This window comes from Haemaphysalis longicornis, unplaced genomic scaffold (assembly GCF_048455015.1).
Source record: "Haemaphysalis longicornis isolate Haplotype H1 unplaced genomic scaffold, Haemaphysalis longicornis Haplotype H1 scaffold_12, whole genome shotgun sequence".
Classification (NCBI taxonomy): Eukaryota; Metazoa; Arthropoda; class Arachnida; order Ixodida; family Ixodidae; genus Haemaphysalis; species Haemaphysalis longicornis.
In genome coordinates, this window is record NW_027526225.1 from 80,446,261 (window position 1) to 80,517,159 (window position 70,899).

General features: G+C 47.5%; 4 protein-coding genes across 10 annotated transcripts in view; 2 read left to right on the top strand and 2 right to left on the bottom strand.

Moving 5' to 3' along the window:
- The first annotated feature begins 18,143 nt into the window (after positions 1 to 18,143).
- On the top strand, positions 18,144 to 20,856 carry LOC144162035 (uncharacterized). The gene is made up of 2 exons (XM_077692554.1): positions 18,144 to 18,446; positions 19,334 to 20,856. The coding sequence occupies exons 1-2, from the start codon at positions 18,220 to 18,222 to the stop codon at positions 20,244 to 20,246; spliced, it is 1,140 nt and encodes a 379-aa protein (XP_077548680.1). The 5' UTR covers positions 18,144 to 18,219; the 3' UTR covers positions 20,247 to 20,856.
- Positions 20,857 to 23,803: 2,947 nt separating this feature from the next.
- Positions 23,804 to 57,260, top strand: LOC144162855 (uncharacterized). 4 transcript variants are annotated; one of them, XM_077693561.1, is made up of 6 exons: positions 23,805 to 24,282; positions 29,737 to 29,935; positions 47,793 to 47,914; positions 50,807 to 50,897; positions 54,335 to 54,679; positions 57,061 to 57,260. In XM_077693561.1, the coding sequence occupies exons 4-5, from the start codon at positions 50,823 to 50,825 to the stop codon at positions 54,452 to 54,454; spliced, it is 195 nt and encodes a 64-aa protein (XP_077549687.1). In that variant the 5' UTR covers positions 23,805 to 24,282; positions 29,737 to 29,935; positions 47,793 to 47,914; positions 50,807 to 50,822; the 3' UTR covers positions 54,455 to 54,679; positions 57,061 to 57,260. The 4 variants fall into 4 exon arrangements, 2 of the variants coding, with proteins under 2 accessions (XP_077549687.1, XP_077549686.1); XR_013320783.1 differs by lacking the exon at positions 50,807 to 50,897 and having other exon boundaries at positions 23,804 to 24,282; XR_013320782.1 differs by lacking the exon at positions 54,335 to 54,679 and having other exon boundaries at positions 23,806 to 24,282.
- Positions 57,261 to 59,540: 2,280 nt separating this feature from the next.
- On the bottom strand, positions 59,541 to 61,136 carry LOC144162856 (uncharacterized). Of its 4 annotated transcripts, none has more exons than XM_077693562.1 (6): positions 60,936 to 61,120; positions 60,745 to 60,835; positions 60,082 to 60,188; positions 59,923 to 59,968; positions 59,730 to 59,862; positions 59,541 to 59,672 (listed from the first exon to the last, which is right to left on the bottom strand). In XM_077693562.1, the coding sequence occupies exons 3-6, from the start codon at positions 60,104 to 60,106 to the stop codon at positions 59,559 to 59,561; spliced, it is 318 nt and encodes a 105-aa protein (XP_077549688.1). In that variant the 5' UTR covers positions 60,107 to 60,188; positions 60,745 to 60,835; positions 60,936 to 61,120; the 3' UTR covers positions 59,541 to 59,558. The 4 variants fall into 4 exon arrangements, 3 of the variants coding, with proteins under 3 accessions (XP_077549688.1, XP_077549689.1, XP_077549690.1); XM_077693563.1 differs by having other exon boundaries at positions 60,706 to 60,835; XR_013320784.1 differs by lacking the exon at positions 60,082 to 60,188 and having other exon boundaries at positions 60,936 to 61,136.
- Positions 61,137 to 67,565: 6,429 nt separating this feature from the next.
- Positions 67,566 to 70,899, bottom strand: part of LOC144162859 (muscle, skeletal receptor tyrosine protein kinase-like) — a gene marked incomplete in the record, with an annotated part of 645,867 nt that continues 642,533 nt past the window's right edge. Inside the window, 1 exon segment of the mRNA XM_077693565.1 lies at positions 67,566 to 70,899. This exon segment is cut by the window's right edge and continues 1,544 nt beyond it.

Here is a 70,899-nt window from a genome sequence, read left to right on the forward strand (position 1 = left end):
TTGTTCCTTGACTCTGAACCATCCAAATTCTTATTCCTGATTATTCTTACTCCTTACTCACTTCTTATTCTTATTCTTGATTCTTCTTACAGTTGATAATGGCACTGCGAGCATCAATGGTTCTTTATATAATCAGGACATCCGATTGTTAGGTACGCCTCCTTTGTCACAAACTGGCATTTTTTCGCTGCTTCTAGGCATCACTGAAAAAAAAAAGTAGTGGTCCAAACGAAATTTCAAACGGCTTCCTTAAGCGGTATGCGGAACCAGTCAGTAAATATCTTTATTTGATATTTTCGAAATCATTGGCAGACGGCTGCATTCCAGCTGAACGGAAAATTACCAAAATTACTCCAATATTCAAATCAGGTAATGCAGCTAGTCCTTCTAATTATAAGCCTATTTCGATGACCTGCACTGGTATCAAAATTCTTGAACATGAAGTGTTAAAATTCCTAATTATTTTTATTGAGTCAAACAACATTCTGCATTCTAATGAGCATGGCTTTAGATCAGGACTATCTACTGTTACACAGCTCGTCGAAACACTACATGACCTGTCTCTCGGCATAAATGAACATATTCAAACTGATGTAATTTTTCTCGATTTCTCGAAGGCATTCGACCGCGTCTCGCACCCTAAACTACTTCTTAAACTTAATCACTTGTGGGGCGACGGCCCCATTTTCCAGTGCATAACTAATTACTTAGCTGACCGCCACCAGTACGTACAGTAAGTCAATCACACTTCAGACCTCGCTCCGGTGTTATCAGGCATTCCGCAGGGGTCTGTGCTGGCCCCAGCTTTGTTCCTCATATATATAAACGACATAGCTAATTACGCAGACAGACTCTTTGCGGACGACTGCATGCTTTACAATTAAATACGCCATCACGATGACCAGGTGAAGTTAATTATTTCACTAAATAAAATAGCTCAGTGGTGTGCAGTTTGGAAAGTAACTATAAACATTGACAAAACCGTATTTATTTTTATGATAAACAAGGTGTCTAAGTTTGATTTTCAATACCATTTTAATAATGTGCAGCTTCGAACTGTTAACCAGTACAAATACATTGGTATCGCAAATGCGTTTTACCTTAGTTGGACAGAGCACGTGCGTCAAGTGTCCAAAAAAAGCGATGAGCAAATTATTTTTTATTAAACTGGCACTCTCATTCGCCACACATGAGACGATGCTTCTTGCTTACGTAACATTTGTCCGCCCGGTCTTAGAATATGCCAGTATTGTGTGGTTCCCTCACACTGCGAATAATATTTCTATACTGGAAAGGATTCAACGAAAAGCAGTGCGCTTTATCTTCAACAGATGCGGCCGCAATGACTGCCTAATGCTCTATTACACCGTGCTGGTCTAGCCACCCTTGACAGTCATGCAAAGGCTTTTCGGCTTAAATTTCGTTACCTACTTCTACACAGATCATTCCTCATGAACCCAGGTATTTACTTGAACTTCGAGACACCAGACCGACGAGGCGAAGGCATGCATGGGAAGTCGAAGATTATTCATTCAGTAATAATACTTTTTTATTATTTGTTCTTTACGCACGTAATTCGAGAATGGAACACACTGGACGCAGTCATTACACAGCAGCCAACATTAGACAAATTTATGAAACTAATTGAAGGTACTGTTTTATCCTAAACGAGTTAGCATGTACAGTCATTAACTGTTTTCTTCACGCAGCCCCTCCCAGTTCGAAATGTCCTACCAAAGCCCTTGTCTACAGATATTTATTGTTCTTGCGGTTCCTTGATAATAATACCTGAATTGATGTTTGCACTCTGCGTTTTCTTCTTTCCTTGCCTCTTTTCTTCTCGACAATAGTTTCTTTGTTGGTGAATTAATACTTGTGCTATGGTACAAATCACTATGTATGATTGTACTATTCCATACTGCTATGTTCACAGTGATTATGTGTTCTTTCTTATGTAATTTGTTTGTGTTGCATACGTCAAAAATTGTGACAGTGATACCCCGCCCTGTAATAATCCCCATGGGGGATTGAAAGTATTCTGCAAATAAGTAAAAATAAATAAAATTAGAGAGATTAAGCGTTCCGAAATGCAAAATAGCGTGGCTATATGAATTTCTAAAAGACCGATGATTCTGCTGTGCAATGGGTAGTACTTGTTCCTCTAGGCGGCCGTAAACGAGAGGGGTGCCGCAAGGGGCAGTTCTGTCGCCTGTGCTTTTTTACGTACTGTTAAATGCGGTCTCAGGAGTTCAGACATATGTCTATGCTGATGATATTGCATTTTGCACTGCAGAGCCTGATATTTAAGCCCTTTACTCCTCACTGCAATCATATTTAAATATTCTAGACTCTTGTCTGTGCACTATTGATCTCTCTATTAATGCCAGTGAATGCTCATTACTAATCTTTCCAGTCTCTACGGCAGTTAATATCACTCTTTGTTATCGCCAATACGTCATCTTACAGGTTGATTCATTAAAGTATATCGGGATCATATATAATCAAGCGTGCTTGACTGGAGCCCATTGCAGAGCTATTGAACTGGAGCCCATTGCAGAGCCCATTATAGCTATTACGGGGGGTAGGAATGTTGCGGCGTCTCAGCCGTAGAAGGAAAGGTGTGCGCCGGAACTCACTTGTTATGATATACCGAATGCATGTTCGCCCTATTTTAGAGTTTGGATGCGTGTTATTGTCTGTGTCTGCGACAAACAAGCTTCAGCACCTTCTCCTTTTGGGACGGCATGCGCTATACGCCTCGAGCTTCGCGATCGCTGCGCCGCCTGCCGCCGCTTCTCCGCGGCGTTGACGGGATTTGCGCTGCGTGACTGATAGGGGCTTGTGTAGTGTTTTGGTTCTATTTCGCTTCTTTTCGCATTTCCGCGCCCTAAAAAAACTTGTTATGGTGACGACTATAGGCAAAGAGTACGTTTAGGTCACTTAAAAAGCAGCTGCGTCTTTGTACAGTACGCGATCGCCTGCAAGAGCTACCCGGGGACGCGGTTCTGCGCGCTTCGTCGCCGCTCTTCCGGGCGTCGGCGACAGCAGCAACATATCACCCATGTCACCTCGAAAACATCAGGCACAAATAAATTCTACTGACGCCTCGTTTAGACCTGATACTGGCACAATGAGAGGTTGGCTTCATTTTGCAGCGTGGACAACGAATGCGGCTTCGTTTCGCATATATGCGCCGCAGAAAAATATGTTTCGGGGATGTGATTACCCAATCCCGGACAATAACTTATGCCTTTTATAAGAATATAAACCATGCGAAAATGTAAAGTATATTTCAAGCTTGTGCGTCGTTAAATATGTGCCCACACATTCCATATAGCAAGAACCAAGGAAATGAAACCACAGAAAAGTAAATGCTGTGCCAATGCGGAATTTAGAAACATAATAGCTCTAACGGAAATGAAAAAAACAGCGCAGCTTCTGGCATGCTAAAGACGTTCGTCTAAACTTAAGCCAGGTAGGTTTCACTAGACCAACTATACGCGAAATGCACTGCTATTTCGCGAGAAATCGGGGGGGGGGACACCGTGTACAAATGCGGAGCTGAATCAAGCAATGAACGTTTTAGTAATCCCACACATAAATCTCGCGTTCACTTTCCTTTCGTTTTTCTACTTCAACGAAGAGCTGATCGTACGGCGGACGCATTTTTGGAAGTATACAGGGTAGGCTGTTCAACAAGCGATGAAATGTGTCGTTGGAAGAGTGTGGTATGTGATAAGGCCCTCTGATTTCAGTGTCTGGTTTATTCTGCAGGCTGCCTGTGCCATATGACGATATTTCGAAGAAGCATTTAGTCGCGGACGCGGATTATATTGTAAGCCCGTCTCCGCGCTGCTCGCAGAGGATACATGTAGCAGATGAAGGTCTGCGGGCGCGCACCTCACGACAAGACGACTCTGTCGCGTGCTGATCCCCGAGTATAATTATGCGTTGTCCATCGTACTTTTGTTAAATATTCCCGAAATTAGCACAGACTGGCTTGTAAATAGTGGTGATCAATATCTGAGGTATAATATTGGCAAACGTAACTTGTGTGCTGTCAGGTATGAGTGCTCCGATTTAAATCGTAGTGTATAGCCGTAGCATGAACATCTGGGGAACCGGTGGTTACGGAGACACGGCCAGTAAATTCAGGTCAGTGTAATTACAATCGGCTCCATCATACGCCGGTTCCGCGACGCTGGCCTGTGACACAGACCTGGCGCTTATACTACAGTGTACTTATACAGACCGAAAATACCACACTAAGATGGCGTCGGAAACATTTACACTCTCGTAAACACACCCCATTTGCGAACAGAGTGACTGCTCCACACAAACATGAATTTCAAACGCCCACAAACGGTATATCTCAGTCGTGAACGTGCCGCAAAAGCAGCGGCGGCAGTGGGGAGCGGGGCGCGGGCTCCCGCGCCTGCTTTCGAAACGGGCCGCTAGGGGGATTTCAGTGGCGCCCCTACAGGCCGCGCTCGAGGCGTATAGGTGGTATTCATCGAAAAGTTTAGCTGTCAATTTCTTTGCTTTGCAACACCAGAAACGGCCACAGACATGGCCGATGCGCCGCGGACATGGCGCGGCTCGTGCCACTGCGCCCGCACGCAGAATAAAAACAGCGGCGTGCGTCGTCTGCTCCGTTTCAACTCCATTGTGAAGGGTCATGTCAACAGACATGTTATTAATCGCACTCACAAGGGACTCGAGGCATTACTTTGCGTTCACTGGAGTAGAGTTTGGAACGTCCAACAGGCGTCATGTGCTTAGCTCGGACGAGTACCGCCATCCCGCCAAGCCCGACGTAACCAGTGACGGCGAACTCACACGGTTGCCTGCATGTGCGCATACATACAAGCAATACTGCTGTTTAGGATTTCCTAAGTGTACGGCTAATGCGGGACTTTATATTGCCGCGAACCATGCATTGGGTTTGTTTATTTGTGTTTTGCTTTTACCGCCCGGCTGCGCCGGTCTGTGTTATCTCCGTGCCAAGGGAAGCGCGTGTTCCATCCTTTCTTTCTGTGCCGCATGTGTTATCTGTTCAGATAGGGAGAGCATTCCGATCTAACGTGAACATCCCGGAATAACCTTCTTGCATCTACAATGTTCTCGATGCGAATCGACGGTTCCAGAACCACGCGCGCCGAAAGATAAAAAGCCTGCAGAGCAGACGCCGGGGATTCGATTCTGCGACGCTCGCCGACGCACGTACGTCACTTTGTTGACCACTGCTTTGCCGCCTCTGTATTCTTTTCAGTTGTTAGGGGAGCACAAGTTCGCTCCAATAAACTTGTTTCTTTTCCAAACAACTGCTTCGTCCTTGGCTACGTGACATCTGGTGGAGGTGCTGGGTACGCACCCTTCATGCCCACTACAACCTCTGGAAGCCGCCAAGCCAGTCCCACAAGAGCCAGCCTCCGCGTGCAAGATTTACCACCCGAGTTCGGTCTACTACCGGAGAAGACGAAGAAGAAAAACGTCGCAACCAGCACCATGCTCAACCAAGCCAATCCTCCTGTCGTTCTGCAGCAGCCACGGGAACCGCCATCATTCCGAGGAGCCCCCGCAGAAGACCCAGAAGAATGGTTGGAGAAACTGGAGCGCGTCCGGAAATTCAACAGGTGGGACGACGCAGAAACGTTCCGGCACGTTTTCTTTTACTTGGAAGATTCGGCTCGCACTTGGTTCGAGAACCACGAGAGCTCCTTGACAAACTGGGCTCAGTTCAAAAGCGAGTTCACTAAGACCTTCACTACCGTCGTGCGGAAAGAAAGAGCCGCCCTTTTGTTGGAAACACGCACGCAACACCCCAACGAAGGTGTCGTGATCTTCGTTGAGGAGATGAAGCAGCTATTTCGCCGCGCGGACCCCGAAATGACGGAAGAAAAGAAGTTGCGCTTCCTAATGCGCGGAGTGAAGGAGGAACTCTTTGCTGGACTTGTCCGAAATCCGCCCAAAACCATCGCCGAATTCGTGACCGAAGCCAGCACCATTGAGAAAGCCCTCGAAATGCGTGCTAAGCAGTATGACCGGAACTTTGTTGGCGCGGCCAATGAGAACGACTTTGACAGCACGCGGATCCCGGCCGACAGCCTACGCGAGACTATCCGCGCAATAGTGAGAGAGGAGCTGCGGAAACTTCTCCCAACGCCGCCGCAGCCCCAAGTCGCTTCCCTCACCGACGTGATTAGAGAAGAAGTGCAACAAGCGTTGGGAACTTCTACGCCATCCGAGGTACCCCGAGAGCCACAAGCTATGACATACTCCGCGGCTGTTCGTCGACCCCGCCCTGCTCCAACACGCCGTCAAGAGGCCCCGCCGTACCGCCGCCCACTGTCACCCGCCCGACCCCCGGTAGCCCGAAACCAGACGCCGAGGAAGACGGACGTATGGCGAACTCCCGATAACCGTCCTCTGTGCTACCATTGCGGAGAGGCCGACCACATTTACCGTCGCTGCCCATACAAGAGACTCGGACTGCGTGGTTTCTCCGTCGACGCACCTCGCCCTCTCCCTGGCCAACGACCACGTGAGATCGACGAGTATCTATCTGAAACCAGCCGTGGCCCAGCGCGTTTCAACCGTTCGCCGTCGCCCTACCCATACCAATCGCCGAACCGCCGTAGCAACGCTGACTTCGCCCGTGGAAGGTCCCCCAGCCCACGCGGGGGAAACTAAAAGCAGCAACTTCTGGAGGTGAAGTTGCTCTACGGCGAAAAACCGGAAACCCTCCAACGACGCAAGGACGCGCCGAAGACAGTGATTCACGACATGCCCTCATCCCGACGACCCGACCTAACCCTGATGAGACTCCCGAACACGACGACAGCTATACGCCGCGACGCTTACCCGACCTGACCGAGACGTCCGCTGAGAAGACGTGGACAACGACGACGCACAGTGCCCGACCGTCAACACGCACAAGCCGAGATGCGACGCCCCGACGCACCCGGAACTCGAGGAAGGCGGCATTCGACGTCAAGGTGTCCATCGACGGTTTTGATGTAGTCGCCCTCGTAGACACGGGAGCCGACTACTCCGTAATGAGCGGACCATTTGCGTCTAAGCTGAAGAAAGTTATGACCAGATGGGACGGTCCGCACATACGCACAGCAGGAGGCCACATCGTGACGCCAAGTGGAACGTGCACATCGCGCGTCACCATAGACGGCACGACGTACCCTGCAGTGTTCGTCGTTTTGCCCAACTGCTCCCGCGACGTAATTCTCGGAATGGACTTTTTGACAGACAACGGCGCAATAATCGATCTCCAGACGAAGTCGATAACTTTTTCCTCCGACCACTCCATGACGCCGGAATCGAACCCCGAACACCGTGCGGCTGTAAGGATCGCCGATGATCACGTCACCCTGCCACCCCGCGCAAGCTTGATGATCACCGTCTACTGTGAAGGTGCTGCTCCCGACGTCGACGCTATCGTGGAGAGTGACCGAAGGTTGCTTCTTGACCGCGGTGTGTCTGTCGCAAGAGGCATTGCGCGGTTTAAGCAGCGCAAATCCCACGTTTTGGTCACCAATTTCACCGAGGAGTACCAGCATTTAAACAAGGGCGCTGCAATTGCGTTCGTCGAAGAAACGCAACAAGCAAGTGACGTGATAGCAGTCGCCGACTTTGAACGCGCACCCGACGATACCTTCAAGCTTCCGCACCCCTTCGACGTGAATCCGGCGCTACCGCAAGAAAAAAGGAACAAGTTATTGGCTTTGCTGCGTCGCTACAGCGAGTGTTTTTCGTCGAACTCAAAGTTACGTCAAACACCTCTGGCGAAGCACCGGATAATAACCGAGGATGGAGCCCGACCTACCCGACAGTCACCGTACCGCGTCTCTTCCCACGAGCGCGAAGCCATCCGGACTCAAGTCGACGACATGCTCAACGACGACATTATACAGCCATCGAAAAGTCCGTGGGCTGCGCCGGTCGTACTCGTGAAGAAAAAAGACGGCACACTGAGGTTCTGCGTTGACTACCGGCGATTGAACAAGATCACCAAAAAGGACGTGTACCCCCTGCCACGAATCGACGACGCCCTCGACCACCTCTGCCATGCGAGGTACTTCTCATCGATGGACCTGAAGACCGGCTACTGGCAAATTGAAGTGGACGAGAGAGATCGAGAGAAGACTGCATTCATAACCCCGGACGGCCTATACGAGTTCAAGGTAATGCCGTTTGGGCTATGCACGGCACCAGCAACGTTCCAAAGAGTCATGGACACTGTGCTAGCTGGCCTGAAGTGGCACACCTGCCTCGTATACCTCGACGACGTTGTGGTATTCTCCCGGACTTTCGACGAACACCTCGCAAGGTTGCACTCTGTACTCGAGGCCATCCGTACGTCGGGGTTAACGCTGAAGCCTGAGAAGTGCCGCTTCGCGTACGAGGAACTGAAGTTTTTGGGCCATGTCGTCAACGCCGCGGGAGTCCTGCCTGACCCGGCGAAAACTTCAGCCATAGCGAACTTCCCAAGGCCGAAAGATAAGAAGGGCGTGCGCAGATTTCTTGGACTGTGCGCATACTACCGGCGCTTCGTCGCAAACTTCGCACGCATTGCAGAGCCACTCACGCGCTTGACGAAAGATAGCACCCCTTTCAGCTGGGAAAACGACCAAGAAAAGGCATTCTGCGAGCTGCAAAAACACCTGCAAAGCCCGCCCGTGCTCGCTCATTTCGACGACAACGCCGAAACGGAAATACACACGGACGCCAGTGATATAGGCTTGGGTGCGGTCCTTGTCCAAAAACAAAGCGGGTGCGAAAACGTAATCGCCTATGCCAGCCGTGGTCTGTCGAAGGAGGAGAAAAACTACTCTGCCTCCGAAAAAGAGTGCCTGGCTATTATATGAGCCATTTCAAAATTTCGCCCATACGTGTATGGCAGACCGTTCAAGGTTGTAACAGACCACCATGCGCTGTGTTGGCTCGCCAATTTGAAGGACCCCTCTGGCCGTCTTGGGCGGTGGAGTTTGCGCCTGCAAGAGTTCGACATTACAATCGTCTACAAATCCGGCAGGAAACACTCCGACGCCGACTGCCTGTCCCGCGCCCCTGTCGACCCACCACCACAAGACTCCGATGAAGACAGTGCGTTCTTCGGGGTTGTTACGGAGAGCGACCTAGCCGCCCAGCAGCGTGCCGACCCCGACTTGCGAGTAATGATCGACTACCTCGAAGGACGAAACGTCGCCGTGCCTAGAGCGTTCAAGCGTAACTTACCAGCATTCAGCCTCAGAAACTCCGTCCTCGTGAAGAAGAATTTCAGCCCCGGAACAAGAACAAATTATCTACTAGTCATCCCCGCAGACCTTCGTGACGAAATTTTGGAAGCGTCCCACGACGAACCGTCTTCCGGACATCTCGGCACAGCTCGCACTATTGCAAAAATTAAGGCGAAGTACTTCTGGCCCCGCCTTACATCCGACGTCACCCACTACGTTCGGAGTTGCCGGGACTGCCAGCGACGAAAAACGCCGCCGACAAGACGCGCCGGACTTCTACAACCGATCGCCGTCCCGCGGAGGCCCTTTCAACAAATTGGAATGGACCTTCTAGGCCCGTTCCCGACGTCACGATCGGAGAACAAGTGGATTGTCGTAGCGACAGACTACATGACGCGCTACGCAGAGACCGCCGCTCTTCCGCGGGGGACTGCACAAGAAGTCGCCAAGTTCTTTATAAACCAAGTTGTGCTGCGACATGGAGCCCCTGAAGTCCTAATCACGGACCGCGGAACGGCCTTTACCGCGGAGCTGATGCAAGGAATCTTACGCTACAGCAACACGGATCACCGAAGAACGACGGCGTACCACCCTCAAACGAACGGACTAACAGAACGTCTGAACAAGACAATTGCGGATATGCTGTCCATGTACGTCGACGTTGAACATAAGACTTGGGACGAAGTCCTCCCGTATGTCACGTTTGCGTACAATACAGCGACGCAGGAAACTACGCAGATGACACCGTTCGAGCTTGTCTACGGAAGACGACCGACTACGATGCTCGACGCCATGCTTCCGCATGTAGAAGACGACGACCTCAACGCCGACGTCCAAGGATACCTTCAACGTGCGGAGGAGGCCCGCCAGCTCGCTCGAGTTCGTATAAGGGACCAGCAGCTGGTGGATGCCGGCCGCTACAACCTCCGACGCCGAGACGCCGAGTACCAACCAGGGGATCGTGTGTGGGTTTGGACTCCCATCCGACGACGCGGACTCAGTGAGAAGCTCCTGCGACGGTATTTCGGACCCTACCAGATTCTACGACGTGTTGGCCAACTTACCTACGAAGTGATCCCCGATGGTGACTCCGGCACATCACGACGACGTACGCGACCCGAAGTCGTCCACGTGGTTCGCTTAAAACCTTTCTACGAACGATGACGAACTTTTATTTTCATTTTCGGACTGTCGCTTATGTTAGCATCGGGTCGATGCACTCTTAGAGGGGGGTAATGCCACGAACCATGCATTGGGTTTGTTTATTTGTGTTTTGCTTTTACCGCCCGGCTGCGCCGGTCTGTGTTATCTCCGTGCCAAGGGAAGCGCGTGTTCCATCCTTTCTTTCTGTGCCGCATGTGTTATCTGTTCAGATAGGGAGAGCATTCCGATCTAACGTGAACATCCCGGAATAATCTTCTTGCATCTACAATGTTCTCGATGCGAATCGACGGTTCCAGAACCACGCGCGCCGAAAGATAAAAAGCCTGCAGAGCAGACGCCGGGGATTCGATTCTGCGACGCTCGCCGACGCACGTACGTCACTTTGTTGACCACTGCTTTGCCGCCTCTGTATTCTTTTCAGTTGTTAGGGGAGCACAAGTTCGCTCCAATAAACTTGTTTCTTTTCCAAACAACTGCTTCGTCCTTGGCTACGTGACAATATGGAAGCCCGCATACCTCCACTTTTAACCAGATATCGCATACTCACTGTGAATACCTTCATACGAACCTATGAATCTGTGTTTAACAGGTCCCTGTGCATCTTTCTTACGGAACCGGCTTCATTTTAAACGCTCCAGTGGCCTAGATCGTATCGCCCGCAATGTACCTCAGTACAAAGCTTTATTTCTCCGTTACGGGTACTGGTCAACAGGGTAACTCCTCTTAGCGATAGGAGTACTCCACTCGAGACGAACTTCCGCAACATCTTCCCCAAACATGCCAAATTATGGCCTTCTCGTCTACTTAATAGGCTCCTCGAAGATCGTTTCGCCTCCATTCAGCCTTATGCGATTATCGCCGGAGATGCCTCACAGTGCGAAGAAAAATCAGGAATAGGTATTTGTTCTCTACCCTTAACTGGTCCTTTTCGCTTCTAGTTGATTTCATCCCCATATTTCATGCTGAATTTTTGGCGACCGTATTGGAAGTACGGAAGTCAGGTGCATCAATTGTTTCTTTGGTTGTAATCACAGATTCTCTTTCAGTCTTATCTGCCCTAACTGCACCTAAAGATTCCTCTCTCCAATGGACATCTAGATCTCTTGTAACACCTCATTTTACTGAGGTTAACCTTCTTTGGGTTCCTGAACGTGCAAGTGTTTCTTTAAACGAAGCTGCTGACTCGCTGGCACGAATAGCGCTCTCTGGGCCAGTCGTTAAGGTCATCCATCCAACCGCGTTAATTACGGCGGCAATGTATCGTAGACTGCTAAAACTTCAAGGCCAGCAGGAATTCATTTTTTCATCATTGGCAGACTTCCAACACTTTAAATTTCCCTAGAAACCAGATTGGTGCCCTTGAGGTTATTTTAACCGCTATCTGCTTTCATGTTCTAAAATTAAATAGGAATATCTATAGGTCACGTTTCTCTGTGTAGCTACTCTAATGAAGATGAGTCAGTCGACCATTACCTGATGGCCTGTCAACGTTTCCTTTTGTTTTTGTTTTTTTAGAATCAGATTTCAGCTTCTTGAAGTACCGCTTCACAGCCTGGGGACTACATTATCTGTGCCTAGTCTCCTTTCTCTTGGGGCGTCCGGGACAGGGTTCTCCCAAGGAGCGTGTGCTCAGTTCTTCTTAGCTTCATTAAAACCTCTAATTGGTTTTCGCTCTGATTGTATTCCTTTTTTTTATTGCGATAGTATGCCCGTTGGCATAAATACTATGTCACAAGTATAGATTAACTCCCGTTTCGCGAAGAAACGCAAGGAGGGAGCGATGATGGGGTCCCTGGCAACCTATGCAAAAAAGATCTTCAACGTCTTTAAATTTCCTGTTTACAGGGACCTGCAAATAAATAAGACCTTGTTTTCATACCCCTGGTGTTTGGCCGATCCCCTGTTTGGGTATGTCCCTTTCACAAAGGAACACCATCATCATCATCATCACCATAAAAGAAGAAGAAGAAGAAGAAGAAGAAGAAGACGTCATCGTTTTCGTCATTAAGCTTGCGGACCCGCTTGGAAGCAGCATTCTTTCAGAGGAACCAACCAAGGGTGTGAGCTTATGAGAGGTCTCCGGCGTGTCGCGAACCCTCCCCTAATTGCGAAGATGATCGTGGCTGGGATGGCTGCCAGGACGCCCAAGCAGCGCACGCAACTCCTGAGTCGGCGGCGTCGCTGTCACTTTGGAAAGGCGGACGTCTACAATGAATGGCCGCGCCGAAGCCTGATCACCAGAACTAACAACAGGGTGAGCAGACACGCCTTCGCTTCGGCAGGAGTACATTTAAGCAACACTTTATGTGGCTGCAGAAAAAGAAAAATGGCGGCGGCTTAGCTCCGCTAACCTTGGATATGCAAAGCAAAAGCTTGGCTTAGTCTGGTTGAGTCTTGGTTTCGCTTGGTTAACCTTTGATTTAGCTGTATTGCCGACCACGCCTCAAAGCCGTTCGGTTCCGTGCAACGCTCACAGAATGAGGCCACGCGAACGCGGCATTCATTCATGGCGAATGCACCGTTCCTCTTCGCCGGGCGCGACTCGAGTCACGTTGCCCGGAACGACCCAGCGCCGCATGCATGGGACGCTGCGGGGGTGGTTGGCTGCCTCGGCCGCAGCGGTGGTGGCGACCGCTGTCGGCGCCCGCAGGCGCCAAGAGCGGGCCCGTCGAATCACGCGATGCGCTTCGAGGGGTGTCTCGCCGGGGGTGTGTCTCCGGTCAAAAGGTCACTTTCGCATCCTCCCCGAAATCGCTGGACGAAAGTAGTAAACCTTTGCTTTAAAATCCAGAGGTCTCGTGTACTTAGAAAACTTTCCCGGCGCAACCTCATGCGCATGCGCCAAAAAGCCAGGTTTGAGAAAAGTTAAATGTAAGAGCAGAGAGATTGGCTGGCTTTATAGAGGACGCACCTACACTCTCGCGTCGACCGGCACTGTCGACCGGCTCACAGGAGGGAGCGAAAAAGTCTCTATCGCAGCAGAACGCGCTTGCAGCAAGCTAGAGCGGGCAGCACAGCTCAAGCGACAAAGGCAGGCAGATTGTACGTGGCAGCTTCGCTGGTTTACCACGTTTACAAAGTGCATGGGCGCATTTTTAAAGTCACATGATGCAAAATGAATGAATGAATGAATGAACTTGTCATGGTTGTTTAAGACAGTTTAATGCAATATACTACAAGGTCCACTACAAGAAAAACACTGATTGCTGCTGTTCATTCAAAGTCTCACATGCGTTTTCGCACTACTGGGACGATCGATATAACATTTTGTCGCTAGGGAAACCGCTAGGGAAGTCGCTAGAACCACGCCCTCAGTTACGGAAAATGATATCCACACGCGCAACATACGTGTGCAGATAACAGGCTCTGATGGACCTCGAGGTCCTCCGGCTGCCAAGCCATCGAGAGAGAGCGGAGAGCGCACGTCTGGTGATAATGAAGGCTTTAATCGAAATTGCTGCGGGTGGAGCGCGAGCGCGTGCCAACGCTCGGTCGGTGCTGAAGATAGTGATGATGATTGGTGCCATCTGCTACAGCGCAGAAGAGAAAGAAGTTCCAATACAGGCTATTAAAGATGATAGTCTTTCTTGGGCTACTTAAACCCAGAAATTTTGGTCGGTCTGTCTGTCTGTCTGTCCGTCTGTCTGTCTGTGACTCGATTCAGCCACCCGACCAATGTAAAATGCTTGCTCGCAATAGTCCTATATACTCACAGCCAAATGTGAGCGTCTAAGCCCGGTTTATATGTTCATACTTGTCAACTTTGTTGAGCAAGAACAAGACATTACGGAAATATAAGACAGGAAATTAGTACACAAGGGATATTTACACTGTTCCTTTATTGAAAAATTCCTGGATGCTTGGTTTTTCGATAGGAAGTGATATTCTACATCTACTGCAGAAAACAGCCACCTCCTGGCGGCATAAAAGAAATCACGCGGCAAAAGCAAAGAAAGGTTCCACTAGCTAGGTTTCACGTTCTGCTTGGAACGCACGTGGAGCATGGCAACGCGGTTCTATAAACATTGAAGTCGGCCGCCTCGATTCACTCGCGTCTCCGCCGCGCTGCAGCGCTGTCATCCAGGAACTCCGTCTGTAGCAGTGGAACGCGGTAAATTCAAATCGCCTTAAGAAAACCTTTAGTGTGTTTACCTTGGGATGGGCGCGACGGATCAAGAAGAGTATGAGAGGGGGAGCGGGAAAGCAAGGGGGGGGGGGCATTTCCTTGGCAAATGTCTACAAAGACTATCTTCTTTTGACGACATTTGCAACGAAAGGAGCAGATACGCGGCCATTTTTTTACCGCCGTACTTCTGCCGCGATTAAGGCAGCGTCACCAAAAGTATATATAACAGAGAAGCCCAATGGCCTAAGCCAACTTAGGCCTGATATATATATATATATATATATATATATATATATATAGGAGAAGGGCTGTATTTGGTTGCCGAAAATGGGTATAGCTTCTAACAAAACTGTTTATTGGTCGACGTTTCGATCGGATGCCGATCTTTCTCAAGACAAGGGAAAGATCGTCTTGAGAAAGATCGGCATCCGATCGAAACGTTGACCAATAAACAGTTTTGTTAGAAGCTATACCCATTTTTTACTATATATATATATATATATATATATATATATATATATATATATATATATATATATATATATATATATATATATATATATATATATATATATATATATATATATATATATATATATATATATATATATAGTTGTGTCGGTCTGGTATTAGGCCTAAGTGCCATCGGGCTTCTTTGTTATATATACTTTTGGTAGTGACGCTGCTTTAATCGCGGCCGAAGTACGGTGGTACAAAATTGGCCGCGTATCTGCTCCTGACCGTCCGACCGTGCAGTGAGTCGGACGTTGTTTTCGTGCAACGCCGGGAAAGTAGTGTGGACGACAACTCGTGCTAAACCATGTCCGATGGGTGGTCTTCGGCATCGGTGCCGTTTCGAATGTGCGTGAACGGGGCTCAGCGGGAAGCCACCTTGTTTAGGTTGAGCGAAGGCTTATTGGACGGGGCTGCTCTTCCGTACAGAGCTGTCTTCCTACCTCCAACCATAGCTCTGTTGCCTTCGCCTGCACGCAGTACTGTGTAGGAGTGCAGGTTGTGTGGTCATGTTTTTTTTTTCGCGAATTTCGGGCGACTGTCTGTCAGTTTCGTTTGCCACTTGGGACTTCCTTTGCAGTGTAAAATAGTGGCAGAATATAAGCCGTGCACTAAATATACATCATATATATATATATATATATATATATATATATATATATATATATATATATATATATATATATATATATATATATATATATATATATATATATATATATATATATATATATATATATATATATATATATATATATATATATATATATATATATATATATATGAAAACTTTGAACAAGGTAAAAGCACGATTGTTGCCAACGTTTCAGCAAAGAGACTTAATATAAGACATTAAAAATAAAAATAAAAGTTTACCGACGTTTCAGGAAGAGGACTTCCTTTCTTCAGAGTACAGAATAAGTTGGTTTCAGGGTTATAAAATGTAGCAAGGGCGAGGGCAGGGCAAGGGAAGGGAGAGTTTGTACAATGGGATCATGGTTGGTGGGCAGCAAAAGAATGAGAGAAGTGGAAGAGGGACTGTGGGTTCTGGTTATCCTTTTTATTTATGGATTTTTATTTTTATTTATTTTTCCCCTCCCTCTTCCACTTCTCTCATTCTTTTGCTGCCCTCCAACCATATTTCCATTGTACAAACTTTCCCTTCCCTTGCCCTGCCCTCTTCCTTGCTAGATTTTCTGTATATATATAACCCTGCAACCAACTTATTCTGTACGCTGAAGAAAGGAAGTCCTCTTCCTGAAACGTCAGCAAACTTTTATTTCTACTTGTAATGTCTTTCTCGTGTGTCTCTGTCTCTACTTACCTTATTTTTTCGCGCTCTGAGTGAGTTTTTGTTTCCAGACTATATATATATATATATATATATATATATATATATATATATATATATATATATATATATATATATATATATATAGAGAGAGAGAGAGAGAGAGAGAGAGAGGAGGTGTGCAGTGGAAGAGAGGTCCAAGCGGGACAGGGGACATGGCTGCACGAAACAAGGAAGATAATTTAATTGCACGGAAATGTACACGACGATGTCGACTTAATGTGGCGCATACCCGGCTCGGGATTTAACGTGGTGAATACAGCCGGCCAAGTATGCTAATTGATAAAAGTTGGAGCACAGGATCCGAAGGTTGTGGGTACTCGGTCCCCAGGCGTTGCACAGGTTTTTCTTCACTATTTCTAAAACGAAGCTCACTGATGGCGTAAGTCGAGTCGAAAACGCACTGCAGGAAAGCCAACTTTTCTGGGTAATAATGGTGATCACGGATGAAGTAAACGAAAAAAAAAACGCTTCCCTTGGTCGGAATCGATCCTACGTCCCTCGCGTTATGAAGCCGACGTCTGTCCGATCCCGCCATTGCCACACGGTCGAAGTAATTGGGGTTCGGAGAGGGGTGCGTGGCCGTGCAAAATTAGACAGAAAAATCGTGCACCCCTCCGTCTAACGACGACTATGATTGAACGCCACGCTTTCTTCTTTCAAAATCTAATGGCGGAGAGTCAAAGTCAAAGCCGCTGCAATCAAAAGACCCTACAGCGCGCGAGTCACAGTCACAGCTCAACGAGACAGTCCAAACCGTCTGCGAGTCGAAGACCAAACTCAGACTGCAACCAAGGAATCCCTCACAAGAAAGCTTCGCGTTCTACCGTCGTTGTCGTTAGACGGAAGGGTGCATGGTTATTCTTTTTAACTGTTCAAAATTTCCATTTTCACTGTTCTCGCACACAAAAAAAATTAGCAGTGGCTCAATTCGGCTATGCCAGGATATGAGTAGCGTGAGCTAAAGTTCAGCTTATTATTCTTAGGTTTACTGGTCGTCTAGGATTAGCTGATTATCATGCTTACTGCTGCTAAAACGATTTTCAATCCATTCCAATCCAATACAATACAATTTAATCCAATCCAATCCAATCCAGTCGCGGCGGTGGCGGATACGACACTCCATCTGTGCGCCGTTGGACGTCACTGCTCCTCGCGAATGCGCAGCATGGCTTTCCAGGAGCCACGCGAAACTGCTCAGCCTCGGCCAGTGTACCTCACACTACAAAAGTCACGAATGTCCTCCACTATGCTCTCCTAGGCGCCCTTCACCACTGGCTTTTCTTTCTTCATACGTATCCGCTTAACCTTCACAGTGCAACTACAACGAACCACTGGACCAAATAAATGAAGCTAGCCAGGGGTGGTATTCCCGTGTTTTGTCCCTTTTGTGTCCCTTTCAAAAGTGTCCCTTTTGAGCGAGCCCTGATTGGCTAAAAGCAAACACCCGGATGTGACGCCATGCAAGCACGGCGGAGCTATGAGCCGTGGCTACTCGGAGCAGACGATTTGGAGCAGACGATTTTTCGTCGCAGTTCGCTCGCGGAACAATAAACACATAAAAGATACTCTGATACGGTTTCACTTCTTTAAAATGCGTTTGCAAGAACAGTTACGCTATTTGAATAAAAGGCCCACTGCTTAACTGGAAATACGTCACGATGAAAGGGACGCAAAAGGGACGTTTTCGAAAGGGGCAGTTACGAGAATACCGCCCCAGGGCGAAGCTACCTGACGGCACCTTGCCCCTCGCTGGGTTGCATTCGCAGGTGTTGCGCCTGTTGCTGCTCGTGTTGACCTTGTCGGTGGTGATGATGACCTCCACCCTGGGCACCTTGGTGTATCGGCTGAACTTGCTCGGACACCTGCTGGAAACACGTGTCTCCTCCCAGCACCCCGCGAACGGCAGCGCCTACAACGACCGTTCCGGCAGGGTCATCGCTCCGCACCCGAACTGGGAGGAGCGCAGAGGAGCCCGCTGGCGCTCTCCGCATCCCGGCCTGCACGTGTTCACCGCTCACTACCGCCACGAGATCGGGTATAATTACGGGCACGCACAGTAGTCGACGAGAAGCTCGTCAACTCTTGAAAGAGGAAAAAAAAAAACGGCGACGTTCTGCTTTGGCACTATAGAGACACACAAAGCAGAGTATACCAGCACCTAATAAGTGAGACTGATCTTTCTTCGGACGTAGGATAATAGGGGGAATTATGCCCCCTTAATCGACAGGGGCCGTGAAAGACGTCCGCGAGGAGGGGAAAGGAATAATGTAGGTGAATTACTTAGGTAACAGAATGACTACAGGAGAACGGGATAGGAAGTAAGGGGAGACATAGTAGGGAATTCGTTGGAGAGACTACTTCAAAGATATTCGAGAAGGCAGAATGGATACAAAAGCGACGAGACCGGAGATATTTGAATTGTAACGAAGAAGACTTCTTGGTTTATTGATTGATTGTTAGGTTTATTGATTGATCATGTTAGACCGCACAGAGCTCTTCCTGCCTCCAACCGTAGCTCTTTTGCCTTCGCCTGCACGCAGTACTATGTAGGCGTGCAGGTTGTGCGGTCATGTTTTTTTTTCGCGCGAATTTCGGGCGACTGTCTGTAAGTTTCGTTTGCATGAGCACTTAGGACCTCCTTTGCAGTGTAAAGAAAAATAGTGGCGGAATATAAGCCGTGCACGAAATATACTTCACACGTACTCAAGGCGGACGAATTCGTAGCAGCGCATTATAATGGTTAAAAAATACCTGTTTGCTGACCATGATGCTATTTCTAACGGATTGATTGATTGATTGATTGATTGATTGATTGATTGATTGATTGATTGATTGATTGATTGATTGATTGATTGATTGATTGATTGATTGATTGATTGATTGATTGATTGATTGATTGATTGATTGATTCTGTGTTTCAAGGTCTCGGTCGACACCCGTCATACGTGTGACTGCAATGGCTTCGGCAGACATTCTAGACGCCTGCTCGGTGCGTGCTCGCGTAGTCTACCGGGACTACCCGCACTCCTTCCCGGCTGGTCCGGTCACGTGCCAGTTGCTGTCCGATCCCGCAGCTGGGGCTTCCGCCAACACCGCGGAGGTGCGCGCTGCCATACTCCAGTTCGCCACAGGGCAGCCCGCGACGCGAGTACCTGCCGCCGCGTCCCTCCAGGTTGGCGACCGCACCGACTCCGTCGTGTGGATGGCCGTCAACGTCGTGTTCAGCGAGCCTCCCAGCGGCCGCAGTGCAGTCGCCGTTTGCCTGCGCGCCAACCAATCCCGACGCGCTATACCGTTAACAGCTCCGTACAGGCTGCAAGGGGCTCGGCAGGTCATTGCTTACGCCTCTGCCGTCGCTTCGAACGTCGTTGTGGCATCGCGCGCAGTTTATGCAAAGTACCTGCCCTGGTATGGCGGCTTGCCGAACGGTGCCGCCGAAGCCGTCCTGAGGCCGCTCCTGCTCCGAGACTGCGCGCTGCGCTCTTCGCCAAACGTGAAGTGCTTAGTGGTTTTGGCCGCCGGCGAGAAACTTGTTAACTACAAAGGTGGCTTCAGCTTCGGCGACGAAAACTTTCTGACATCGTGCAGTGAGTCGGACGTTGTTTTCGTGCAACGCCGGGAAAGTGGGGTGGACGACAACCCGTGCGAAACCGTGCCCGATGGGCGGTCTTTGGCATCGGCGCCGTTTCGAATGTGCGTGAACGGGACTCAGCGGGAAGCCGCCTTGTTTAGGTTGAGCGAAGGCTTATTGGACGGGGCTGCTCTTCCGCACAGAGCTGTCTTCCTGCCTCCAACCATAGCTCTGTTGCCTTCGCCTGCACGCAGTACTGTGTAGGCGTGCAGGTTGTGCGGTCATGTTTTTTTTCGCGCGAATTTCTGGCGACTGTCTGTCAGTTTCGTTTGCATGAGCACGTGGGACCTCCTTTGCAGTGTAAAGAAAAAGAGTGGCGGAATATAAACCGTGCACGAAATATACTTCACACGTACTCAAGGCGGTCGAATTCGTAGCAGCGCATCATTATAATGGTTAAACAATACCTGTTTGCTGACCATGATGCCATTTCTAACGGATTCTTTATAAGTATGATGTGTAATATTTTGTTGTGCCCACGTGTGCAGGATAGTTAAGTTATTGGTGTATAGATATTCCGTATACATAGTAAAAGTCTCCATACCTGTATACCAATATACGAGCATATGTCTGTTTCCTCTCTTGTTAGTTTTATACCCTTTGTGTTGCTGTAGGAAGAATTTTTGATGATTTTTTTTGGTTTCCTGTTTTGCAATAATTATTGTTAGGGATCCCTGTTTTCAGCCTGATTATTGTACCTTCTTTCCACTCGTGCAGTCTGTTAAAAGTAGAGCTCATCAACTAATGGCATGAATACCATACATGACGTAAAAATAGTTGTTCATGTGCGTGTGTATTATGAGACTTCACGCTTCAAACTTTCGGCATCATTGACATCGTTCGTATGTTCCCCCGCCACGTATCGGAAACCGTCAACAGTTAAACAACCACTTTAAAGCGAAAGCTTTTTTAGTGGGACCTATGGCATCCTGTCACAAAACTAATGCATTTCCCGATAGACTGGCTGACTGACCGAAAAACTCCCCCCCCCCCCCCCCCCCCCCCCCAAAAAAAAAAAATTCGGCCGAAATTCGGAGAATTGTCTACTAATGCGCAGCATTCCTATGCCGCTTGTCTAGGGTGTGATTGCTATACAGCCATGTTATTTTTAAATTTTTTCCCGACCAATTATCTCCATTTACGGTATTATAACGTATAGTGGTGTTACTTCCACTAAATTTGCGTTTCGGTGTAAATGAAGGGCGTTACGCGGTTCGCCATTTTCGATATTTTTTTCTGTATTATTTCTTGATTTTTCGAAATTCTGTTCGCCCAATTATCTCCTTTTGCGCTATTATAACGATTATAGGTGTTACCTCTACCAAATCTGCATTTTTGTGGAAATGCAGGGCGTTACGCGGTCATGGCTGTGGGGTGCTCGGCAAAAAAATGCTACGCATTAACATAAAAAAAAGGTCCTCGGGCCTTCATATTTTGATATGACGGCCTAAATTGCACCTGGTAAAATGTCTTCTCAGGAATGCGTTTGTGTTTAACGATGAAGCCAACTTTCAAGGTATCCGTGAGCGCTTGGGTTTTGAAAGCTGGCTTTCCCACATTTCCTGTTCTGCAGTGAAGCATGCCCATCTATGGAGGGAGCATTGCTACAGTAAACGGCTCTAACTCTTGTGTTACCATAAGTATCCCAAAACAAATTACATGACAATTACCCGCAAGGACGACTCTGTGTGTGTGAAACCGGCCTTCGATTGTATTAAAACTGTCAGGTGAAAATCGCGAAAAAGGAATGGTTCTGGATACGACAATACATGCATCCATTACGATGAAGTACAATAGTATACCTCTATCTCATATATCACGCATCGGTTCACATTTAGATCGTTCGTAGACAGGGTTGTCAGGTCTGGCGATATGTCGCCAAACTAGCGACTTTTCGAGACTCAGGGCGACGGAACTTTCAGTGTAGCGACTTGACTACTTTCTGGTTGCTTTGAGCATCGGTGCTTTTATATAATTCCGGGCCTTTCCGACACTCCACTTTCAACAAAAAGGGCATTATATGACCTCTCAGTGCCTTTAAGCAGTCGGCGAAAACTGAACAAACAGAACTGCAAACTTTCAGGCAGACGACGGTTATCTGGAAGCGTCTAGAACAGGTCCCGACAAATCGTCCTCCAAACACACCACCGTACGGCTCCACGTAACGGCACAAATCTAAATTGGCCTTGCTTTTTTTCATATACAGCACCTGATGTCATACGAATAGAGTCAAAGCCTGGAAAAAGGCATGGCAAACGCTGCACAGTTCGCTTGCCTTCAGCTTCTTCTCGTTCCATGCATACGTTTATTTTTCCCCAGTACGGGATCCCTCATATAAGTCAATAATATTAAGCCATACCCGAACACGTCATACGCGGATGAAACTGCGGGAAAGCCTATAGTCAACCACCTGCTTGGAATGAAAAAAAAAGATGTCATTTTTATTTGGGCTGTGGAAGCAATTGCAGTATACGGTAGGTGCATTTTCACGGGAACATATTTACAATCCCCACAAAATTAATTGATCAAGTGAGTCGATTGGAAGCCAAATGCTGCAACAGTAGTTGCATGGCTTTATTAATAACAAAGAAAATAAAACCAATTATTAAAACTGTTTTGCAAACGTTTTTATATTTCTTTGACAGGTATAAATGTGGTTTCTTAAAAGAAATAAACGAGATTGTTTCTCGTGCTATTCTTTTTTGTTGTTTTGTAAATCTGATGGACTATCAAGTAACCATACAAATTAATAAAACATGTCCCGAAAAGGACCTGCAAGCACATTTTTGGAACATCCCAGGGAGCTCCTTTCTTTAATCGACATGGGAGACCTGACCCCAGTGAAGTCCTAGCTGGGACTTTCTTGTATCACTCGGTAGAGGTTTTTTTTTGTATCACTTGGGATGTCTTTGGAACTTAATTGGGAGATCCCTGGGAGATCCCAAACTCCCAAGCGGGACATCCCTCGCACTTATATAATTACTTAGGATATCTGTGCGTTGTGGCAGATGCAGTTCTGACTGTAATGACTGCGTTCTTGCAGTAGTATTTTTTTACAGTGATCAACAAGGGCCTATTTAGGTGTAGAAAATGTTCCTGAGGTTGGAAATGTTTAGTTGGCTGATTTTAACAATACGGCTATATGCCATATTGCACCGAAGAGCCCTGTTCCATGCCCTTCTGGCAGAGATAGAAGACCGCAAGTACATCATACCCCCGGGCTTCACCCTCTTTTCAGTTACAAATAATTTGTCCACTTCAACGAGAAAGCCGTATATCTCCCATTACAAAAAAAGGTGGCAGCGTTGTTGGGGCCAGTGTGGTGAAAAAGTGCGTCACCAAGCGCGCGCCACGCCTCGAAAACAAAACAAAACAAAAAAAAAAAAAAACAAGTGTTTTTGTGGCAACGCAACGCCTACGCATGGACAAAGTTAGATGGAGAAACAGAGAGACCATCCGTCACGAGTAGCCGTCGCAAGCTATGCGAACCATAATTAGCCATTATCCACCATGGACCATGCCTGCCACAATGTCGGTTTTATAATTGGCGGCTTCGTGGTTTCAACTTTAGACGCGAGGTAGCGCACCAGTCGAACAACTGTAAAAATATTTTCTTCACTCATGCTTAATGCTAAAAGTATTCATCATATTTGTAGATAATACACTGTAAACAAACTTTTTTAGCTTGTTGATTTACGGGATGATTTTTTTACGCTCTTTAGAATACGTAATATATCGGTAACGCCGTCTGGTAGCCCATGGCCCATGGTCGCAGACTGCTTTAAAATGGCGGCGCTGGACGCGGCGTTGGTTTAGAACATGGTTTAGGACCATGTTTAGGACCGATCTTGAGCATCGCCTCCTGTCTTGAGGAGCCTGGTGATATTGTTCAGTTGATGTGGAGATAGTGTTATATACAGTGTTGTTTAGTGCTGAGCATGCAGTACGATGGGGAGGCCACGCGTCGTGAGGACTCCCGAGGAGCAGGTCGCGTACGAAATGCAGCGGCGCGAACAACGGCGCGAGTGTGAGAGACGGCGGCGAGCGGCGAAGACGGCCGAAGATCGGGCCCGGGAAGCCGAGCGAAAGCGACAGGCGCGGCAAAACAATCCCCGTCGCGAAGCCGAGAACGCGGCGAAGGGGCACAAGTTCAGTGCTGATGATGGTGAAGTGTCTGGAATTCCGCCCGGAGCGAACGAACACTGGCAGATACTGCTGGCGAACGCCTTGGAGCATTATGGTGTGTGGTGAAGTCGCTACTTCCTCGGAGTTATGGTTCCGAATTTGATTCTCCCCGATTCTTGCATTGTTTTGTTTTGTGGTTGTGGCCGGTGTTTTGTGGTCGATATATACTTCGCGCCCACTTGACAACTCGCGGTGAAAGCAATGTTTTTAATACCCAACCGCGGCCAATCGCTACCGCTCACTGAAGCCACGGTCGACGTAGCCATTGCTACAGTTACGCCCTTACATATATACCTATTAAGTGATTCTGGATAGTTAGTGAGCGGTAGCAGTTTGTCGGTTAGGTAACAAAACGTACTGCTGTCACCGTGAATTGCGGAGCGGGCGTGGACGCACGCCAGCCATGGCGAAAGCTACCCGAAACCCAAGAGAATTTACGGGTGTGCATTTGGTTGTAGAGTGTGGTAGACGGTGATTTGACAACTATTCGGTAGTAATCGGCAGTGTCGAAACACGACAAAGCGCGGACGCGGCAAACTTGACAGTAGAGAGTCGTCATTGAGAGGTGCCTGCGAACCCGGAGCACCTCCCTAAACTGAATGCCGTGGAGGAGCGGCATCTTAAAACGCAGTTATACAGATTCGCTGACAACCACATTTGAGGGGGAATGGCCTTGATCATTTTTCATCGTGCTTAAGTACCGTCTAATAGGTAATGAAACACGCTGCAACAAGTAGAAGAATATAACCACCGTGGCCAGATGGATCTCAGTCGTGACCTCAACCACGAGAGAGAAATCTGGCACAGAATAGGATTGGGTTGGGTTACTCATGGTAAGCACTCCCAACTAATGAAAGGTAAGCTACCTCTACCCCTAAAAACAAAGGTACTGAATCAATGCATCCTGCCGGTGATGACATACGGTGTGGAAACTTGGTGCCTTACTAAACGACTAGAAAGCAAACTTAGATGTGCTCAACAAGCCATGAAGCGGATAATGATAGGACTAATGCTTAAGGACAGGAAATGAGCAACAACCTGGATTAGGGAGCAAACTTGAGTAGAAGATATCGTAGTTCAAATTAAGAAAAAAAAAATGGACTTGGGCTGGCCATGTAGTTTGTACGACGAACTGGCAACAGGTGGACCATGAGGGCAACAGGTTGGATAGCCAGGGACAGAATCGGAAAAATGAGGAAGGCCATTAACTCGGTGCAGAGACGAAATAAGAAAATTCGGAGGCAAGGAACGGACCCGGGCAACGCAGGACAGGAGCGGCTGGCAGTCAATGGGAGAGAGGGAGAGAACAAACTTATTTTACGCAGGACCTAATACCCCTGACACACGGGCGCATAAAAGGCCTTTGCAGAGAAGGACTGCTACCGAAACGGCGTTTGCCTCGATGACACACGACAAAGGAGAATCTCCTTCACCGCAGCGGGCATTTCCCGTAAGGGGTGTTCCCCTATCTCCTTTCCCGAACGAAAAGGAGCAGCTAGCGGCGCAGCCTCGTAAGCAGGCACTTGCAAATCATAAGCTTCTCAGAACTTAGTGCGACCAAATGCGATTTCATAATACTTTCATAAATTTTTTAAACTGCAATGAAATTAAATTGCACTAAACAAGCCTAATTGTAATGTATTCTTGTAAACATCTGCCCACTGATGCCAGATTAGGCACAGAACATAGGCTAAAAAAGCACTCCATCGTTGCTGTTTAATACAAATATGTGAAATTACCCATTTATTTTTGTAAACAACAATAAAACGCACGGTTCCTCTCTAAAATAATGAAGAAGACCTATTAGCCGCACTTTATTTTTGTTATTGTGCATGCTTTTTCCACAGAACTGCTAGCGCACTTTAATGGTGTGTCAGTTACGGGAACTACATAAAGGAGATCGGGGGTTGCTGTGTGTCAGGAGCGCCACTCCTTTCCACAAAATGTCTTTTGACGTGGCAAAAGGGGTTTAGTTTAAAGGAGATCTAGCGTTGCCGTGTGTCACAGGTATTAGTCCAGGTCCTAAAAATGGGAAGCCTTCGTCCTGCAGTGAACCTAAGCAGGCTCTTGATGGTAATGACGATGACGTCAAAAAAGGAAAGCAGCTTGTCGCCTGCGTCTCATGGCTTTTAACCTGGATTTATGTCGCCCCTTATCAACAGTGAAGCTGTTCTTAGTCGAGGCTTTCATGGGACGAGGCGTGTTAACGCGGGTGCAGTGATGTGGAGAGGGCATAGCGTAGCAAGGGAGAGAGCAAGTGCCAAGCACGCGCAGTGTATTGAACAGTGGTGGGGGGGGGGGGCAGAGTTACTTAATATATACCTGTTGTGAAACTCCCCATAGGCTGCGTGTATCGAAAGCCAGTCTGCGGTTGGGCCCCCTGCACTGGGGCATGGGGGCAAGTCGACGAGCCTGTCGTCTGTTGACAGAAAGTTCAAGTACTACTCGAAGTGCTTGCAGCTGCTGCTGTAAGTTATAAAAAGAAAAACCGTAAAAACTCAAGTAACAATTACCTAATTTATGTCATTTAATTCAGAAAGCAAGCTTTATTTTGTAAAAGCATTGCGATTATAAGAAATAGTTTATTGAAGTACAGTTTATGGCCATGCCTGTAGACTTTCCCTTCAGCTTCAACAAAGCAGGGGGGCCCACGGCACCCAGATTGTGAAGCGGAGTTTTGCAGCTGTGTATATTGACGAACTCTAGGGTTGGGCAGAGCCAAGGTGCGGGTGAGGGGACGCACCGAGTGCGGATGGGTGGAGTCGAGGAGAGGAGCCAGCCAATTGGAAAGCGTGCAGCCAACAGATGGTTCGGAGGAACGCGTGTATATAGACTAGTGTGCTTGGCAGTCATGCTTGGCAGTCAGTTTTTGGATGTTCAGAAAATGGGTCAAGTCGCGTGCTCTCCGGGAGAACAAGCCACCCGTCGGGAGCACCAGCGATAGTTCGTGTGCGAATGACCGCGAATGGGAATCGATCTGGTTGCTTTGAGAAGTTCTGTGGAGCTTAGTCTTGCGATTAAGGAACGCCAGGCAGTTTCACTGTTAACATCAGTGTTTGCGATGTTACGTCAGTGAAGCTGTGCTAATTGTTTCTTCCTTTCTGATGTTGTTCTGAAGGTGTTGAAAGTATTAACTGAAATTACTCGCTACCCGAGACTAGGTATTAAAGGAGCCATGAAAGCAAAACGCAAGTTTGGTTCATTCAAAAGACTGTCTCGTTAGAATCATACTGACACCACTTTTAACCATAAACTCTGCTCAAATAAGCTATATCAGTGGTTCTCAGCCATGACTGCCCCGGGGACCCCTTCCAGTCTTCCGAAAGTGATGGGGGACCCTACGATGGAGCATACGTTGATCGGTGTCATAATGTCAAACAATTTGCGCCTGCAGCTCACGTCGCCCACAGACTTATCCAATGCCCGCCTTTTCTTCTTGACGTTAATGACTATGCGGGCCATAATGTCAAACAATTTCCTCTTGAATTTAAATTCTTCTAAACACCTATACGCTGCCTTTTCTAGGTCTGTATTTTTGCTTCTCATAGCTAGTGAGTTGTGCAAAAATCAGATGTTCAAATATCTGCTACGGGGAGAAACTAAACGTACACGTAATGCGACGAAGCCACCTTTTTTGAATTGCAAGCCGGTGCTGGCAAAATCGAGAAAAGAAGGGGGGGGTAGGGGGAAGTTTCGAGGGAGGCTTTGCGGACCCCTCAAATGCTCTCGCGGACCCCCTGAAGTCCGCGGAGCCTCATTTGAGAATCACTGAGCTATATAATCAGGAAAAACAGGGAATGGCCATGCGACCCACTCGCTCATTTCCCGCAACAGAACCTATGATGTCATACGAGCCAGCTCTGCGATTGGCGGAGGCCGGCAAAAGCAAGTGCAAATTAGGCAGAGCTTATAAGCTTGCTGGACGAGCTATATTAGGCGCATTCTTTTTAAAGCAGTAAGAATAGTGGGACAAACAGTGGATGTTACGTAAGCACACGTACGTAAACATAGAAGAACCGATGCGTACTGCTGTTGGTACTGCGCACACTGTGCTTGGTTTAGCTGTGCAGGACGGGCACTTTGGGGTAGTCTCAGACGACACTGGCCGATTGATGCAAGCAACGGTGTCTTATGTGACCCTATCTGTTGAGCGAGCACTATGTTTTACGAAACGATTATTTTCTACCTGAATGAAAACAAGAGAGGTTCAAATATGGTCAAAACCAAACCAGAGGCAGAAAACGACTTGCCAGGGTATAGTGGCACCATCTGGGTTCACTAACGGTAAACAAGGCTTTCCCAATCGGCTGCAGACCGGTCGGTTCCTGTGATGTCATTGCAGACCACGAAAACGCTCGACTTAGCGGGAAAATCGAAATTTTAACTTAAATTGAATAATTTTTCAGTGAATAAAACATCATTCGCATCAGTACAAGCGCTGGGGACACTATAAAACACAAAATCTTTCGAATAAAACAAACTTGTATTTTGTCTTCATGGCTCCTTTAAGAGCACCCAGCAGCGGTGAATTTGTCCGTTTGCAAAAAAAGGATTTGCGAGGAGGGGAGTCGTACTTTTGTAAATATAGGAAAGACATTATCTTTGTTCAGCATGTAAGCAGAGAGGGTACGAAGTTGCCACAAGTCGTGCAGATGTGCACCCTTGAAAATGACTGTACAGGGCCTTGAAAGTCCTTCAGTATTCATTGATTTTTTTTTTTGAAGCAAGCACAAACCCTGCATAATAAGTATACGCGCCACTGTGGCTCAGTGGTTATGACATTTGGCTGCTGAGCCCAAGGCCATCCGTCAGAGTCCTGACTGGGTATAAAAGCAGAAACACCTGTGTGCTGAGATTTAGGCCAAGATCTAGAAAACATCTTGGGTAAAGAACGCTGCGTAGCTACAAAGATTAGTGCCATCAGGTACCGTAAAGTTCCGAAAGAACGTCCACCCAAAGTACAGAGATATCAAGAGAGAAATAAAAGACGGGCGATCTTTCGGATCAGGTGCGAAAACTAAAAAAAAGTGGCGGCACCACCAACCAAAACTGCGGGGATATCAAGAAAAAATACCAGATGGGCGAACTTTCAACTGAAGTGCGGAAAGGACAAATAAGTGGCTGCATCAACACATGAATAGATGATTCGTGTTTATTTTGTTCACCCATCAGTGCTAAAGCCATCAATTTCAGGGGGTGGCCATCTTTGGGATCTTTTAGTAAATTGAATATTCTGGCCCTAAAGGGGAGTGGGCACTCGCTCGGAACTTTAGGGTAGACCAAAAACAAAGAAAAAGAAACGATAAGCTTTTACAGAGATGAGGACGGTAACAGTGCTACCCACAGAACGTCATCTTTTGCTGTGATGCAAATTTTCTGGCAGAGAATCGCAAACGTACCAGTACCCCCCTGAACACTGGAAGGGTTAACTTATAACTGCCTCAGTGACATCATGGGAATAGGCTTGAAAATGGCGGGTTCATTGCCCCCGCCTGACGTTTTCTTCCAGGTTATCAGCTCGGCGTTCGTCCTGGCTTCTCATGCATGGCGTCGCAGACACCAGCCTGGGTGAAGACGAAAGACGCAGTGACGCAGTGCACCGTGAAGTTTACCCAGGCCGCACAGGCTTCGCAGGCTACACTGCAGCCCAAAACAAGGAGCATTGCCATGCAAACGGAGGGCAGAAGAATGCCTAGGACTAGTCGCTGGTGAGGAGCCGACGAACTTTCTTCCATCTTTCTCGTCTGAAAGAGTTGCTTGTGTGTCGTGCCCCATGGGCCAAATACAGAGCCTGGCACGGTAACAAAGTGGACCGATGGGCGATTTGGTGGGACCATGAGAAATCGCGCTACTTGTGGCCACCCTCTGAAAACGTAGAAATGCGTGTCCTTTTTTGTTCACACTTCAAGGCGGACTAGAAATGTGCAAAGGTTGGGTACATTAAACGAATGCACAGTATTAAGCATGAAATGGAGGAAGCTCAAACAAACATGCTAGACTTGAAGGTAGCGAAGCTGTATGCAACCTTCCCGACCATCACGACGGTTTCAGTCCACTATTGCAGAGATTTGATTTTTTGCTGCTGCCGCAATGACATTTACTCTATCATTGTTCCTATAAGTGCAAACTTCCTTCATTTTTTTGGGAGTGATAATCACTGGACATCACTTTTTGGAGGGCCGTATGCTGTGACCTGTCTTTTCATTCTGACCAACTGTTGCCACAATAACGACGAATGCTGGAGATTTTTCTGTTTGTTTGTTTGTTTCCGATCTTGGCCTATCGCGAGTGGGTTTGCTTGGCTTGCAAATGTGTGCAGATGACGCTGGGCGGTTGCCGCGAAACACGCACACAAAAGCGCTCGGAATTTTCTTGGACTTTTAACGGCCGGGTGGTCGCCGCAATCTTGGACAATCTCCCTAAGTGGGCATGCTTGGCTTGACAAATGTGCACCACAGACGCTGGGCGGTCATCGCGAGGCACTCATACACGAGCGCTAGGCATTTTCTTGGGTTTTTTTAAAGGCCAACTGCACTCAAATTTCACTTTGACCATATTTATTTTTAATGCGTAGTAAGTACACCCAAATCAGCTGGAACAGGAGTGGTAGCCCCGTGAAATGCCTCGTTAATCAGTCAGAAGCATTTAAAAAAGCTCCGCCGCAGACCATGCTGCACCTGCCGGCGGATCGCGTAAACAGCCATGACGTGCCTGTGACGTTCCAGCCGACAGGGGCTTCTTTCTCTGGCCAGCCAAGCCGCTGGAGAACCGGTCGAGCTCTGCTGCACATGCTTCACCCATTCGCTGCCCCGTGCGCATGTAGAGCTTGCGCGCAGACTTTCTCCCGGGCGGCTGGCTGTCCGGCCGCTTGCTGGATGGCTGCAACGTCACTGCGATGGCCGCACTCTCGTCGGTTTCGGTTTCAAAATCGCCGATTTTTGCTGACCGCTTGCGGCGTCCACGCGTGTATTTCAGCTGTTGTATTTTGCATGTTGCTTTCTTTTTAAGCAGACTATACGGATACAGTCGAACACGGATATATCGAACTCCAAGGGGATCATAAAATAGTTCGATATATCGATAATTCGAAATATGAAATATGCCTATCTGAAGCGTATCTGAAAACTCCGCACATCACTGAGAGCTTTTCAAAGTCACTACAAGCGGTACCTTACCGATATGTTCCTCACAGCCCGGTAAATTCAAAGCCACACCGCTACGATAACGACAATTTAACACAAAAAACAAAATCTGTAACCTTCGCTTGCTTCTTTTTCTGCGTCATAAATTCAGAAATCCAAAGTCTTCCTCTTTTCCGTGACCATGGCTCCGAAACTTGGGCCGTGGACAAAAACACGTAACATGCCACATGGGTCCCCCTGCGCGATCAACCACTGAAAACCGCTCGAGCATGCAGAAAACAGGCCAGAAACCGAACGCGGCAGGAGAAGTCGCCGTCAGCATCACATCCACCGCATCAGGAGAAGCGCACTTGCAGGGGCAATTGGAGCGCAGCGTTCGATATATCGAATGTGTCTGTGATCGAGAGTTTGATATACGCGTACAACAGCGCTATACTTTTGCAAGGGGTTTCCAAGGGGATGTTCAGACAGTTCGATATAGACAATAATTCGATATATCCGTGTTTGATATATCCGTGTCCGACTGCATAGGGTTTCAAGAGGTCAAAATTTTGAGCGCAGTTGGCCTTTAACTTCTGGGCGGCTGCCGCGAAGCCTGCACTCACGTGCGCGGTCGGCAATTTCTTGGTATTTTTAACTGCCGACATGAAAAATTACGATTTGCTAAAGAGCTTCGCTCCTAAAAAAGGCGGGCAACAGTGTGTGCTCACAGCCTTTCCTTTCTAAAGTGGAGCCTTATGGAGCTTGGCGAAAGCGGCCATTTGTACGCAGACAAGTCTTCCTTCACGACCCAATAAGCATGTGCGATAAAACCAAGTTGGAGAGGAGTTAGAAATAAGGTGATGAGAGAGTGTGGCTGGGCTCATCTCGCTTGAGCAGAGTGTGCACGCAGTGAGCTACTGCATGAAGCTCAGATCAGTAGGTGGTGATGAGGGCAGAGCAGCGTCAGTGTGTCAGTGGCAAATGCCATCTGCACGTTACTGCTAACTGGGAAACCACACATCATATGCACTTCCGAGGAGCAGCTTAGGATCAGCAACAGTGTGAGTGGGAATGGTAGCGAAAGAAAAAAAACCACAGCCACGCAACGTGCAATGCAAAATATCTTAACGAACCATTTAAAGCGGTCCTGAAATAACCTCCGCCGATACATGGATATACGTATAACCAAATAAAGCAGTGTATCAGTGATCACCTCCTTGAAGAAATCTGTTAAGGCGATGAGTAGTAGCTGAGAAATTGGAAACGAAAACCGCACAATTTTGCTGCGGCGCATTTCCTTCTCTCTTCGCCATTCTCCTCGCTGCTGCCTATGCACGAGCGTTCCCTTCTATGATGCTTTGCTCCTCAGTGGTGACGTCTCCAACCATTTCTGGTGTCGCACTCCACTGGCTGCACATTGCGGTGGCTGGTATAGGTGGCAAGTCGAAAAGACAGTTACTGCAGTGGAGAACTCATGATCACGAATGCTTTATCAGCTGTATGGGGAGGATCGTGCGTGTCTTGTTCTCTTTCACGCAGTGCGTGCACTGTTTATTTGAAAAGCGTCGTTCCCAGTACGGAGCCCTGTTTTGCAGTGTTGCGATAATTCCTGCCGGCGGCATGTCAAAACGACATCTGAAAGCGGCAGAGAACCCATGCATGAAAAGTGCCGGTTCAGACCGCTTTATCAGTCGCGATGAACGGCCTTTTAGGGAAGGCACATAGCAAAACCAGCGGTGCACTCAAGCCGGGTGCACGCGTGTTTTGACAGGCTGCACCCATGTTTTGTAACGAGAGCCGTTGTAATCGAGTAAACAAGGTAAATATAGACGACCACAATAGCTTTGTAACCAAGCTGTAGGAAGCGCCAAATCAATCAAAGGTTCCGCTGCAACACGCCGTCGCTGAGCAGATAACGCTTCAACCCACCGGAAGTACGAAAAAAAAAGCTGTCCAGTAGCAGAATCTCTGCTTGGTGATGTGCATGGGAGGATTGATGGCATACATGTGTTTGAATGGCGATGTCCAAAAACACGCAGGAAAGATGTGAAAGGGGCGACAAACTTTGCAACGAAAGTGTGAGCTTTCTGTTGTGTGTAAAAAGTTACTGTATTTACTGGCGTAATGAACCCACTTTCTTTCATTATTTTTTCCCGGGAAATTCGGCACGAGTTTGGTGGGAGGGTTCGTTATGCAGGAAAAAGCTGCAGCAGGCTTTTAAAAGTTTAAATATCATACAATAAAGATGCTGAAGGAAGTGTTGTCAAAACATTACTTTTCGATTAAAAACACGTAGGTAATTATGCAATGAAATTTCCTTTTTATTTACAACAAGCTAGTGGCCCCCTATTCGCCATTGTCCCCCTACTTGCCATCGGAGCTGTCCTGTGGCATGATATCAAGTTAGTGCGATCGTTGACGACATCAGCAACCATTCCAAGATAAAAACGGATGGAACAGTACCTTTTCTATTCCCGCTGCACTGTTTATGCCAGGTAACAAGAAAGCAAATTATCAAGAAGAAAAATGGGAGGGAGGGGAAGAGGGGTGTTCATTATGCTAGTGAGTCCATTACTTGAGTTAAGATGGTATACTTGGCACAGATGATGTTGAGCACCTAACCTGACGACTGTGCTTGTTCATTTAGTGTGCTCAAAGCACCTTTCAGGACCCTTTTAAAGTGTAATACACGTGTAAACGCCGGCCGTATGTTACAGCTTCACTGGTTAATCATCTCTGTGGAGCGTGTAGATACATCTTCGGTTTTTTTTTTTTTTTTTTGCTCGACTAGTTCCTGCTTGAGTGCTCAACAGCTACCCGGGGGCATATGCACATTTCAGCTTGATTTCAATAATTTATCTGGATTAACTGAAGCCAGCAATGGTTAAGGCTTGGGCGAGTTGTTGCATAATTGCAGAGGGAAACGGCGCAACCATACCTCAGCAAAACTGTGTGCCACTCACTCACACCCACACAAAAAATATATTTTACCCCGCGCACTCACTCACACTCACGCTTCCCAGTCGCCCTCACCACTCGCACTCAGTCGCGCTCACGCTCACCACTCGCCATCCCCACTTGCACTCACTCACGCTCACCATTCGCCGTCACCACTTGCCCTCACCCGTTCTCGCGCTCACCACTCGTCGTCTCCCTTTGCACGCGAGTGTCCCCACACGGGGCACCTTGAGTAATCTTGGTGACGGTATTGGCGACACCGCGGACCCTGCCCCCATACTCTTGCTGTAATCTGCCGTGGCTAGGAGTTGTAAGGTTAAGGGCAGAAACCACGAACGGTGGCCGTCGGAGCCCAGGTCAAGCTCCGGCGGATGGGCTCCCTGTCTGTTTACCAGGCAGGGAGCTCCGGGACCTCTTCAGCTATCAGGGTAAGGCTGACGAAGGAAGTGCCCCCGTTCCCTGCTTCTTTTACATGCCATATGGTAAATCGTAACCCCCCACCCCCAAACATGATCGGCCCCTCCGAAGGTTCTTTTCCGCCACTCCCAGCCCTCAGTTTTCCAAAGCCCGATAACTGCCCCCATTTTTTTGGTAATGGAATCAACTGAACAAGAAAAGCCTCCTGCATCACAGTCCGTGTTCCTGATATCAAAATTTCTGGAGGGCATCATTGGTGACTCATATAAGGCCAAAAAACAAAGAACTGGAGAAAACCTTGTTGAAGTACACAACCAACAGCAAGCTACAATCCTCCTTGCTCAAACTCGCATAGCCAATCTTGGAATCAGGGTGACACCCCACCGGAGCCTGCATAGGTAGTTCTCAAGGTGTCATATCAGAACTAGACCTCATGAATGAGACAGATGCTGACCTGCTGGAGGGCCTGAGAAATCAGGGCGTGACAACTGTTAGGCGCGCAACTATGAGGAGGGATGACAAAGTAGTATCGACCAAGCATATTATTCTTATTTTTGACCGGTCCATACTCCAACAGTACGTAAATGTAGGTTTTGTGCATTGTAATGTCCGGCCCTACATTCCAAACCCGCGCCGCTGCTTTAAGTGCCAGCAGTTAGGGCACGGAACCAACTCTTGTTGGGGCCGACTGACCTGCGCAAAGTGCGCCCAGCATGATCACCCATCTGAAAACTGTCCATCACAAACCCTCACCTGCACCAACTGCCAGGGACCCCACGCCACCTACTCTCAAAAATGTGAGAATTAAAAAAAAATGGCAGCATCTCCACTCCATGGATGATGGCGAGGCTGCGGAGTACGGGGACTCGAAATGATATCCAAGTTGCACCCCGAGTGACATCCGATTTGCGCCCCGACCGTGATTCGATTTGAGCCGTGAGTTGCACCTTGATTATTCCCTAAATGAAACTGCAAGTCACGGCTCAAATCGAATTTCGCTTGATTTTCGCTTGATGGTGGTGGGCGCATGGATGGATGCGGACGGACATTGGGAGGTCCTAAGGTACTCGGCACCGTTACTGGAGGGGGAGTAAGCCATTTGACCCTCGGGTACTAACTCACGGTCGTAGCCCGATGGGTAAGACAACTGACACTAACTCTGCCTGGTCTACCAAACACACAGGCTCGAATCCTGCCGGTGCGTATGTGATTTTTTGCTTTTGTAAATGCTATGTGCACGGATGCGGACGGACATTGTGTGTTCCTAAGGTACTCCGTACCTTACAGGAGATGGAGATCATAAATGTGAAGGTCACTGAAAACATCACCTTCCCAGAGGTGCGAAAGAGGTTTGCCTCTTTCCCCCTGGGGAGGTATGCTGACGCAGATCGCCAGGGGGTGGAGCGGCGTCTGGTTTCCACGGGGACCCAGTTCAGCAAGTCTTACCTGGTTCCCCCCCCCCCCCCCCCCCTTGCCCAACCCGTCACCACACTGCCTGCTCAGCCAGCAGTGGCTGTGGTGGCAACCACGTCCCTTGGGGATGCCGCTGCATCCACTGTTTCCACTCCTCCGGCCTGAAGCACACGCGAGGGCACGGAGGAGATGGAGACGTGGCACCCGCGGCAGTTCCCACCCCCACCGCACCGCCTGTGCCCCCTGAGGCGCTCCTGACACCCGCGGCGGTCGTGGCTGAAACGAAGGGAACCAGGAAGGGTGCTAACTGCAGGGTGTCCGGTCCGCAGGGCACTCTTGTGACTTCGGATGACGACATGGACGTCGAGCCGTTCCGGCTTGCATCACAGCGAAAGGAACAGGCTGCAGCGTCCAGTTGGTTGAGAAAGTGAAAAAACCCCTTCCAAGAGTTCAAGCCGCAAAAGACAATACATAAACACGCACATATTCCAGTTGCTCTAAACTTAAATAATGGGAAGAGAAAATATCATGCAATTGAACTGCAGAAGCCTTCTTATGTCTATGAAATATTGCATTTCAATCAGCCAAGTGTAATGTGCCTTCAAGAAACGCATTTAAACTCCAAACACACAAATTTCTTGAACAATTACATGGTATTTAGGAAGGACAGAGGTATTGGTGGTACATCCTCAGGTGGTGTGGCCATCATTGCCCGAAAATCCTTGGCGGGCCACACTGTGCAACTACAGACCATCCTTGAAGCTGTTGCCATTCGAATGATAATCTTCAATTGGCTTATAACACTATGCTTTCTGTACATCCCTCCTGACTTCCAGCTCTCGAGCTCAGATTTCGAGGGCCTGGTAGATCAGCTACCCGAACCATAAATCCTCATAGGTGACCTGAATGCACATAACTCTCTTTGGGGCTCTGCTCGCATGGATGTCCGAGGTCGCCTCATTGAGAGTCTTTTCAACCAGAAACAGCCAACATACTATAATATAGGACACAACACATACTCTTATCTTGACTTGGCAATTGGATGTGCAGTTCTCTTTCCATGTCTTGAGTGGGGCGTGGGCACAGACCCATACGGTAGTGACCACTTCCCCACCTCCATAACATATATAGGTAAAGGCCCAAGCAATTCATCTTCCCAGAACAGGTTCAATGAAGCAAGAGCACACTGGAATACATTTACAGAGGTATCCAAACTACACTACACGTCCATAAAACACCTACACGTTGAACAGGCAACCAAACTACTCACGGTGCACAACCTAGCCGCCACCGAAAAGTCCATTCTTCACGCCTCTGGTGCCACGCGTGACCTAGAAAAGGCTGTGGTGGAACGAAGACTGTAGGCAGGCGCGAGAGGCCCAGAACAAGGCGTGGGGTATCCTTCGTCGGTGCCCCGCGTCGGGAAACCTCCTTTTGTTCAAAAGGGCGAAGGTGTTAGGAAAACGTGTGCTCCTACACAGAAACACGAAAAGTATGGACACGAATATGCAAACTCAAGGGACAAAAAACACACAGCCTGCCTCTGGTCAGCACAACAGGGGACACACTTGAAATCCAGTCTGACACACTCGCACAACACTTCCAACACGTGTCCAGTTCAGCACACTACACAAACAATTTCATAAAGCACAAACAATCGGCCGAAAAGAAGCCTTTACTAGATAGCAACAGGTCAACAACTTCTTATAACTCAAAGTTTTCACTGCATGAGCTGAGGGCTGCTCTGAGCATGTGTAAACCCTCAGCTCCAGGCCCAGACAACATCACGTATACAGTGATACAACACCTACACGCAGACACAGTTGAAACACTCCTACATCTATATACATAATAAAATATGGCTTTCGAGGCACATTCCACACTCTTGGAGGGAGGCCATAATAGTGGCTTGAAGGAGGGAAAGGACCCGTTATCCCCCTCAAGTTACCGTCCCATAGCCCTGACAAGCTGCCTGTGCAAGCTTTTCGAGAAGATGATAAACTGCAGGCTTGTGTACTTCCTTGAGTACAACGGTCTTCTCGAGAGCTGCCAGGCAGGCTTTAGGGTGGGGTGATCGACGAACGATCAACTCGTTGAACTTGACTCGTACATCAAGGATGCTTTCATGTATAAACAGTATTGAGTAACTGTGTTTTTCGACCTCGAGAAGGCCTGCGACACCGCTTGGCGTTACGGGATCCTTAGTGACCTCAAGTCATTCGGTGTTTCTGGTAACACGTTAAACACCCTTGTTAGTTACTTGTCAGAGAGAACGTCTCAAGTGAGAGTTGGTTGTGCACTCTCAAAGGTTCACGTGCAAGAAAATGGCGTGCCGCAAGGTGGCGTGTTCAGCTGTACTCTTTTCATAGTCAAGATGAACTCCCTTGGAAAGGCACTGCCACCTACAATTTCTTATTCCATGTATGTAGATGACGTGCAGATATCTTTTAAATCATGTAACATGTCAATCTCCGAACGTCAAGTCCAGCTTGGGGTCAAGAAACTTGCCTGGTGGGCAGACAAGAATTGTTTAAAACTGAATCCTGCAAAAAGCTGTTGCGTTGTGTTCTCCAGGAAGCGTGGGGTCCATCCAGACCCAGACATTACTCTTAATGTCGAGTCCATTCCTGTGAACAAGGAACACAAGTTTTTAGGTGTTGTGTTTGACTACAAACTCGCGTTTATTTCCCACATCAAGGAACTTAAATGTCTGAAAACAATGAATATCCTTAAAGTTCTCTCCCACCAATCCTATGGGGCTGACAAAGAACTCCTGCTGTGCTTGTATACTGCTTTGGTTGGGTCTCTTTTGTACTATGGCAGTGTGGTTTATGGGTCGGCAACTAAAACAGCGTTGTGGATGCTTGACCCGGTGCTACAGTTGGGGCTTCGTCTTGCGTCGGGTGCTTTTCGCACTAGCCCGGTCCAAACTTTGTATGTCGAGTGTAACAAGTGGTGCCTTGAGAACCTGCGGACGTACATAGACTTGCTTTATGCTTCTAAAATTTCATCACTGAATAATCGTCCTTTTTATCCTGGATTTAAGAATACATCCACATCTCTGCTGTTTGTAAATCGCCTATCTGTTCCTCTCGCGAGTTGCTCTTGCACTCGCGGGGCTCACTGCGGCTCACTGTGCAGTGGGGCTCACTGCACGTGGGGCTCGCACTCACTCACACTCACACTCACCAGTCCAAAACAATAGCAAGGTTCACTCACCATTCACTCGTGAGTGGTGAGGGGGGGGGGGGTGTGAGTGCACTCGTGAGTGAGCTTGCCGACCTATGAGCGCAACACAGACAAAACACAAGAAGAAAGTAACAACCACTCAGCGCTCTTGGTTGTCACTTTCTTCTTGTGCTTCGTCTGTGCTGTGCTGTTCCCTCTTTGTAACTGAAGCCACCTGGCTTAATTTATTCTCAGACGCTCTACGATGCTCCTACCTGCTTCACTGTTTGTGCTTTTTGTGCTTTTTTGCAGCAGCCTTTCTGCTTTCCATCCCTTATGAAAGCAGAACACAGTTTTCGGCACCAAAACTCGGGCATCAACTTTGGGCACACATTGACATGAGTGCATCTGGAACAGAGGTGCCAGTGGCTATGCACAGGCCCATTGTTACGTTTGCACATTGCATTGCAGTGGAAGCAAAAAAGATTGGAGGTAATGAAAATACGAAGTTTTCAAGGGAAAAAAATTAAATTAATGTCCTGCAATTGTAAAAAAAATGAAGGAAGCTCACATTAAAGGCCAACTGCACTCAAAATTTCGACCTCTTGAAAACCCTATTTTCGTATAGTCAGCTTAAAAAGAAAGCAACATGCAAAATACAACAGCTGAAATACGCGTGTGGACGCCGCAAGCGGCCAGCAAAAATCGGCGATTTTGAAACCGAAACCGAGCAGAGCGCGGCCATCGCAGTGACGTTGCAGCCGTCCAGCGAGCGGCTGGACGGTCACCAGCTCGGGAGAAGGTCTGCGCGCAAGCTCTACGCGCGCACGTGCGCAGCCGAGCTCGACCGGTTCTTCGGCTGCGTGGCTGAGCAGAGGAAAAAGCCCCCGTCGGCTGGAACGTCACAGGCGCGTCATGGCTGTTTACGCGATCCGCCGGCAGGTGCAGCGTGGTCTGCGGCGGAGCTTTTTTAAACGCTTACGGCTGATTAACGAGGCGTTTTACGGGGCTGCCACTTGTGTCACAGCTGATTTGGGGGTACTTACTACACATTAAAAATAAATTTGGTCGAGGTGAAATTTGAGTGCAGTTGGCCTTTAAGCGTGTAAGACTTGAAGGCAGTGAAGCTGCGTGCAACCTTTACGACGATCACGAAGGTTGAAGTCCACGATTGCAGCCGATTTGCTGCTTCTTCGCGGCTGCAACGACCTTTACTCCATGATTGTTGCTATAAGGGTGAGCTTCCTTCAGTTTCGGAAGTGATAATCATTGGACATAACCTTGGAGGGGTGTACGCTATGACCTGTCTTTCTTGTCCGAGCAAGTGTTGCCACGATTACAGTAAACGCCAGAGTTTTGTTACCAACTTTAACAAAACTACAAACCCTGCTGCTTTTGTTACCAATCTTGGCCAATCTCCCTAAGTGGGTATGGCTGTCTTGACAAGTGCGCCGGGGACCCTAGGCGGTCGCCGTGAGGCACGCATACACGAGCACTCAGCATTTTCTTGGTTTTTTAGATGCTGGGCGGTCGCTGCAATCTTGGCCAATCTTGGCCAATTATAAAAGTGTGCAGGGGATGCTGGAGTTGTCACGAGGCACGCACACACGAGCGCGAGGCTTTTTTTCTCTTTTTTTGGTTTTATTAACTGCCAGCGGTCACTGGGAGGACTTACTGCAGGGGTTGGGCTTCTGCTTGCCTTCCTCTTGGTGGTACTGTGACATGTCATACTGACCGTATTTTTCGGTGTATAAGTCGCGTTTTTTTTTTTTTTTCTGAAATTTTTATTTGTGCATCCTATCCACTGGTGCGACTTGTGTATGGAACAAATTTGGTACATGGTGGCCGCACGTTGTCCGCGCTCGAAAAGGTGCCTGTATGCTGCATGATGTCAGCGCACGTTAAGAGACACAGCTCTATATGGTCTATATGAATGAATTATTTGTTAGCGAGTCGGAGGAAGAAGGCTTCGATGGTTTTGCCTAAATGCTGTCTGTAAGGACATGCCATCTGTGTGTATCAATAAACCATTTTTGAAAAGTTCTGTCTAGACTTTGGGCGGTAGGTGCACGTGTCTAGCCCTCCTAACCGGGCGATATGTTCATAGGCAGCGGCCGCCGCAATCATGTACTTTCGCCGCACTGTCTAACAAACTGATCCTCGATAAGTTTTCATGCTTCACAAGTGCGTGTTATTCAACGAGTGCGATTTGTATACGTTTATTTTTTCGGAAAAACTGTCGTTTTGAGGGGAGTGCGACTTATTCATTTCATTTCACTTCATTTATTCCACCTTAAAGACCCGAAGGCATTACATAAGGGGGGGGGGGTGGCGTACAAGGTATAGTAAACAACGCAAAAAAAAAAAAAAACTCAAAGGGTACTAAGGGTAAACATTCAGAAAACAGTAATAATACAAAGGGTACAAAATGTGAGGTATACAGTAAACATTACCAAGTGCAAAGTAAACGTAAAGGTACAAGGGTAAACATTCAGAGGACTATGAAACAGTTTAAACAGTACTTAAAAATTATTGTAAAAACTGGCAGGAGAACAGAAAATTTAGTTAGATTGCGACATGTGAATTTTTAGTTTATTGCGGAAGGCTTGGCGGTTAATGCATGTTACTAAATTATCGGGTAGTTTATTCCAGAGTGTAATCCCATTGGGAAAGGAGGTAATCATTGCAGATGCGTGTCCATTTATAGGTGCGATAGGATGACTGGTTTATGCGGGATGAAGTTCTGTGTGATGGTTGAAACAGGACGTGCCGTGATTTAGGATGATAATAGAAAGCATGCAGAAGACGCAACCGAGAAATGATACGACGAGATTCAAGTGACGGCAGGTTCAATGATTCTTTCAGTGCAGTAACGCTAATATCGTTAGAGTATTGGGAGCAAACAAAACGGGCAGCGCGGTTTTGAATCCGTTCTAAATCGTTAGTAAGATAAGTTTGTGAGGGGTGCCAGATTGAGCAAGCATATTCTAATTTCGGTCGCACGTAAGTTTCATAAGCTAGCTTTTTAATGTCTGGCGAGGCTAAGTTTCGGCGCAGATATCCGAGGGTGCGTGAGGCCTCCGAACAGATGATTTAAATATGGTTTGACCATGACAGCGACGATGATAGATGCACTCCGAGATATTTGTATGATAGTGTAGCGCTAATGGGAAGAGACTTTATGCTATAGGTGTACTGTGCAGGGATCATTTTACGGGTGAATAACATCATTTTGCTCTTAGTGAGGTTTAAAGGGACACTGAAGTGAATTTGTCAAGCTCCCGTTTTTGCTTGCACTGCGTAGACTGGCTCAAATTAGCACACTTTTCATCGTTTATCCGGTTGACAAATCGGTAATTATTTTACAAAGCGCGAAAGAAGAAAAACTACCATGCGCGGTTTGCGGCGGCCGCACCAACTAAGGCTGTGACGTTGGGAGGAGCGGGCACCGTGATTGGACGATGCCCAAGGTTAGCAATCACACAAGTTTCGGTTTCGGTTCTGTAAAACATAATCAATGGCGTTGTTGGATGGGCATTCTCAATATCTCAGTAATCATCGTACCGCGCTTCTGCCATGTTGTCGGCTGTAAAATGCACAAGATAAGCCTCCCAGGACGGCTTGTAGTCGTAGCATTCACTCGCTGAGACCTACGCAGTGCATGAACGCCCTCCGCGTACCCGCAGACGCCCAAATGTCATGCGCTTTTCCCCCATATTTGGAGCTTGCCTCCCTCATGCCTGTATCGTAAAAAGCGTGTTCGCACCAGGCCAAGGGTCTGTTCATTCTGGCCTGTGCCCACTGCCTGCAAGCAGTCGGTGCTTATGGCAACAGCACGCCAACGAGAACTCGCTAGCGCGCCAGTGCCAGCCTGCGCGCGTTTTGTGAACTAGTTCGTGTAGCCATGAACGTTGTGGCCCAAAAAAAGGTGAACTCAATATAGAAAACATCGGCGGAAAACAAAAAAGTTAACTTACAAAAAAAAAAAAAGCACGTACCCGCGGGGATTCGAACTCGTGACTTGCAAAACATTTGCGGTGACATACACAGCGCCCCAGACCACTGAGCCACGGAGCGGGGCGCGAATGCCTTGCTAATATAGGGTATATATTGTACAACCGGTTTACACTTTTATTTAGTTTTGGCATTTCAAGCAGCTTAGGTGACTATTTGTTGTACTGCGATCGTGCAGTAAGTGTCGCCCGGTTTCCACAGTAGCTCACGTCTAGCAATTGCATTTCGTAGACGGAAAAGCGTTCGCAGATGCGTAGTCGTACTGCTGACCGCTGTGCTTTTGTTCGCCCAGCGCAAAAAAGTGCTTCCCGCGCCCTAGTTTTACGCTGTACGGTAAAAATATCAGTTGATTTTATTTCCTTAGTACCTATATTGACTTCGCTGACTCTTCTCCCGCCTTCAAGAGGCCTTATATTTTCCTACTGGCGTACCAGTCAGCGAAGCGTCGCATGTGCGCTTGTGTGAAGCGACCTTGACTTGGAGCTAGATACAGTGTACAAACAAACCAAGTAAAGAAAGGCACATTCTTCCATTCACAAACGTGTCCTGGCTTCGTTTCAACTAAGCGAACGAATTGCGACCAAGCAATTTTTTTTTAACCTCCTTGATTGCGACGACCCGCCGGCGGCCGGCGGACGAAACGCTGGGCCGACTGACTCTGTCGGCCGGGGAGCCGTGCAGTAGCGCAGCCGTGGCGCAGCCAATTGCCAGCTCATCCCCTCCTGACGTCACACGAAAACGCCACAGAAAATGGGCGAGCGTAAAGAGAGGAGGACAGCATTTTCGAATTAGTTTTTCTACTAAATAAAATCGCGTAAACGCGCCTAGAGTGGTCGAAACATGGCCTGGGGACTCCGGACTACAATTTGCGCTAGTAATCCCGCAATGTTTACATATCACTTCAGTGTCCCTTTAATGGCATAATAGATTTATCACACCAAGCTACAATTATATCTAGATCATGTTGAAGTTTAGCTCTGTCATCGGGTTTACAGATTGGAGAGTACACAACACAGTCATCGGCAAAAAGTCTTAATTTTGTTAGTATATTATTGGGCAAGTCGTTTATGTATATTAGAACGAGAAGCGGGGAGAGGCAGGCACCCTGGGGGACACCTGACGTCGGTGAGTCATAATCGTTAGCACTTGTGAATCGCTTCCGGTTTTTTAGGAAATTTTCTATCCAGGAAATTATGTTGAGAGGGATTCCAAGCTTGCATAGTTTAGAGAGTAATAGGTTATGAGGGACACGATCGAATGCTTTAGAGAAATCTAAAAATATGGCATCAGTTTGAAGATTTTCTTCCATGAAGTGAAGTATATCATGTGTGAATTCCGCTAGTCGGGTTTCGCACGATAGTAGTTTCCAGGAACCATGTTGATGAGCAAAGAAAAAATTGGTGGATTCCAGATAAGTCATGAGATTTGAAGCTATGATATGTTCGAGCATTTTCGATGGGATACTGGTTAAGGAAATAGGTCGGTAGTTTGCTGGGATTGCGCGGTTGCCTGATTTAAAAATTGCAATACCCTTAGCCTTCTTCCAATCTTCTGGTACGTTTCCTGTTTGTAATGATTGTGTGAAGGTCAAGGAAAGTATCTGGCTAGAGACTGAAATGGTACTTTTTGGTAATTTACTGTTAATACTGTCACATCCGGCCGAAGATGAAACTTTTAGATCGTTAATCAGTTTGAATATTCCTTCTGGCAGTTTGAATATTCCTTCTGGAGAGGTTTCAATTCCTGGCATCGCTACAGCTTCAGGATCCGGCAATGCTACAGTATCAGTGGTATTAGAAGAGGAAAACACAGACGAAAAGTGGTAATTCAAAGCAGAAGTGCACTGTGCGGCGTCGATTGATTCTCCGTCAGCATTAGTGAGGTCTAATCGATTAGATTGTGACGTAGGGGAAAGCGTGCACCAAAATTTGTTGGGGTTTGATTGAAGAATCGATAATAGGTCATCGGAAAAGACTTAAATTTTTGCAGCTTTGAGTTCGGTTAAGTACTGTTTCGCGCATGAGTGGTGGCGCTCCCATGCAGTTGGACTTTGGCTTAGGTGAGCCGATCTGTACAAGCGTTTCTTTCGGTTGCAGAGTGATTTTAGCTGTTTGTTAAACCATTGACAGTTGGAATCTGATTTAATGAGGGTAGTAGGAATTTAATTTATTTTTAAGGTTAAGCATTGTAGTCTTAAAAAGTTTCCAGTTAGCGTTGACACTTCGAGTTGGGTACGTACTCCTGAAGTTATCTAAGAACTTGGTGAGTTCGTGATTAATGGCGTTAAAATTTCCTCTCTTGTAATCTGTGATTACCTTCTGTGTGGATGATTTCTTTTTCAGCGGGGAAGAGATGCAAATATGGATTAGTTTGTGGTCACTAAGAACAGGGAGCGTGTTGATTGTTTTTATGTCGTCAGGGCACAAGGTTAGCAGGAGGTCTAGGATATTTGGTAGGGGAGGTTATGGCCTGGTGAAGATTAAAATCAAGTATACTGTTTAAAAATTGATGCTCTTGAGACGGTGACCCATTCGACACTGAAAGCAACCACCAGCTGATTGCTGGATAGTTGAAGTCTCTGAATAAAAATATGGGTGCCTTAGGATATTTATTGGTAACTGTAAGTAGGGATTGATGAAGTAGGTCGCAGAAGTCGGGGTGGCTGTCCGGTGGCCTATAGCAGGTGCCAAAAACAAATTTCGAGGCTCCGTTTAAGACAAGTGCCCAGGTTAATTCTATTTTGTCATCATGGAATATAAGTGAAGATGCTAGGGTATTAGTAATGGCTATCAGAACGCCACCTCCTCTCTTGCTTTCTTGATCGCGGCGAAAAAATGTGAAGTTCAAAATTGGAGGGAAACACTTCCGTATCCATAATGTCTTCATGCAACCATGTTTCAGTTAGTATGACTGTGTCAGCACTGATATCATTTAGGAAACTGTAAAGTTCATCGCGTTTAGGAATTATGCTTCGTGTGTTAGTAAATGCGATGTTTATGTTTAGAAATGCCATAGGGCGGACTCACGTGTTACACGAGGCGGAATGATTCGAAACCTGTCATGTGCTGCCAACGGAGGTGGCTTGTTGTGATTGTGAGTTGTTATCCAATGTAATGATGGGTGAGTTTTCAAGTTCCGTAATGCTATCCTTTTTCGCGTCATAGAAGTAGGTCTTGTTTCCAACAAACAGCTTGTCCACCCTCAGCTTGAATGCACACTTTTTTGGCCGAATGAATTTAAGCAACTTAGCACGCGCAAGGCGAGTGGCTGCAGCAGAGTCTTCCTTGACGGCGAAGGTCATTTCTTTAAGCTTGATTCCACAGCCTAAAATATTTTCTTTTGTTTTGAAGTGAGCAACCTTTGTCACAATTGGTCTTTTCTTGTCGGGCAAATTTTCCTATCCGATAAGCACATTCAATTGCACTTGGTTTGAGCGTTAAGTTCGGATTCTTCCCATGATTCTTTCACAGAGTCCTCAATACCGAAGAAGAGAAGGTTATTGCGGCGCAGTCGATTACTAGCATCGGTATTAGTGGCTTTTGCTGTTTCTATTTCATGCTTGATCTTGACAGCGTCTTCGGGTACGGCATTCGGTGAGGGTTCAATTCGGACTGTTTCTAGCGCTACAATTCGGTTTGTTAATGTTGAGAGAATTGTTTCATGGTTAGTTTGTACTGCCTTGAGGTGGTTAATATCTTCACAAATGGTTAGGACGGTTATATCGAGCTTCTTGATAGCGTCAAATAGGGCTTCTATCTGAGCTTTAATTAGGCCGGGGTTTAGTTCCACATCTCCGGACAGCAATAACATCAACTGTGACAGCAATTGTAGGGTGCACACCTTGTAACACGTACATAGCAGGTTGCATAATTTGAAGTCGTAGGGGCACGGCATCGACAAGGAAGTAGTTGCTGGTTGAGTATTGTTTAGAATGTGTAAGGTAACCAACCTGGAAGGTGAGCAGCAGCGTAAACATACTGCGCAAACTGGTGTCGGGCCCCGAGGTGAGAGTGATCTTCCAATGATTAAGTAGGCCGGATCGGTCCCACGTGATTGGTGACGTCGACGATGATTAGCGTTGCCAGGCGTAGTTGCAGGCGCAGGGTGGTGTTGGCGGGCTGGTGATCGGTAACAGGATCCATCGTTGATCCAAACAGCGCGTGCGCGCTAAAAGCACGGGTAGGCCACCGGGTGGTGACCAAGCGTAGTCGCCCAGGGCAGTGGTGTCAGCAACCCAACAGATCACGATCTGGAAGGTGAGCAGTGGCGTAAACATACTGCGCAAACCGATGTCGGGCCCCCAAAGGTCTATACAAAGGTATAGACCGGAAAATACGGTAGTAGCGTCACCATTTATCTACTGAAAATACAAAAATTTTTGTTTTGCTGAATCACTAGAGTTTAGTAGCTTAGTTGGGCTGTATTACGTGCAGGGGTGAAAAAAAGTGTGTGCTTGTTTCCTCCATTGCAGATTACTGGACCCCCAAGCACTTGGATCGAGCACAAGTGGTTTGACGGGGACATAAACAGGCCATCACCATCATCATCATTGTCTTCATTAGTGGGTCTCTGAGTGGCTTCGAATTCTGCAGTGTATGAACTCTGGACACCTCCCTCCTCCCCCTCCTCTTCTCAAAGGCGACAGTCTTCCTTGCGCCATTTAATGCCACTTGATTAACTCTTTCATTACAGTGTCACAGGCCATCGGACACGGAATTCTGATTGTTTCCAACCTGCTGCGAAAATACAAAAACTGCACCTTGCAGACAACTACCGCCATCTGGCGTATTCTTTGGAAACTCCTTTTTTAGTTTCAGTTTCGTTTACATTTCGCCTGCAGAGGTGGCCACGGTGCAAGCGAAATTTGCACCCGAGATACGTAGCTGCGAGCTGGGTAAGACGTGTCCAACTTAACGCCGCCGCGCTTTACAAAGGCTACCTACCGTCGGAGGGACTTCAGCAGCTACTGCTGCTGATTTTTCTGATCCCAGTAGCAGTGATGACTCCAGCAACAACGTGGGATCTTCAGATTTTATAGTTACGATGAAGCAGATATTTGAGTACAACAAAGGCACACCCCCTTTTCGCCCCTGGATCCTGCACAACACACATTGAAAAGGATGGAGAAGAGGAGTGGTTGCAAGATCTACTATGAAAAGCAAAAGCACAAAGCCGAACGAATGTCTTCGGTTCCACTTGCGAAGCAATTACCTTTGCTTTCCGCCGTCGGGCGACTGCTTCGCTGAGTAGCACTGCTGTCAAGGCCGTTAGATTGACAGGCCTTCAAAAATACAGAACATGGTGTATAGGACTGATGTATATATTGAATGATAGGCAAGGAACCTATAGGTACAACTTGTATGTTTCAGATTTCCTGAAATAATTTTCTGTCTTACTACAGTTACCTATTTCTATTGTGTTTATACTTTTTGGGGCAATTTTTTTCTGTTTATTTGACAACTAAACTCTGAATAATTGTACCTCTCACAAAGCTGTTGTTATGCATTCGAAAGGGCAAACTATGGGCTACAATTTCGATGCTAAATAACAATGCTAAATGACTCCAGTTTCTCAAGAGAAAGAAATTTTTCATGGAAGCACCCAAAGTCGGTAATTTTTCCGCCGTAACGAAAGAGTTAAGCCGACTGGCCAACAGGAAAAAGAAAATTTAGCACAGAGTGCATATAAGGACCATTTCAGACTGCTGGCGTGGCTCCTGGATGTCCACGTTATTCAGGACAAAGGACAGCTGGGGTGTATTTGAGGCAGCTAATAAGTACACAACTGAGAGTTCCCGCATTCTTTTAAAGACGATAGTCCTTCATGGGCTACTTAAACACAGAAGTTTTGGTCTTTCTGTCTGTGACTCGATTCAGTTATTCAGCCGAAATGAAACAGAAGCTGCACAATATACCCACAGCCAACGTTAAACGTCTAAGTCCAGTGTCAATGTTCATACTTGTCAACATTGTTGAACGAGAACAGGACATTATGCAAATATAAGGCAGAAAATCAATACATAAGTGATATTTGCAGTGTTCTATTAAAAAATTTATGGATGCTTAGTTTTTGCCAAAGCAAATGAAATACTACATCAACTACAAAAAACTGTCACCTGCTGTTGCCCACGTACACTACTGTTGCCCACACTCCTGGCGGCATTTTAAGAAATCAAGCGGCAACAATTACTAAAGGTTCCATGTTCTGTTTTGAACGCTCGTGGAGTAGGTCAACGTAGTTTTATAAATGTTGTAGTAGGGCGCCTCGATTCACGCGTCTCTGCCATACGGCAGCGCTGACATCGAGGCACCCAGCCTGGAGCAGTGGAACGCGGTAAATTTAAATTGATTTCAGCAAACCTTTAGCGTGTTCATTTTGGGAGGAACGAGACGGGAGTGGAACGGCATGAGAGGTGAGCAGAAAGAGAAGGGAGGCATTTACTTGGCAGGGGCGCCAGTCGACTACTATCATCTTTCGTCAATATTTGCGGCGAAAACAGCAGATATGCGGCCATTTTTTGTTAGGAATACATATTAGATCGAGCTTTACAATAGTGTGGTGCGGTCAACAAATCATGCACATTTGTGACAAAGAGGAAGATCGGAAACATGGTGGCCAAGACAGCAGACGTTTTGCTGTAAAAAGACGGTATACGACGCAAAAGACGCATGCAGCACGATATTCCTTGAATGATTAAGGGACGCAATGCTGTGTGTCTCTCAATGCGGCGACGCACGCAGCCTAATCTCAGTGTGGCAACGCAGCACAGCACGTGCCTTTCAGTAGCCATGGCGAGTCTCCAGTGCTTAGGAAAGGTGACACGACCTACTAGCGTTGCAGCACGGAGACCCCAGTCTTCTGCAAGGTTACAACTGGAAAATGGGATCTGCTTGAAACACGGGCTTGTCCTAGCATTTCGTTGAGGACAACTTGAACTTGAGTCCAACGAAGACTTTACCTTGCGGCTGTTGGCCTTTATAGCATTCAAGAGCTGGGTCAGGGCACTCCGTGATGCCTGCCGCTCTGAACCCACGGCCCAGCGGTCTCAAAGATGACGACGGCGGCAAACCGGTGGCCGAATCGCCAGACCGTATAGTTTCTCAAATATTAGTGAGAAACTATTCGCCGGGCCAGTGTCGATCGATGATAATCTTCGTGATGCCACTCATGATGACATCAGTCGTCACAGATAGCAGTTGAGAAAACAACGCAATAAAAATGTTGTTTAAGAGTGGCAGGATAAAGAAAAGGTGTTGGCTTAAACTGTTTCAAACAGAAAAAAACAGGAGATAAGAAAAAAGATGCGCATTATCCGAACACATGGTGTGCGAGCAGATCAGGCACGGGAAAACCAAATTGAGTTGGGCAAACTTCCGTTGCATCAAGTCGTGGGCGGAGAGGGAGGAGGGGGACGAGTTGTAGAGGGGAGAGGCAGCTACGTCGCAGAGGTTCCAGAATGCTATAACGTTTCGCCGACATTTGCAGGGAAGAAAGCATATACATGGCCACATACCTGTGCAAGGCTGCAGGCAAGATTCAAGGGTGCCTGGACTGCGGCGCGCCCTCATCCCACCAAGTAATGATTCATCCATTTTCTCCAATAAATGTTTACTCTCTCGCCCTTTTACAGTTTTCAGCTTCCATTCCCAGCTGTGGTGGCCGCTTTTCTGGTGGAGGTGAAAAGCGAAGATGCCCGTGTGTTCGAGATTACGGCACATGTTAGAGATCCCCAGGTGGTCAAAATTAATCTGGAGCCCTCCACTACGGCGCACCTCATTGCCTGTGTAGCGTTGGTGCATTAAACCTCATAATCCACCAATCAATCAAGCTTTTCACTCTTTTGACATTGTGGTCGTAATACTGAAAGTGATGTTGCATTGTATTTATTAAACCACAAAAGAGAAGCATACACGTATTAGGGGCTGGGGCTGCTGGTGTCTCCTGTCGTCGTCGTCGTCGTCGTAATTGTCGTTTAATGTAGTCGCAGTACTAAAACACCGGGAAACTCATTTACACCTCGAGCTAGAACATAATGCGTACTGAAAAAACACTGGGACACTAGTACACGCCTCGCCCTGGAGCACTTGACAACCCGTACTAAAAAAAACACCGGGACACCTGTTTACACTCGCGCTAGTGAGCTTCATGCTTCAAAGACAGACCGTTACAGCAGAGCTGCATACCTCTACCCCCAACGGTTTCATCTCCATTGGCAAAAATGCCAATGTTGAATGGAAGCTCCTGGCCTTTACTCGTTTTGAATTCACACAGAAGCTGTAGAGTTAGCGGTTGCTTGGCTGCGATGAGCAAGGCACGGATGATGGCTTTGATTGTAGCTCATTACGTTCCCCTTTGAAAGCCATGGTTCACTAGGGCCCCTGAGTTTTCAGGAACTGCTTTCCTTCTGCATCGTACCGGTATGAGCTCCGACTGTAGGGCAACGCGCTAGCAGGTATACGAACACGGAGCTTCATATCAGTGATATGGTCAAGATCATCGCTGTGGCAAGAAAAACAGCTCTGTGTTCGGCCAATGTACCTTTTATAACTGCATGCTGGCTGGGAGTGGGCTGGCTGCGAAGCGGGACGATGGAATATTGGGGTGATGGCGTGCGAACACCGCGTCGGATGCGACGGTGTCATGCGACAGGGGCACTTCTTGAGGGCAATGTTTGGGCTACTAACACTTGCTATGGCGGCTGCTCTGGCAAAGGCAACGGATCATGTTGCAGGCAGTCTTTGGCACTGTGTCTGGCAAGGCTAAGTACCGTGGCTGGGTCTAGCGTCAAAGGCACCGCGGAGGACGAGGCAGAAGCCGTCGCTTCAACCGGGGGGCTAGCTTCATGCTGCTGCCGGATGTCGGCTTCCAGTCACCAAATGAGCTCTTCTTTGAAACCGGCAGTGTCCAGCTGTTGCCGTGCCAATTCTTTCCGTATGAGGTCGATGAATAGGCGCGACATTGTCACTGAAACGAGCCGCTCCCACACAATTCCCGGCATGATATTCCGCCGAGCCGGATACACGCAGGCGGTCACACACAAAACACAATCTTGCTGGAGCGTCCGCCAGCAAGATTGGCGGGCGCTCCAATCTTGCTGGTGGTCTAGACCACCGGCCCTCTCAAGAGCACCAGCACACCTTTGCCCTCCTCCCCCCCCCCCCCCCCCCCCCCAAATGTGTGTGCATCACATCACCCACACGCGCACTGATGTAATTCTGCCTGGATCCACAACAGTTGCGTATACATTCTAAAATGTCACATGAAGGAAATTTTGAGCAATCGTCAGCGTTACTTCAGTAACCAAAATGACAGAGAAATTATCAACTCTGCAAGTTTAAGCCACTCTATCATGTTGTAGCCTCTTCTGTGTCTATCATGTTGTATCCTGTAGCCATGCTTCAGTTTGAACATCAGGGCCTCTGCTATCCAATGGAATACTTTAACTGTGTCATTACTGTCCGTTTCTTGCTGAAGCGTGGTAGTCTGTAGCGTTTATGTATGCGTGACCATGCAATTATGCATGTTTTCTTGGTGCACTCCGGGAAACAAAATGCTGACTTGTTTCGAGCATCGCATCATGCCCAAAGGTCATGCTGGGTCTGTACGACTGTCCATTGCTCTGTTTTTTGGTGGAATAAGGAGCTTCCCGACTTAATTTCCATTTCCCGTGTCACTAACAAAAAACTACAAAATTCTTATGCGCCCCATACATTCCAGAACCGTCCATGCTCTTACACTGTAAAGACTAAACCGGCAGTCTGTATTCGGCTGAACAGTGGCAGTGCACGAGTGCGCTAAAAAGTTTGTCAAGACTAAACCGGCAGTCTGTATTCGGCTGAACAGTGGCAGTGCACGAGTGCGCTAAAAAGTTTGTCATTTCATTAATGTTTGAAACCAAACTGGTAGAACCTTATTATGATTTTTTCCTCAGATCTTACGACAGAATTCCAAATGTGGCAAGATTTTGCTCGACTTGCACAGGACATATGCCTAACCGCAAGAGCATGGTCACACCGCCGTCTATTTTTTCTTGCTAAATTTAATGTTTGATATGGCATTGAATAATGAACTCTTACACTTAAGGGATGGCCGCCCCAGAAAAGTTACTGTATGGTACGCATTTATGCACGAAGCATTGAATACTTGACGGAGAATAATGCAACTATTTCAGAACCCCAAGAGGGAGCTCAGTACAGCAGACTCGACATTTGGGCTCTACTGAAATGTCGACCAGCTTCTTATGATCGCTCAGAGCTCAGATAGAAGCTACGAGATGGGCTGCGTTAGAGACTCAAAACAAAAACGGAAATCACAACTGGCATGGCTTGACAAATACCGATGGCTGAATTATTCCGCTTTGCGTGAGGGGTAATCCTGCCATGTTCATGTAATTTTCGCCATTAACAGCGCTGTTCTTGTGCTTATATCTGTGTGTTTAGGGTTGGTATTTGCTGAAATTATTGCTAGCGATATAACGCTTCTTGTATGCATGATTCATAGCCTGTCGTTTTTTTAACAAAGCACCTGTGCTACACATATTTTGTAGTGCCGGTCTTATCTTAAAAAGAAAACGAGAGGCTAAAATAACGTAAATTATGTTATTATAACGCAAGTGCATAAATTCGATGCAGACTGCACACTTACACTGGAAGGTGTTGTATGGGCGTAGAATGCTTAAATGCCAAAAATTTTCTTTTGCATTTGGGACAAGAACAACTTAATGAAAAAAATCTCATTCTTGCTGCAGAACTGTGACCTTCCCAAGATAAAATAGTAGTTGGTACCACTGTTTTATGGTTAAATTCCCAGCTGGAACTAGCTGGTACCAGTTAGGACCAGCAAGGACCAGCTGGGCCCAAATGGGAATTTAACCATACACCACCTGGGACCAGTTACATTTTCTCTTGGGTTACCTTCGGAGTCGAGGTATGGCGATGGTCCCGGGGACGTGGGCTGGTCACAATCGGGTACACCGTGGTTCACCTGAAGTCGCTCTATATGTACATGTCGCAGGGCCGCCTGGAGGGCTTGGAGCTGGGCGTGCCTGCTGCCTGTTTCGGGCAAAGGTTCTGCGCCTGGGGAGCCCCGTGTGCGGACGTGTCGGATCGCGAGCACCGCAGTTGCTTGCGCTAGGCGAGGGCTTTTCACTGCTCGGCCCAGAAGGTAGTGCTGGTAGCCCGTACATGCCTGGTAATGGAGAGGGCTTATTGGTGTGAGTACCCCCTGCCCTTGCCAGCAGCTGGTTCACTCCCTGTGAGATACACGCGATGTGGACCAGCTGGTCCACATCGCATGCAGAGGCGCCTGCCAGCTGGCCCCCTCTCTGCCTTCTCGACGTTGTCCATGGGAGGCGCATAGGTACGATGCTCCTTTGGTGCGCTCCAGTTCCAACGTAGTGAGGCTCACCAACCCCGTATTCGGAAAGCCAACTTACCGAATGACATAAGAAATTCTTTCGTAAGGGCCGCAAAAGGTAGCATGAGAGAAAGCCAGCGTGCATTTCAAAAGTCATCCTTATGAGAATTCAGTGGCCTTGTCGAAGTGGAGCAGTGAGGTTCAGTTAATGCAGGAGGAACGAACCTTAGGGGGTTGTGGATAGACAAGCAAGTTGGATGGTGGTCTTCGAGGGGCTGGGGGATCGTGTTAACGGTGCCAGTTGAGAGTAAGCGTATTGTAGAGGGGTTGGCTGGAAGGCGAAGTGTTGCTCTGTGTACCCTGCGCTGTAAAGCTTGATTGATTGTATCGCTTAACGCGCCGACGCAACGCAGGCCACGAGGCGCGCTTTTTAGGTGCGGAGCACTTTAGGACCTCACAATGTCCGTCCGCGTCCGTGCGCATAACATTTAAAATCGCAAAAAATCACACAGGCATCGGCAGGATTCGAGCCTGTGTTTGGTAGACCAGACAGAGGTAGTGTCAGTCGTGTTACCCATTGGGCTACGACCGTGAGTTAGTACCCGAGAGCCAAACGGCTTACTCCCTCGCCTGTAAGGGTGCGGAGTACCATAGGACCTCCCAATGTCCGTCCGCGTCAATCCGTGCGCACACCACCATTAAGCGAAATCTGTGCGGAAACTATCTAAAAGAGTACAAGAGCACTCCAAAACACTCGAAAACAGGCACTAACATTATCTAGCAACGAGATTGGATTGGATTGGATTGGAAAATTGGGCCCATCTCCCCGTGAGGGGGACTCGAGTAAATGCGTCGCATAGGGGGTGGGTGTATTGCGTTAACGTTTAGTGTTTGGGGAGTTGGTGGTAGTGAATGCGTTGTATCAGCAGCTTCTTGACGTAGTTTGAATGAGTCAAGGATATAAGGCGCGTTCGTAGCCTCCCATTCTGTGTCGGCTTTGTGGCGCAGTGGGTAGAGCACCATGCACATTGCGTTCCGCCCGCAGGGTCGAGGGATCGAAACCAGGCGCCGGATAGTATTTTTTTTTATATAGTGTAGGGGGAGGGGTGCGGACTACGACTACGGACGTCAACGCGGGTGACATCGTGAGTTACTGAAATGCTCTGCATTTAAAACATTTATTGAGCATAAAAGTGGGTGGCTTTCTCAGTCCGGATAGCCGCGAGCTAGCGCAGCTGCTTGGGCGCGAGTGATGAGGCGTTCTTGGTCCTCGCACCGTGAGCTGGCCAGCTCGCGCTCTCACTGCTCAGGGGATGGGGAAGGGAGGGAGTTTGGCGCGTAGGGGCATTCCCACACCAGGTGGTAGGTAGTGTTTGGGACGGAGCAAGAAGGGCAGTTGTAGGGGTAAGGGGAGGGAGAGATGTAGTGGAGTATCGTGGTGTTGTAGAATGTGTTGGTCTGCAGTCGACGCCAAATGCGAGCCGCCTGTGTGCTGAGGGATGGGTGAGGAGGAGGGCATTGAAGCCGCAGTTGGCGATAATGATACAAGATTTCAGTGTATCGGGGAAAGACCGGTGGATAGATGGAGGCTTCGGAAAGGTCCTCTTCCGTCGACGAAAACGCCCGGAATGTAAGAGCGCGGGCAGCGGCGTGTGCCGTCTCGTTTCCCTCGAGGGAAGAATGGCCTGGTGTCCATACGAGAAAACGCGCAAAAGCACCGGTGTAGTCAGGTTGTGATCAAGTTGTAATACACAGTGACTGCATCGAACTACGCTAAATGGCGCTACGCGGAAACACGAGATGGCGCCGCGGTGCACCGCGTATGTAAGCGGGGTCTGAAAATCCCATACCCTCTTCCCGCCATGGACGGAAACGAACGTAAGACGCGTCACGCTGCTGCTAACGTCTACGAAGACAACGAGCCTCCCCGAATACGAAACCGCGGCAAGCGGAGGCAAAGTGACTAAAATCGAATGACGGTCGTGGCGCAAATCGGATTTCACTCGGGGTGTAACTTGGATGTCACGTTCCCCGTACTCCGCACCCTCGCCATTATCCACGGAGTTGAGATGCTGCCATTTCTTTTAACGTGCGCCTAACGTGCGCCGAAATCTCGTACACACGGGTGTTTTTGCTTTTCGCCTCCATCAGAAAAGCGGCCGCAGCGGCCGGGAATCGAAGCTGCGACCTCGTAGAAGCATGACTGAAAGTCTATAAAACTAATTTCATGTAATCTGTGGTGCCTAAGGATGCTTATCGGCCTGCTCCCTTCCCTACTATGGAGCTGTAATAAACCGGGACGCTAGCCCGCAGCTGCTTCCGTTCCTGACTGCTGCATATGTGTAACTTTGGCTTTTTCTTCTTGTTCTTTTTTTTTTTTTCAGGTGTTGCATTCAGCGCGCTGGCCTTGTTCGACAAGTCAGGACACCTCTTTGAAGTTCCAAACCCGAAGCGCGTCCAAGCCTGCCCGTGTTCTGTACAAGCTTGCAATCCTTCATGCCGCCAAAACATGACGTCGTAGCATCTCGCCATGTCGCTCATACTCCTTGCTTCAATTGCGAAAATAAAAGAGTTTTCTAAATATTTTCTGCCTCTATCAAGGCTCCTGAGCTCGCTGGCTACGCCAGCTTGAGCACAGTGGCGTGCATGTACAGAATTGAAAAGAAAAAAATTAAAAATATGAATATAAAAGGGAATTTAGATGGGAAACTGCGCTTTAGAACAAACCCTCACTCACTAAAATCTCTGAATACGAATAAATAAGATCACATGAAAACTCACGTCGAAGAGAAAACTTCCCCTTCCTCCTTGGACTGATAACTCCGCGGCTCGGACTTGAGCTGCCTAATAAAGTTTCATCTCTCTCTCTCTCTCTCTCTCTCAAAAGGTCTACCATTACGCTGCACGCAAGGGAGCAAATTCTGACTTTCCTAGGCCAACCTCTCCAATAAACATATTTCTCTCTCTCTTTCTCTCTCGGGTGCAAGGACTGACACCCTTCTGCGGGGCTTATACTTCCACAGTTCCAGTGAAAAGTTTAACCAAAGAACGCTTGAAAAGACCCCCTTTATCAGCAAAAGATTTGCCCGATAACATGAAAGTTCTCACCCTTCGAGCCGAAGTATTGTGCACTATGGTCAAAACACGGCAAGTTTGCTGAAAGGGCCGCGGATTTCTAAATTACTGTCTCCGTTAATTAATTACGCGAAACTCGGTAATGCGTGGCTAATTACAGCTTCGCAGGCTTGTGGATGTGAAGGGGCGTATATTTTGGGCGTCCCGAAAATCTTTGGCCTGAACGGGCGTTGTCTAACCATTCTGAAGGCACCAAAAGGCGCAAGAAAGGCGCTAAGAGGCACGATTTGCGTCGCCGTTATCAAGAAAATCTTTTGCTGATAAGGGGGGTCTTTTCAAGCGTTCTTTAGCGAAACTTTTCCCTCAAAGGGTGTAGGTATAGCCCTGCAAAAGAGAGTCAGCACGTACACCCTCAAGGGAGTCAAAGTTTACACCTTTTCGCGCAGCCTAATGTTACACCATGGTTACACCTTCGAGTGAAAAGTTTTGCTAAAGAATGCTTGAAAATACCCCCCTTATCAGCAAAAGATTTTCCTGATAACGGCGACGCAAATCGTGCCTCTTGGCGCCTTCCTTGCCCTTTTGGTGCCTTCAGAATGGTTAGACAACGCCCGTTCAGGCCAAAGATTTTCGGGACGCCCAAAATATACGCCCCTTCACATCCACAAGCCTGCGAAGCTGTAATTAGCCACGCATTACCGAGTTTCGCGTAATTAATTAACGGAGACAGTAATTGGTGAGTGGAGCAAGGGAGGACAACAATCGTGAATCATTTTATGCATTTTTATTGACCACGAAGGAAATATATTCTCTGCCAGGGCACACTTGCTTTCGAGATGAAGGAGCCCGCTGGCCAAGCAAGTAGGCGGAAGACATAACCAAACGTCTTTTGACTCTTGGTAGCGTCAACAGACACTGACGCCGCCATCACTACGAACACCGGAACGCGCGCACTGTTTATTTCCGGTGAGTTTGAAGCAAACGTCCCTCTGGGGGCGAAAACTCAGCCGGGGTTCCCCACAGGCTCACATCCTTCGCACAGGTAATGCACCACTCTGGCAGGGCTGCTACGCTCCTCTGTGACGATCTGCTTGGGGCTTAGCGTCACTGAGGCGCTTTGCGACAGTTTTTCGCATTGCCACCATGCATAATCGAGCCCTTCACTGCACATTGACGTACAACACTTGTCGATACTGAATCGCTAATTTTTGAGCAGCTACATCTGATAACACTCTTGTATGGCACGCCATGGTTTATCTGGACACAAATTGGTGCAGTTAGAGCCACTGAGAAAACTAAACAGTACGCCGAGTATTCCACTCAACTCTACGAGTGACGACAAGAACGGTCAGACTTCTGTCCGCATGCTACTTTGCCGGCGGCTACGCCAAACTCCCCTATACAAGTTACACACAACAGTCCGTTTACCTTTTTCGCCGTCCGGGGCCAAATCCTGGGAGGACACGTTGCCGAACACTTTCACACCAGCCAGAGGACAAAGTACCCGAGTAAGAACTTCGCTTCATGAACGGTGCGACGTTCACACGGGGTCAAGGGCTGTCCCTAACTGCACTCCTAGCGAATCATTTTTGGAATTATGCTCACTAGGAGTGCGAACTTGTTCGCTCTTTTTTTTTTTCCAAACTTTAATGAGCGCCATTATGACAACTAGGATTTGCTAAAATACTGTTCGAAACGAGATACAAGAGACCGACACAGTACTTGATGTCGCTCGAGCCGACAGAGCCAGCGAGCCGCATCGACTGTGTACAAACGACAAAGGCAGTACTCCGGTTTCGCACAGGGTTTAATTCCAAGACAGGCGCAGCGACGGACAGCTCGACTCGAACGGCATCCGTGAAGGCTCGATGACGGCACCGTCCTCCAAGGTGGTAACCAGGACGCATAGATAGGAGGCGGTCTGCACCAAGAGGCAAATCACGTTAAAAATGTTACGTTTAGGGAGATCATTCCTTACCGATTGCAAACAGGGTTTAATGATTTCAAGACAGGCGCAGCCATGTACAGCTCGACTCGAACGGCATTCTGGACGTCTCGATGACGGCCCCGTCCTGCTCGGCGGTGGCCGGTACGCATAGGCAGGAGGCGGTCTGGAAGAAAAGGCAAAGCACGTTAGAAATGTTGTAATTTCGAAGGTAATCACGGCTTACCGAATGCGGGGACCATGATTACGCCTGGCAGGAACGGGAAGGGGCGCTGAAAGGCAAAGTAACACAGACGAACAGCGACAGAACCACTTTTATTACCAGAAAACACCTCTGTACAAAACACGCGTCGTCGAGCTAGATAGGACAGATGGAGACGTGTACCTGCCTGGCCAAAAGAGTAGTGCATGTTTGCGGGAAGGAGCAAGTGCAATAAGACACGACGCAAGGGTCAGGGAAAGGGGAGGGCGGAGGCGGTGCCGGACGCGAACCTGAAAAGGAACCAAGGACACCAATTCCATCACTCGCCTTTGCCACGACCCCAATTTGGAGCCGCGGACCGCAGAGCTGCGTTCCGTGCTTCAGTGATGCTCGTTGAGGGTGGCGACTGTATTCCGAACGCCGCGCGAACCGAGGACGTGCGAGCGGAAGGCGTTATCAAAGTGCATACCTCGGCTACCGCGGCGTTCGGAAAGGAAGACCGACTATCACCACAACCTAACGGGGCTTCCGAGCTGAGTCCGACGCTAGAGGCAGTGGCGAAGGGCTCCAACACCGCCACTGCGCCGCTGTCCCGAAAGCTACAGCCTAACGAGCACCGCAAAGCTTTGGCGACAGTCGGAATCCCTGCGTCGCGACGGCCCAGGAAACGTCCGGCTCCGAGGCTAATGTGCGCTCGGTTAGGAAAATTCAAATACGCAAACGTTCAGCGTCGCGAAAAAAATGATACTAAAGCCGGTTTCGTGGGCACGCCACACGTCGCACCGGGCCTTCAGCCACGGAACTCACCACTTGGAAGAGTCGTCGGTGAAGACTGAAGCAGCATACCGTGAAGGAAGTCCGTGAGGCCCTCGTGGGTATTCGCTTGTCCGAGCGAGCCGGTTGGGAGCGGGGATGGCACAGGCACAACGAAAAACGACTGAAGGAAACGAAAACGACAACACTTATGGCATTAAACACCTCTTAGCGCGAACCAAACTTCCCCAATAGACAGTGTTCCGCGTGGAAAAAAAACTCACCAGTCCGTCGCCGCCGTCACCGCGCCGCCAGCTACTCTGCGCCCGATGCGCAACAGGCAGGCAGGCAAGATGGCGTACCCCTTGTTCTAAAACGCGCTTATCCTGGCATTACAGAGCGCTGCTATTGGTCGGCTACCGCCTACCCTTCCACTCTTTCACATCGATATCGTCTTCCAGAACATTCTGCCAGTTGTAAAACAAAACGAAAAAGTTATCGCATCAAGTCGCAGCCGCGCGGCCACCGGAGCATGCATGACAAGGCATTTTATGCTGCGTCACGTAGCAAGATAACCTCTTGCGTGGTGGTTCTTCATGTCGGCTAGGGGCTTTGGCTGGCACGATTGCACGGTCTTATCGATCATGCGGCCGTTACCGGCCGTCTTCCGCGGCTTTTGAAACCGAATAAAAAACGCCACGTCTTGAAGAAACAGTCGACTGCGCGGGAACACAAATGCTACTGCGTACGAGTCATTGATTGATTGATTGATTGATTGATTGATTGATTGATTGATTGATTGTAAGGTTCAACGCGCCGACAAAATGAAGGCGACGAGGCGCGCCGTATAGTGGAGGGCTCCTGATTGATTTTGACCACCTGGGGATCTTTAACATGCGCCGAAGTCTCGTATATACACGGGCGGTTTGGCTCTTCGTATCCACTAGAAAAGCGGCCGCCGCGGCCGGGACTCGAACCCGCGTCCCCGTTCTCAGCAGCACAACGCCTTAGCCACTGAGCCATCGCGGCGGGTGCGTACGAGTCGTGGCTGTAAGAAAATTAGTGCCCTTTCCACTCTGTGAAGAAAAATGACCTACGAAGCTGGACGCAGTCCACGGAGTGCATGAAAGGAAACACGTTTGTTCGTAAATAGCGACTGAGCATACTTCCTAGCCAATTACCTGAATGAAACTTGGAAGGACCGAAGGTTCAGTCTCGCGGACAAGCTAGGAGCTGACTCCCGCTTCGTAGGCATCTCACTGTTCGTGTAACACACCAACCCAATCCTCTCGATCACTGAGAGGGCACCGGACAAGTCGCATTGGGCCGTTTGACGTCCGCGTTTAAACCTCCCGCCAGCACAACGGAGGCGCCATCAGTAAGGACCGCGTGCACGCACCCCTCCCCCAAACCGTGCACGCCGGCAACCGGTTATGTGCGCGGGCTTAGAAGTGAAAGAAACCTGAACAAGTAATACTGCCCATACTGCCCCACGTCGGCGTTTTAAGCGGGCAAGTTGCCCTTCATCCGGGAGGTATTCATATACTGCGTCGCAGTAAAAACAACCTAGTCGGTAAGGGAGACACTTCTTTATTTTATACTCTACCGTACAAAAGGCCACTTCTTTGCCCTTAACAACAATCGTACACAGCCGACGATGACGACGACGACGACGATGATGATGCTGTTTATGAAGAGGAGAAGCAGAAGAAGGAGGAGGAGGAAGATAAAAATATTTTGTTTTTTGTTTTTGTACAGACGGAGTCACTGCTTGGGATCCGCACTGCCGTTCATGGCATGTGGAGCGAAAAATTGACGTCCCACTATAAACGCATTGAACCGGAACATAGTTCAGCCAAAAGATCCCTTGTTCGAGTTCAACAGTAACGAAAGGTTCCAGTAGATGGCTCGAGCCGTGGAACGCGGTAAAATTAGATTGACTTTAGCAAACCTCATCCGGGTTTATTGTGGGAGGAACGGAAGGGAGGGGAAGAGGCGGTAGAAGAGGAAGGGGTGGTGGAAGACTATCGTCTTTCAACGACATTTGCAGCGAATTGAGCAAATACGCGGCCAATTTTTTTGTCTAGCATTTTTTTAAACCTAAACTTCAAAGCAATATAACCGGCCCGTTAAAAATGAAAGGGCACTCTACACATGCAGCCGCTGCTAACAGGAATGCACAAACAAAAATAAAAGCCGTTGTGGGAAAGTTCTAGTAACACACACACGATCAAAATTAAATCATTGCGATCACCCTAAATATATATTTGTCGAAGTAATCGAACAACCTAACTCGAACCCTTATGGAGCACCCTTTGAATGATTCCTTTGCTTTATTATGGTACGAAACAACGGCTAGGTATACAGGGTGTCCCAGCTATCATGCACCAAGATTTAAAAAAAGGGAAATTGCGTAACTCGAAGAAAACCTAGTGCATAATGTTTGCAGTACTGTGAAGAAGCGGAGAGTAATTTTTCCGTTTATGAGACTTAATTAATTAATTGTAATTAATTATCTAACTTGAGAAATACTGTCCTAATCACTAAAGTGTCAATGAGGCACTTGTAGGTAACCACGAGGGGCATCTAACTGCGCTATTTTCAGCAACGAACTAATTGCGTACTCATTTATTCGGACTGATAAAGGAAACCCGCGAAATATGAAAAATACCACGTGATAACGCTTACGCGCGCACCGTAAAGCAACGCCCTCAAACAGGTTGCCTCTGAGTTAGCCAGAATAAAATAGACAAAAGAAAGAAAGAAGAAATCGCGATCGAGTTTGTTCCTTATCTGCACACGCGTCCCGCGAATCTTGCTGCTGCTGCTCCTTCCATGCATGCTATTATCAAGGTGATGCGCTGTCTCTTAGGGCGGGTAACACGCGAAGCAGTTGCTTTCAATCAGCTTTGTTTGGGGACGCTGCTTTACAATGCGCGCGTAAGCGTCATCACGTGGTATTTTTCATATTTCGCGGGTTTCCTTTATCAGTCAGAATAAATGAGTACGCAATTAGTTCGTCGCTGAAAATAGCGCAGTTAGATGCCCCTCGTGGTTACCTACAAGTGCCTCATTGACACTTCAGTGATTAGGACAGTATTTATCGAGTTAGATAATTAATTACAATTAATTAATTAAGTCTCATTAACGGAAAAATTACTCTCCGCTTCTTCACAGTACTGCAAACATTATGCACTAGGTTTTCTTCGAGTTACGCAATTTCCCTTTTTTTAAATCTTGGTGCATGATAGCTGGGACACCCTGTATATATGCCGGTCGACGATGCACGTTTTTCTTTTGTGTGTGTGTGGCAAAGCGCTTCACTGTGAGACTTGCATGACGTGCAGCGGAAAAATCTACATTCCTTCTTCGAGAAAGTTGAGAGAAGCGCTAAATCGGCGATTTTTGGTGCACAAAGTAAAACCATCCACGAACAGAGTTGCCAGGTCCTCAGAAGGACAAGTCGCCGGGAAATTGCCTAAAGAGCCAACATGTGCAGCTTTCCCGCTCATGGCAGTCCTTTCAACAGTGATTACTCTGCAATTTTTTAGCGAAATGAAAAGCACTTTTTCACAGTTAATATTTGGGGTGAATACGTGCTTTGTGCACAGTTTCAAGTCGCGAACGTTGCGCGACTGGGTTCCTGAGCCATGGGAACTATTCCATAGAAATGCATGGAGAGTTAGATTTGACAGCGAATAACACCGCAACAGGCAGGCGGTGTTATTCAGAAAAAAAAATATTCAGAAACCTGAAATGTTCTTTTAGCATTTTAATCTTCACGTTGACTTCTAGCTTTATGCCAAATACCATTTTCCTAAAGTGGTTTTTCTAGGTTCCCGAGAGGTTGTAATTTTGTGCGAGAAAGCTGGGTATGAAAAAAGTCGCCATCTTAAAGTGAATGTTCAAAAAAGAGCCAGAAAAGTCGCCCGAAAAGCAAGGAGATGCTAGTAAGAACGTTCTGATTACATTGGCGGAACAAATGCAGAAATTTCGAGACATAGAGAATTGTATCACAAATTTGATTCTTTTACTGTTGTATGAGAAAGCGCCAGTGGTTGACCACTGTCTGAAAAAACGTTAAAATATGCACGTCTCGCTGAAACATTCAAATAACATGAATGACTTAGAACGGGCGTTCGCCGCACACCGTGCTTTACCACTTTCGCTGCCTCTTTACATTACCGTGCCCTTTATACACCGTCATACACACTTCCCACCATTCTGCATGAAATTTGAAGCTCCCTTGAACTACTCCAGCATTACACCTTAAACCGACGGCGTTGCTTTAAGTACAGCTTGTTTCTCGTCATAACGTCGATAAAAATGTAAAGCTCTTGTCACTAAAGCGAAAGATTAAAGCAAAGTTGGATTTTGCATTATTTCAAAGAAGAGCGTTAACGGTGTGCGGTGGTCGCTCACAGGCACTTTCCAAGCAAGGGGTAGCAGACGACGCGCCGAGACCGATCACAACTAAGGCACTAAGGCCCCTAATTTTAGGGACCTTAATCCCAACGCTACTGCAGCGCCACCACCTGGTCGGCGGCAGCACCGGCCCACGTCGCGGTACTGGAAGGCCGCGCTCTTTGCCAACTTGCCTAATGTAAAAACGTTGGTGCACATGCATGACACACTTCACTGTGCAAGCCCCCCTGCTGGAATAAACAGTGCGAAAAAAATGGGAAGACTCATTTTTGTTAGCACTCCGCTGCATATTCTCCGACAGATCTAAAAGGGCATGATAGAAGCAATTCATTTATTTCACTGGTTGACATTGGCTACGGGCATGCACAGAATGTCTTCACTGAACTGTTCATCTTTATTTTTCTCTACAGCAATGCTGTTTGAAAGGGAGTCAATTGACACCCTTTTAAACAGTCAGTAGGAAGTCAACTGACTCCCTATTTAAATAGGGATAAAAAGCTGCACCTGCAAAATCAATGATTTCTGCCACAAATATGCAGTTCACCTTTTTTTTCCAACTTGTAGCCCTCTAAACTCGTGGATATACACCTCACAGCTGATCGCAGCAATAGAATAGGCGCTTAGAAGATCGATTGTGTAAACATGCAGTTCCCTTTTGCACTCAAAATGGAATAATTTATTTCATCGCAATGATAATGTCTCGAGGTCCATTGGAATGTACTCATTTATTGGGCATCTGATGTGTGCAGCGATGCCTTGGAAACAACGTACTCTTTTTGGAAGAGGAGGTTTTAGTGAAAAGTGAAGCGAAATCTTCCAGAAAAGAAAATGGTGAGCACATTTTCTCAACAAAGAATTGCAGGCCAAAATGCTCATTGCCCATGAAGGCAAACTTCATGATTGTTTCTGTCAATTGTTGGTGACTGCACCAGAGGCAAAAGCGGATCGCTTTTACATCCGGTCGGTCTTTAAATCTTCAACTCAAGAAGGGCTTCACAAACACTCGTGAAGAATGACTGCAACATTTTTTGGTTCCCTCGAGTGCATCCCTACCCTGTGGAAGCTGTGGCTGTAAGCAGCACCATCAATTTTGCTTTTGCTATTGACATGTTGTAAGAATGGGTTCATATATGTGGCAACGAAACAGGCAGCAGAGACTTTGCCTTTGACACAACACCATCTCGGAAATTGTATCCAATGCTTCTGAGAAATCTTTAAAAATCTCCAAAGCATTTAGAATCCCGGAGTTATTATTGTACAGTTAAACCGGCAGGATTTTGTGCTCGTCTGAATAGGGTTTTTCACTTCTGTGGGCAGCAGGATGAGGAGAATAGGATCTTGATCTCGTTCATATGGAACCATGGTGCTGAATTCCTTTGTACATATATGACACCGCACTAGAAAACTAAAACTACGTAGAGTGCTAGTTCTTGCTTTCACTAACGCAGAAGTATTATTTACCTCGGTAGATTGAAAATCCGGTGTCCCTGGCACACAAAATGGCCGCAGATGGCACACAAAATGGTGTACGGCTCAAGGTGAAAAAATGTGGTAATTGGGTTGAAAAAGAAGTTGGGCAAATTCGGGTCTGCGTAGGATTAAAACCAGGGACCTCCCGAATGCGAGACTAGCCCGCGTTCCAAAAATCACCACAGACCAGCGACTATAGCTGATTAAAGGTGCACTTAGTGAGTTGTGGTCTTCAATATGTAGAAACGTGTGGTAGAAACTTGTACCGATCGAGGCCTACAGGAATAATTTGAACACGCTAGTTACAGAAGTACAGTAAAACCTTGTTACAAGAGACACTGTCACCAGAGACAATCAATTATAAGAGACATTTGAATGAAAATGGTTTGGTTGGTTTTCCAATGATTGCCACGTTAGTAATTTTGCATACAAGAAACCTTGGTTAGAAGAGAAGTTTCCCTGGGGTCTTTGAGGGTCTCTTGTAACGAGGTTTTACAGTAGCAATTAAGTGAATAGAAAAGTAAGCGTCCCCTAAGGTCAACTTTGCTTGGCAATGCCAATGCAGGACTGCCCCGCGTGATAGCAACGAAGAGAATACGAAAGAGACGCCAAGTTAAAAGGGTAAAGGTGAACCTAGTGATTGCGTTGTGCCCTTAAACTTATATTCGGCTGCAGAGACCTGTACTGAGGCTTACATAAGTAATTTGTGGATTATAATTACAGAATTGCATTTGCGGTAAATGTTTTACTGTTTGGAAATACGAACGCCTGTATTTGCCGACGAGAAGATAAAACAAGACTCAAAACAAAAAATATAATAGTGATAATAATGAAAGGACGCATTTGGCAATTGGGCACCACTACTTTTGCAATCACTACCTTTTGTGTCCTAGGGATCTCTTTGAATCTATAGCCACTGCTAAGAAGACTAAGGTCGAGAAACTAACGTCAGTCCACAACTTCTGCTCCCAGCTGGCAGCACGGACAAGCAGAAAAAAAGAGTGCACACGCACAGCAAATAGAAGTACCACGGTGCTTTTATGTACAAATGCCACAACATGTCCCCGTTCCCAAATGTACATCCAGACACACACACACACATGCAGTGACGGAGGCAAAAGAAACAATGGTCCTTGCTGCAAAGAGTGGTGCCTGTGACTTCTCCTCCACGCAGACACAAATGTGATGGGGTGCACAGCGGGCATGGTGCCGTGCTGCGTTTGACGTACACAACATCAGTTTGGTGCCTGTAGAACTTGCACTGCACAGCAACGAGCGAACACATGTGCGGAATTGGTCGCCGTCACAAAAACAGCGCAGATTCAGAAATGGCATATCCAGTAATGTATCATTTCAGTAAAGCATCTAAACACTAAAAAGTGACATAGGTAACGGATGAAAAGTGATCTGCTGGGGTTGGGTGGAAGGAGAGGAGGTTGGGGAGATTGTACCTACTGCAGTCTCAGCAGAACATTCTAGTTAAAAAAAAAAAACTGCTTCCCACTAACCTCCTGTATGTTTACCCTTCAGATTTGCCACTAAATGTGCCAGTGCTAGTTCTTTTAGCAAAACATTCTGCAAAACAGAAATGCAATGCTGCTCATAAACCTGCTGCTTCCAGCTACACCTAACTCTGCTATGCGCTCCCACTCAAAACGAAGAAGTTATTTGCAACCAGCTACATCTTTCAGAAAATTAAATTTTTATTAGATATCAATAGGCCTAAGCTTTCCTTTCCTGAATTTTACTCTGGCGGTGTTGCAGTTTGTTAAAATAAATAATACTTAAAAATGCATTGTGATCTCTTTTGTAAATGTTACTTCTCTTTGGTTTAAAGGCAGAATAAGTTACCTCTGTGAACATCTTATTACTGCCAATTCGGTGCGACAAAATACCGGAAAACCGTCAGCTAGGCATTTTAATAGCGTAGACCTAAGAAAATAGCGGCTGTTGCGACTGCGGAGCAAAATTATTTTCCTGACACACCGCTGTCAAAGTTCCATCCCACTGACTGACTAGCAGAGCGAAACACTGGATGTAAAAAAAAATAGAGTATTAGATAATACGCAGCCTTGAGGAACACTTACACAGAAAAATATACAAAAAAAAAGTGCGAAAAAATTACGATGGTGATAAGGCTCAGACATTGGGTATATACTTATGTGCATCAATAGACCTCGAATGCATTCAGTACAGCAACCATCAGTGCAGCGACAGATAACCACATCAACACTGTGCAGGCACCACAAACAATGTGAACACTCAGTCCCCCTCATTCCTCCTCCTCACTGAGCACACTCAACTGTACAAAATCTCACACCACAACTCGCATGCTCTATGCTGGTTAGGAACCGCACGTCCCAAGCAAAGCCGTAACACTGACATTTGCTGCCGCTGCTAAAACACCTCAAGCGAACAAAACGCTCTGCCGAAATTTCTTTTCAAAACGCTCACCTTATGTACACAATCTTCGAAACTCCGTAATAAGGCTTCACTGGCCCGTATATAGCTCAAACCACACTTCTTGCTCCTAGGAAGAAAACCTTCAATGCTTCCGCAATCTTTAGAAAGGTATCCACAACGCGTTCCTTCCCACGGAGGCCCACAAAACAGCACACCACCTTGGATTTATAGACATGGTCATTGTACAGTCCCCTTGCTTGTTTAAGACCCCTGTCACACGGGCACTTTCAATTGCGGTCAAGCCCGATCCCGATTCCGCTCGAACTCAATCCTGGTTCCCCAAGCGCGATTGAAGTTTCCAAGTGCAATCCAAAGAAAGCGGCGATACTCTTGTCCCCACTGAGTAATGGCACATAACTTGACAACTTCAACTAACGCCACAAATTGTGTCGAATAACTTGACCCAAATAATCGTGCGGTAACGTTAATATAGTTCCTTATAACTATGACTGCTCAAAGTTACCAGACGCTAGCCGCCAAGTACATTTTTAGCGCCATCTGGCGTACGTGAGTGCAACCGGTGCAACTTCTCACATGGGATTAAAACGCGCCGTGTAGTGGCACCGGTGTGTGGAGCACGCTCTAAAAGTCAATTGCGCTTCACGTCAATCCAGACTGAAAGTGCCCGTGTGACAGGGGTGCAGGAAATGCTGACGCATTCAAACGGCATGACCTTAGAGGATAAAAGAAGTCGGGTATCAACAAAAAAAGGGGATACCAAAAAATAATAGATGCTCCCTGATAAATAAATTTGGAAGCATGGTAAAACAAAGCATACAAGAAAAACAAAGGCAACATTGTATATGTACACCCTCCACACAGGGTGCTGGTCACAAGAGTAATAACTGTACTGGTCAAGGCTAAAATGGTCCTTTTCTTTACAGCCACTCCGAGTGGGAAGCCCGCGTTACTGCCTTCAACGAAGGACCAAGGTGTAGAAAGCATAGTTTTGATAGATGGGATCAGGCACTTGGTCCCCTCAATCGGTGACTACATGCGCAGCTGGTCCACAGCTGCATAGTATGCAGTGATGTAATGGAATGCTTCCTGTATATACGCTGCGGACAAATGACTTGACTGCAGAGTGACATGTATGACGCTTCCAAATGCTCTGAGTGAGATCAAAATAGCATTCAAACAGTGAGCTGTTGTGTTAGCCAACCGTAGGCAGTCACTGTCCTATTCAAAAAGTTATATATTGTTCATGTGAAATGTGAACTGCATGGGTGCGTTAACTGCTAGAGCATGGTATACTCGGTGACAACTTAAGAACGGCACCTGAGTTGCCGCTGTGCCTTATCACCGTAGCCGGATGTTTCTCCGCGCAGCGCAAGTAGTGTGTTACTGGGAATATTTTGAACATGGCGTGAGCCGTTCCCGTGGTTTTTTGGACTTAATGTGCTTATAAACGACTCCAGTGACGACAAACAAACTGCGTGAGACAAGATAGACGATACCACGCATTCATAGCAAACCCCTCTCAAAATGCGCGCGCACTGACGTCACGGGTCCGGTGCTTTGGCGGAGTGATACACTACATGAGGTGGTGCCGTTCTTGAGTTGTAACCGAGTACAGACAGAGCATGTGAACATTAAAATAACTTTCTACATCCAAGCATAGTGCTGTAGAAGCAAAAAGTCTAACTGTGCCCAACTACATTCAACAAAGACAAAGCAGCCAATGGGTATTCTGTACGGCCAAATGCTGGAGACTGAGTGCTGCGGTTATGTTATCCTTTAGTGCTGTACATAAAACAGGTTTAAGTCATTAGGTGTGACTTTTGCAACAAATGAATGAATTAGTGTTCCGTACAATTTGTACCTAAGGTTGTGCTAAGAGCGCACGGGTAGTAGCTGAACTGGATTTGCTAATATTAGATTATGAAAACG

Excerpts from the sequence above, each read along its gene's own strand:
- LOC144162035 (XM_077692554.1), top strand. The coding sequence starts at position 18,220 with ATGATGACCTCCACCCTGGGCACCTTGGTGTATCGGCTGAACTTGCTC. Across the intron at positions 18,447-19,333 it reads CACTACCGCCACGAGATCGG|GTCTCGGTCGACACCCGTCA; the intron begins GTATAATTACGG and ends CTGTGTTTCAAG.
- LOC144162855 (XM_077693560.1), top strand. The coding sequence starts at position 23,991 with ATGGGGAGGCCACGCGTCGTGAGGACTCCCGAGGAGCAGGTCGCGTAC. Across the intron at positions 24,283-29,736 it reads GAACGCCTTGGAGCATTATG|GTTATCAGCTCGGCGTTCGT; the intron begins GTGTGTGGTGAA and ends GTTTTCTTCCAG. Across the intron at positions 29,936-54,334 it reads ATGCCTAGGACTAGTCGCTG|GGCCGCCTGGAGGGCTTGGA; the intron begins GTGAGGAGCCGA and ends TACATGTCGCAG.
- LOC144162856 (XM_077693562.1), bottom strand. The coding sequence starts at position 60,106 with ATGCACTACTCTTTTGGCCAGGCAG. Across the intron at positions 59,863-59,922 it reads AATCATGGTCCCCGCATTCG|ACCGCCTCCTGCCTATGCGT; the intron begins GTAAGCCGTGAT and ends CTTTTCTTCCAG. Across the intron at positions 59,673-59,729 it reads TTAAACCCTGTTTGCAATCG|ACCGCCTCCTATCTATGCGT; the intron begins GTAAGGAATGAT and ends CTCTTGGTGCAG.